Source organism: Camellia sinensis, chromosome 3, assembly GCF_055761805.1.
Source record: "Camellia sinensis isolate YWXY chromosome 3, ASM5576180v1, whole genome shotgun sequence".
NCBI lineage: Eukaryota > Viridiplantae > Streptophyta > Magnoliopsida > Ericales > Theaceae > Camellia > Camellia sinensis.
The window spans coordinates 173584913-173656016 of NC_138963.1; the positions used below are offsets into that span (position 1 = coordinate 173584913).

The window sequence follows — 71104 nt, forward strand, 5'->3', positions numbered from 1 at the left end:
AATTTTTTTTTTAATGAATAATTTATAAATTGTGACTTATAAATAAATGACTCAAATTATTAAAATAAAACTAATGATAAGTCTCGCAAACCTAACCAATATGATCTAATCCACAAACAAGCTAACCCCTTTATTTTTTGTTGTAATTTAAAAAACATATATAAAAAATACGTAATATTGCTCGAAAATAATAGTGGTTCTATCTATTTAAAGGGCAGTATTGGGATTTCATCAGTGGCGCCGAAATCACTGCATTAAAATAAAACTGAGGTATGCAAAGGACTCATGCAATGTTTGAAGTGCTTAGACTTTCTCAGTAAACATCAGAGAGAGAAGGAGAGAGAACTTATATATATAACTCGAAGCTCCGCCACCACCGCCACCACAACCACCACCACCTCTCAAACCCTAATAAAACCACTGATGATGAACACAACCCACAATGTCCACCTTCAATGGAGTAACCTCTACACGAAGAGCTTGGTTCTAAGTTGCCCATCTTAACCACCACCACCACCAGTACCACCGCCGTGTCCGGCGGAGCCGGATGTACAAGCCTCATTTCCGGTAAGAGAGTTAACACTCACTCAACAACATATTAGTCTTCTTCCACAAAAGATACACAACATCAACACTGACTTTTTGTTCACATGCATCGGTTTTTTGAACAACACTACATAATAGTGTGAGTTTAAAGCTTCCCCACCACCACACAATCCTTTCTCACATGCATGTTGTCCCCTAGACTTCACTCTCACCACCACCACCAAAGCTCAAAAACTCCATCAAGCCTATCCACTTTCTAAGCCCATATGGAAACACCAACCCATCTTGCTTTCTCTTCTCTCTTCCCTTTCTTCTTCTTCTTCTTATGTTGGTTAAGCCTGACAAGAACACTAGTGGTGGTGACCTCTCTCTCTCCTGATGGAGAAGCCCTTCTCTCTCTCCTCTCTGCCTCTGACCCATATTCCAAATCATCCTCCTCTGTTCTCTCCTCTTGGAACCCATCAAGCCCAACACCATGTTCATGGCAAGGCATCACTTGTTCACCACAGGACAGGGTTATCTCACTCTCTCTCCCAAACACATTCCTCAACGTCTCTTCACTCTCTCCAAAACTCTCCTCTCTCTCCTACCTCCAACTCCTCAATCTCTCCTCCACTAACATCTCTGGCTCAATCCCACCTTCCTTTGGCTCTCTCTCCCATCTCCGCCTCCTAGACCTCTCTTCCAATTCTCTCTCCGGACCCATTCCTCCCGAGCTCGGCCGCCTCAGTTTTCTTCAATTCCTTTTCTTGAATTCGAATCGGTTGTCGGGTCGAATCCCAGAACAGCTTGCCAATCTCTCTTCACTTCAAGTCCTGTGCTTGCAAGATAATTTGCTCAATAGCTCAATTCCATGGCAATTAGGCTCGTTGGTGTCTCTCCAACAGTTCAGAGTTGGGGGTAATCCTTATCTGACTGGTGAAATTCCAACCCAGTTGGGACTTCTCACCAATCTCACCACATTTGGGGTTGCGGCGACCGGGTTATCCGGTGTTATACCACCCACATTTGGGAATTTAATCAATCTCCAAACACTGGCACTTTATGACACTGATGTGTTTGGTTCAATCCCACCAGAACTGGGGTTGTGCTCGGAGTTGAGAAATTTGTATCTCCACATGAACAAACTCACTGGTTCAATCCCTCCTCAACTGGGTAAGTTGCAAAAACTTACTAGCTTGCTTTTGTGGGGCAATTCACTCACCGGAACAATCCCAGCTGAGCTCTCTAATTGCTCGTCGCTCGTTGTCCTTGACACCTCTGCCAATGATTTGACCGGTGAAATACCGGGTGATTTGGAGAAGCTTGTAGTTCTTGAACAGCTTCATTTGTCCGATAATTCGCTCACAGGTCTAATTCCATGGCAATTGAGTAACTGTTCCAGTCTCACAGCTCTTCAGCTTGACAAAAACCAGTTTTCAGGCCCAATTCCATGGCAAATTGGGAATTTGAAGTTCTTGCAGAGTTTTTTCCTGTGGGGCAATTCGGTTTCTGGTACCATACCATCCTCATTCGGGAACTGCACTGAGCTCTACGCACTCGACCTTTCGCGAAACAAGCTTACCGGCCCAATACCAGAAGAGATCTTTGGCCTAAAGAAGCTGAGCAAATTGCTTCTTTTGGGGAATTCATTGTCAGGAGTGTTGCCAAGAAGTGTCTCTGAGTGCCAATCTTTAGTCAGATTGAGACTCGGTGAAAACCAACTTTCAGGTCAGATTCCAGAGGAGATTGGGCAATTGCAGAACCTTGTGTTTCTTGATTTGTACATGAACCATTTCTCTGGTGGCTTGCCTTCTCAGATAGCTAATATAACAGTTCTTGAGCTCTTGGATGTGCACAACAATTACTTAACCGGGGTGATACCAGGTCAGCTAGGCGAGCTTGTGAACTTAGAACAGCTTGATCTCAGCCGAAACAGCTTCACTGGCGAAATCCCATGGAGTTTTGGTAATTTTAGTTACTTGAACAAACTCATCCTCAACAATAATTTGCTTACAGGGTCAATCCCAAAATCAATTCGAAACTTGCAGAAACTAACTCTTCTTGACTTGAGCTTCAACAGTCTTTCTGGGTCAATCCCACCTGAGATTGGCTATGTCACAAGCTTAACCATTAGCTTAGACTTGAGTTCGAATAGTTTCACTGGCGAAATTCCAGAAACAATGTCTGGTTTGACACAGTTACAATCACTTGATCTTTCACATAACATGCTTTATGGAAAGATTACAATTCTGGGTTTTCTTACTAGTCTCACTTCCTTGAATATTTCCTGCAATAATTTCTCGGGTCCTATTCCTGTGACACCTTTTTTCAGGACTCTGTCTTCAAATTCATTTCTTGAGAACCCAAAGCTTTGTGAATCCATTGATGGTTCTACTTGTTCTTCCCGGCTACAGCGAAGAAATGGATTGAAATCAGCCAAAACTATTGCTTTGGTAGCAGTAATTCTAGCCTCTTTGACCATGGTAATTGTTGCATCCTGGATTGTTGTGACACGAAACCACAAGTTTATAACAGGAAAATCATCCGACGGTAATGCTGCTGCCACGTCAGCAGGGGCCGATGATTTTTCTAACCCATGGACTTTCATTCCCTTTCAGAAACTCAATTTCACAATCAACAACATATTGGATTGCCTAAAAGACGAGAATGTGATTGGAAAAGGATGTTCTGGGGTGGTTTACATGGCCGAAATGCCCAATGGTGAGCTGATTGCTGTGAAAAAGCTATGGAAAACAAAGCAAAACGAAGAGGCGGTGGACTCTTTTGCCTCTGAAATTCAGATTCTTGGACACATACGACACCGGAACATAGTGAAGTTCTTAGGATACTGCTCTAATAAGAGTGTGAAACTCCTCCTCTACAACTACATCTCCAATGGAAATCTGCAACAGCTCTTGCAAGGTAATCGGAACTTGGATTGGGAAACCCGGTATAAGATTGCAGTCGGCTCGGCTCAGGGTCTTGCTTATCTTCACCATGATTGTGTTCCTGCAATCCTCCACAGAGATGTGAAGTGCAATAACATACTACTGGATTCGAAGTTTGAGGCCTATTTGGCTGATTTTGGACTCGCAAAGCTGATGAACTCTCCAAATTACCACCATGCTATGTCGAGAATAGCCGGGTCTTACGGATATATTGCCCCAGGCAAGTGCTCTTGGAACTTTTTTAAGTGTTGAATATGCAAAAATTTTAGCTTAGTTGCCATGTATAATCTGCAAAAATTCACTTGTTCTTTCAAGTTATCCATGATTGATTTGGTGAGATAAGTCCTAAAGCACTTTCTTCTTTGTTGAATATTGAATGCTTTTCTCTATCATGCTGAAGTAAAATTGCCTTGTTTAACCCCTCTTAACGTTATTAGTTGTCTCACATTCTATAGCTAAAATTTTTATATTAATTGTTGCAGAATATGGATACACCATGAACATAACAGAGAAGAGTGACGTCTACAGTTATGGAGTGGTTCTGTTGGAGATCTTAAGTGGGCGCAGCGCGGTTGAGCCCCAAGTTGGTGGTGGACTTCACATCGTTGAGTGGGTGAAGAAGAAGATGGGAAGCTTTGAACCGGCCGTTACTATACTTGATTCGAAGCTCCAAGGCCTACCTGATCAGATGGTGCAAGAAATGCTTCAAACACTTGGAATCGCGATGTTTTGTGTCAATTCGTCACCGGCTGAACGGCCCACCATGAAGGAAGTGGTGGCACTGTTGATGGAAGTTAAAAGCCCACCTGAAGAATGGGGAAAAACTTCACAGCCTCTAATAAAGCAGTCCTCAAATCAAAGCTGATTTTTTTTTCCCCCTCTTCTAATGTGTTACTGATTGCATTTCTTTTATTTCCCGAGGTTAAAAAAAAGTAGTGTTGTTGTGGGAAATGAGAGGAGGAGAGCTTAGGGTGGTGCTATTCTTGGGTTTTGGATAATGTTCTTGGGGTTTCTTGTACAGTCTTTAGATACATGAATGTGTTTGATTTACTTCATGTTTAATCATTGTTCTTTGTTATTGATTCACTCTTCTTCTTTTTTTGTTTTTTATTAAGAGTGATCTGCCTTGATAGTAAGGCTTGTCGGTAGTGTTCTGGTGGCACAAATTGGAGTCACAAAAATAGCCTATCTAAAAATGACATATCTTGTCCTTTTTCAGACTCTGTTTTATCGAAAGCCTTGAATTGAATCGCTTTATTTATTTATTTATTTATTTTCTGTGGAGGAGAGGAAGCTATACTTTGTTTCTTTGCCAACTGAACTTCGAATTCAATTTTGTTGCCTTACTAAATCCAAACTTGGATTGGATTTGTCCATTATGTACTGAATTCTGTTCGAGAAAAATTGAGACAGAGACCTTTACGATCACATGTGCACCTCCACATATTCTTCAATGGATGTGAATTGACCAAAGCTTTGTATAACAAAGAAGAGAAACAGAGTATTAATGCAGTTGGGGAGTCTAAGCCTAGAGAGAAAGAGAGAGAGAGGGGTTGATGAGAATGAAATCCAAACTAAGATTACAAAGATATGTAGGCCCAATGTTGCAAGGCAAAAGGAGACATACAGGAACAGCCCATGCCTCCTCTCACTCCCCACATGCCTGAAAGGGACATTAGATTTGTCACCTCCTATCTCATATGCTCTTCTCTTGGTCCATTCCCCTTTTGGATTTGGTTTGAAGAAGAGCTAGTCAAAAAGAAAATCAATGAGGATGATCATGAGCATCTCACGAATTTTATTTTATTTTATTCTTTTCCTTGCATTTTTTTAAAAGTAATGAGAATCGAAGTAATGCTAACACCACAATGGTCTGAAAAAACAGCCTCTCATGAAATTAAACATTTGTTGGTCAAACAGCATGGGGAATTGACTGTGGAAGAATGATGACATGGTGCTTCCAAACCAATAAAAGCAATGATCATGAGATAGGTGGAGCCAGCTTGACCTACTTTGGTCGATTGGGCGAGAGACAAGCTCAGCCCCATCTATTCGTTTTTGTGCAGTCTTGCTAGTCCGGAGCACCACATGCACATGCTACTGCAGTGCTCTGAAACTAGACATTGTTGGTCTAGCAAACTGGAAGTAGGAGGACTGAATCAGTAGTACCAGGGTGAGTGAAATTGACTTCACCCATTTTGGTTGACTGGGTGAGAGATAAGATCGGCCCTATTTATCACGTTTTGTGCAACCCTATCCATCCCCTTTTGCACAACCTCATAAGTCGGGAGGACCACGTGCACGTCACAGTAGTACTCTGCTCTGGGACTGCTGCAATATCTTTTCTCCTGTTGAGCTGCAGCTAGTGCTAGTTTATCTGCTTGAACTATTTAGCATTCTGAACTGGCACACATTGACACACTAAATCTTTGAATGAATTTCAGTTAAAGCTAGATTTGCTTCACCATACCCTTTTCCCAAGATCCTCACCCTTTTTAAGTTAATATTTGCATGGTATTAGGAAGGGGGGAAAAAATCAACTTCAATGGGGAAACAAAATCATCTTTCATCATGGGCACCACCGGTGCACCAGTTGAAGTGTGTTTAAAGCCCCTATGTTCAAAGAAATCAGGTATTCATTAGGTGTTTATGATATTCTTTTAAGGCAAGACAATCATATTAAGACACTGATGCCAACTCAACCATCAAGGAAACTTCATTTGGGCTATGTTTGGATTATTTGGATTTGTGTAGAGAATGGAAACCAAAAGGGAAAATATGAGAAGAAAATGAGGTGAAAGAAGCTAAACTTATTTCTTATTCCCCATTCATTTTATTTTCCCTTGATAAATCAGAACAGTCCAAACAGAGCATTACAATCCTACCAATTCAGGAATGCTTTCTGTCAAGTTGAATTCACCCAATTTAGATGGTAGTGTAACTACCACAGTGCTGGAACAAGCAGGGCAGTGGAACCTATCACTAATTCCAGTCTGCTTTGTCATTTGTGGTAAGAAAGATAAAACCATACCAATTGCTTAAAAGCATAACTGCATTGAAATCAAACACCATGTCCCTGACACAGAAAGGCATAAAATAAAAATAAATAAAGCCTTGAGGTTCAACATATGTCAGATGATACTATATCCTCCCAGACCTCAACCTCGCCATTTGACCAAGGCCATCCAATGCCTCAACCTAAGCAAGGATTGTCCAACGGTAATAGAGGAGAAGCATTATGGAATAGAGGCAGATGCAATACCGTCAACAAATATGCCATATCATCGAAGAAAAATATTTACCCAATGCAGGGAAACTAACAAATTATAATTACTAATCACAACTATTTTGGCTTTCAAGAAAGAGTAACTTTTCTACTCCATGAAATTAAGTCCTTTGTTGTTGTCTAACCACCATTTTTGTATACATATCGTTTATACAACATGACTGACTTCCATGCAAATTCTCTAATGTGTCATTCAAGTTTCTCCCAAGCATAGTTGGTAAATACTGCGCGCGCGCGCGCGCACACACATATATATGTTGTATGTAAAATATCATGTTCCATATAAATCTAAAACCTAATGAAACATGGTCGGGTTTTATATATATATAAGGAGTATTTCAAAAAAGTGGATAGTGAATTTTTTTTTTCAACTAATGAAGGTACAAAACTTATTTGCATAATTGAATGCATAAATCACTTGTACCTTCATCATTTTGTAATTATTTTTTCACGCTCCACTTTTTTTATATTCTCCCTAAAAGGAAAAAAAAAAGAAAAGCAAAGCCATATAGTACACATTAAATTTTTTCCGTATTATATTTCCTCATTACTGTCCTATATTGATTATTCAAAAAGGGAGATTGAATGAGTTGCTCACAGAATTAGAAAGCGACAAATGAGAAGTACTCCTCGAACATTCATCTAATGTAGTCTACTTATAGGTTCGAAAAAATAACTTAGGATAGGATACAACGATAAAACAAAAAACAATGTAGACTTGTATAAATTGGTGCTATGTTGTGTGTCCCTCAAGTGTTATGTCCTGCATATTTTTAAAAAATTGTCTTTGTCAACGTGTCAGTGTCGTATTGCGTGTCAGTGTGCTTGCTTCTTAGTGTAGGATCAAGTATAGTCAATATCAAGAAACTATAAGTACAGATAAGGCAACACAGCTGGAAGAAAAAGTTCTAAAAATAAAAACCAATGAAAGGTGAGAAGGCAGAGATCAAACGACTCAAACCAACAGGGGGCAAGAAGGAAAAGTTGTCTCAAATTGTGTACTAATTTGAAACTTTGGCCAATGAATGCTACAATGGTGAGCTATATAATCACAAGTAGAAAATGCCATAAGGATGAGTAAGGTTGAAAAGCGAAATGGACTTTGAGGCAGTTGGAAAGGGCATGACAGCTTATGATTTAACTACCTAATAAGTTGGCATCTTACATTTTGTTGAGTTGAATCCAAATAAGTTCTAGCACAAAGTCATCTGTTTAACAGATAAAACTGGACTGATAAAATCTTGCAAGCAATAGACATAATTGCCCAAGGGACCATATTGTTCTAAACAAATTCATTGGTCATATAATTTCCCTCCACTAAAGGCATGAGATTAATGCTGCAATATTGAACCACCTTGGTCAACTTCAAGACGCAAATTCATTTAGTCTTATTAGTAACACACAGCAAAATGATGCCAAAATCACACACGGATGCAACACCAAATAGGTTAATGCCACATTTTAAGGCTTGGAAAGAAACTTGAACTCCATTAAATTACACACAGCAAATAAACAAGTCACCATTGATCAAGAGAGGTTCGTATTGCAGTAACAAACCCCAAGCACACAGTATCCCCAGGTATTTAGCAATGTGCTTTATAAGCTTATGTATTCATTGGAAGTAATGATAGCCTCACCAAGTCTGCCCATCCCATTCAACACATTTGAAATTAGAAAGTAGACAAATTTCCAATAAAAACAACACCAAAATCTTCAAATAGCATTGTTAAATACCATCTCTAATGCAGAATCATAAATTACCATTATTGTAAACAACAAATAAATTCGATCCTCAACCACGAAACTTACAACATCAAACATAAAAATCAATGAACTCGAATCAAGATATGACAAAACTCAGATGAATCAACAAACCTCACTACGAATCATTCAATTGTTCAAGCTCAGCCTTCAATTGCTCAATCTTGAGCCCCATAGACCTCTGTATTGCACCCTTTTCCTTCTCTGGCAACTTTGCTAGCAACCCCTCATACATGTCCAGAACTTCTTTAACCGCGTCCCGAGCACACAAAGCTTCCTCATCGAAATACACAGTTTCTTTGGAATCCAAGGCCGTCTCTATCTCCTCCCTTGCCTCTGCGAACTTAAGGTTGATCTCGTCGACCACTTTGCTCGTATCAACACAGTATTGCCTCGTAATCTGGAAAATCCCCAACTGGGTTGCAGAGTTTGAGCTTGTTGGGCGAAGAAAATGACGAATTTTCATGGAATTTTGAGACGAAAATGAGTCTGAAACGCATTGGTTTGAGAAAGCTGTGAGTGATTTGAAGGTAAAAGAAGAAGTGGGTATTGAAGATCGATGAAAAGGGTGTCTGGAAAGCGATCTACAGAGAAACATCGCTGAACGTTGGAGCATTTTGAGAGCAAACAGGAAGAGAGCAGTGCGCAATTCTCCTTAGTACTAAAACCTCTGTAAGCTCGGGGTAGTGAGTAGGGTACTAATCAAACCGAAAGGGCAATCCAATGAAGTGCTGATTGAGTGGGCTTTAATCTCAGGGGTGCTTGGGATGTGCCCAATGGGTTTGGGGACCAAGTTGGATCCAAATAGGGCCAATTAATTATCAAATTGGGCTTCAAAATGGCCACTTGTCTAGTTTCCCCCTGCTAAAAAAGGTTATGACGAAAAGTTTTTGATTAGCGTTAAGGTATTGTTACGTGGTGTTTCAGTAGTACTATAATTGGTGGAGGGAGTGAAACTCAAGAATTTATATTGAGTGATTTGAGAATATGAGGAAGTATGATAAATTGTGATTGGTGAGAGGTATGACCACGTAGTGCCTTTGGACCAACCAATAATTTTTCAATTATGAGACCCTACCCTCTTTGACGGGTAATTCTATTTTCATACATCAAAATATCTCACTCCACATCCTTAACTAATTTTGAATTTTGTAATCTTACTCAATGCACAACCTTTTTTGCCAAAAATATTCCTCTCTTTAATATTGAAACCCTAAACCAACACCCATTCTCTAGTTAATAAAGAGCAGTTCTTCAAGCATTTCGGCAATGGCTTGGTGAAATTGTTGCCATTGACTATCAATTCCTCGAGAGCAAGGCCATTGCACAATCCCGGTGGTAGTTCTCCGGAGAAGCCGTTGTTAGAAAAGCTAACATTCAACAATAAGAGACTGTTCTTTCCAAAGTCTCCAAAGATGCTACCAAAGAAATTATTGGTGTAGAGAGAGAGTGTTTGTTGATTAATAATGCTAGATAGTGTATTAGGAAAATTCCCACTCAATTGGTTACTGTTGAGATCAAGAGATTGTAATGAACTCATATTTCCAAAACTGTAATAGCAGCGGCAATAGTGGTGGACGGTAGCTAGGGTTAAGGTTAAGAAATTAGGGTTTTGCTGGAGAAGATAAGGACACTTTAGTAATTTTATTTTAGGACAAAACTGTAATAAAAAATAAATCATTAAGTGTGTACATAGAGGTAAGTAGGTGTGTGGAAATAAAATTTTTTCTCTTTGACATATGGTTTGGAGAGGGCATTGAAATTGATAAGAGTAATATTACAAACTCATCCTTATTTAGTTTGAATTTATTCAGAATTATCATCTTGTGATTCAGATTCATTCTACACACAGACCTCACACTACACAAATTTAATCACAATCATATAATTTCATTCGGGGTAAATTTGAGATAGATAATGATGAATACCTAGAATTATTCAATTGATAATATCATGGGTGAAATATGTATCATAAAAAAAATAAAATAAAAAATTCAACTACCACTTCTAATTGACAAAAATAGTAAGACGGCCAATACAATAGTATTACTAATCTCATGGCCATTAAATTGCTCATATCACTCCATCCAATAATTACAAACATTTATCACTCTCTTATCTTATGATATATATCATCGTAATACCATTATACCCACAACATATATATAATATCATCTCCTATACTACATAGTAACTAATTACTAGTCCTAACCCTAACTCATGATATTAGCAATCAATTACAAATAGTTTTCAAAAAAAAAAATTTGAGTAAACATGACCTATATGATGCAACAATGAGCCCATTCACCAGCATGGAGCTATGGAACTAGAAATTTTTTTTTTTATTTTTTGTGGTAGGAGGGGAATAGTGAAAAAAAAAAAAAAAAATTGCACTCACAGCCATAAGCCTCGAACCCAAGCATCTCGTCCACCACACCAACCCCTCACGGTCTTGAGCTATTGTAGATGTTTTGTACCAAGAGTCAATCTCAACCCAAACCTTGACAAATCCTCCATACCCAACAACCCCAATTAGGCAATTTACCTTGTTCATAAGAAGACTAAATAAAAACTCACTCCAATGCAGTTGAACTTGATTCCTAAGGATTTCATGATGTCTCACCCATATCTCTTTAATGCACCGGCAGCTATCAAGTATGTATGCCTCAAGCAGGCTATGTTGCAGTAGTGACCCCTCTCTTGTATGCCTTTGCACTGTTTAATTCATGTGCTCTTCTCTCTCCTCCCGGCTAACAACTCAACAATCAAGAGATCATTCATAGAATTCAGCACAGCATTGGTGAAGGAAATGTGTAGCAGTGAAGTATACTCACAGAGTTCCAAAACAACACTTAGCTTGTTTTTTGTTTTTCAAAAACATTTTAAAAAAAAAATTTACTTCCTTATTTTCTGTGTTATTTTTATTTTTACTGATTTTTTTAATATTTTAGACAATTTTTTTAATTTTTAGATACACCTAACATAAATAAACATAAAAAGTATAATTTTTGTGAAAAAAATCTTTTAAAAATTTACTAAATACCAAAAATATCAAAAAAATATACGAGAATTCAATATATTTTTCATATTTTTACGTATTTATTAATTTTTTAAAACATTTTTTCACAAATTTTTTACTTTTAGATACATCTAAGTAAGATACATCTAAAAAGTTCAAAAAATGCTTAAAATTTTAAAAATACACTAAAAATAAAAAAAAATACGAAAAATAAAAAACTCAATTTCAGAAAATTTAATCCAAAAAACTAAAACCAAACACACAGTAACTTGGAAAACAATACACTCAAGTGCAAATCGTAATGAGCTTTTAATTCACACGATCCAAAATTGTGGCTACAATTAGTTGACTCTCAAGGGCTGTTTCTTGTCAGACAAAGAACTCCTCCCCCTGAACCCTACAACATTTAGTTTTGAAGTTGTGGATTTCACACCACCAGACTTTCTGCTGTCCATTATTTTCTTCCCACCAGAAAAAGAGCGTTTTGAAGTACTTGCACTCGAAGATTTAAATGACTTGGACACTTTAATTGCTGTCTTTGGATACTTGGATGGTGCTGACCCTTTTCCAGGTTTTGTTCCCGAGCTCTTTTTGGTAAATAAAACCTTGCCACGGTCACTTGATGATTTCATTGATGTAGCTTTGCTCTTGTTTTTCTGGTTTGGAACACTCGATGACTTCACTGGTGCAGCTTTAGACTTGTTCTGGTTTGAAATTTTTGCTGATTTGAAATTCTTTTGCTCAGTTATTCGGGACCTGGCAATGTCTCTCTTGACGTTATCTACAGTGAGGGATTCCAAGCTCTCGTTTTTCATTATAGCATCCTCAATCCGAGCGGCCAGAGTCTGGTCCTTCTTGGCAACTAAACTTGTCACCTTACCTGTTAAACAAAGGTATCTTGATTTAGCAACTCAATGGTGGTAATAAATATATTGTTAAAACAAAAATTTTAACGCAAACTCTAAAATCAAAGCAAAGTGTGACTTGGTCTGCTCAAATGGAGATTAAAAGCCAAACATAACCAGATTTTTAGGACAAAATACTTCCCTTTAGAGTGACAGTATGAGTAATAATTTAAATTTTATCCTGAAGTGGGCAAGCATACAAGGTAAGAAGTTTAGACATATATATTAAGGTTTCCACAAGATTCAGATGCGATATTTCATCCAATTGGACCACGGATTAAACATATTCCTCCTTTTTTCTTTTCCTAGATTCTTTTATTGATGAAACCAATCAGATGATGCAGGAAAATACCTTTAGCACCCATGCGAGCAGTTCTTCCAGTCCGATGGAGGTAGTCAATCTAAAAGTCAAAAGAAAGGAAGGATAACTTTCAAATGTTGGAAAAAGAAAATCAACAAGCAAGATAAAAGTGAATAATGACAAAGCAGTAATAGATGATGCTTACAGAGGTCAAGGGAAAATCAAACATAATGACGTGATCCACATCCAAGTCCAGTCCCCTAGCAGCCAAATCCGTGCACACCAACGTGGGGCAATCTCCATCATTACTCTTAAACTTTTGGAGGTTTTCAACCCTAGGTCAGGAAAACACGGCACTTCAAAGGCAGAAGAAAACTGTGCTACCAAAGACTAATACATACGCAGTTGAGCTCTGATAAAGAGCTTTCCCAGGCCTTCAGCTGTTTGCATCACTCAAAAGGGACAGGAAAACAAAGAGAAAAAGGAGAACTACCCACCTGTTGCCCTTTCTTTTTGTTCTTTTTTCATTTTATTTGCAAGGTGCCAAAAACTCTATTTTGGGTTTGGCATCTCAACAGCTGAGATTCACTTTCTTATTCTCGTTCTTATAGTCAAGATTTACCCCAAAAATTTGGGAAGCATGCTTTTTCCCATCCCCTCTTAAAGGATATTTTTAGGTTTTCATTTTTTTTCTTCTCCCTTCTGTGGGTTTGGGAATGGGGGGTTTTGTATATATTCTCGTGTGCTGTGCGGGTCAAAACTAAAAACATCTGGGGGTTTATAGATGCCATCCAGACGTCGCGGCAATCCACTCAAAGCACCAAACGGGTGCAAACACACTGGCAAATATATATACATGAAGCTATAACAGAAAATAATACCTCGTCCACCTCACCTTTGTTCTGCTGGCACCTCTCCGTGGTAATTAACAGTAGAGATTTGATTTTCACTGAGAAAGTGGTCCACAGCACGACTAGAATTCAACGTGTTGCAAAACACCATCACTCTATTTCCCTTTGCTAAACTTGGCTCGAGGACCTGTATTGACATTATCAAATGTGAATTTAGTTATTAATCAGAATAATTGTAAAGTTACACCAGCTCAAATTCTATAACATGATTCAATGTTCAGCTATGCAGATAAAGTTTAATATTGCAACTGCCAAGGTTAATACTAACGTCGTTCTGTCAAATATTCCCCAAACATGATAGGTAAAATAAGAATTGTCAACTTCACGTAATGTTTGGGTCATGAGAGTTTGAAACTGTTAAGGGCCTCAACGCCAACAGATTACATAGAATCATAGAATGTAATACCATGAATCCATAGTAAAACTTGCGGCCCATTCAAAAGGAGCATATGCTTTTTCAATAATCAAACTTTCACTTCAACAATTGTATAAAATATTATACTTCAAAATATATATTCCCCTTGCCCTTGCAACACGAGGTTTTGGGATACTACTTCCAACTCCCAACATGAGATTTAGATCCCTTACAAAGACTTCTGATTTTTTTTGTTTCCTTCCACAGGTTAATCAAGTTTAGCTATCCACAATAGAAAAAATTATCAGACAGTACTCCTTTAGACAGTTTGTAAATATACAAATAATTTGCGTCAAAGCATAAGAATTCCATTGTTAATATGATAGCTATGTAAATAAATAAGAATTCCACACCCTCAACATGACATCTGTGTTGCTATGTATAAAACATTTCTTTTTTCTTTGGGTCAGGGTAAAAAGATAGGTCATTGCCACTATACTACCAATGCTAAATTGCCACTGCTATATTACTGGTGATCAGTATAGGATAATTACAAAGATCAACAGAAATAGACCTGTAGCAATGCCTCCAGCTTGTTTTCAGAACCTGAAAGTTTGATAAAATCATGGCGAGCAGATGCAATCTTCTTATGCAATGTTGAAGTGCGCAGATGTATAATTCCTTGAAACTCTTCATCAACCAGCTTTTGTACTGCCTGCAATACATCACATAAGTAATTGTCCAACATCCATGAAGACCAAAAAACCTGTATAGAAGCAAATCACTAGATGATAACCATTAAAAGATGTTGACCACAAAAATACATTTTATTTTATGTAGAAAATATATTTAAAGAGGCACCAAGTAGATGCAACCTGTATGCAAAAGAAAATTTAAGATAACTATACATCAAAAACTTATTCAAAAGTCCTTACAAAATCTAAAAATTAGTTGAAAGATGGATTAAACGCCCCTGAAACCAACGGGTACAAAATGGACAAAAATTTACTCTTCATTCTCAAAATTGGCTCTTCTGAACCATCAAAAGTTCTTCTATTCCATTCTCCCCAAACTAAACACTTGATCGCTAAAAGGGATAAACATCAAGCCTTCCTCTCCTCACCCACACGAGCATCTCTCCAACAGCAATCAGATCACCATAATATGTTTCCAGAACAGGGTTGCATCCACAGAAGAGGCTGCAATTATCTAATATCCTAATATGAGAAGGGTTTCCATGGGGAATATGCATCCCAGAGTTTCTCACATCTCCATCAGCAGACCTGGATGGTTTAAAGGCTTGCTTATGTAAAGCTAAGATATGATATACCTTTTATCCAACAGCACATCTTGTGCACTCAAACTACTTGTTAACCATTAAGCCTTTCACAAATGTCTATATGTCATTAGATTAGAAGTTAGCAATTTTCTACATTACACAGACTCTTTGGATTTTCGGAGGTACCCGTGTTGACACGACACGACACGACACGACACAGGGTGCGGGTGCAGGATACAGCCAGGATACGGCTCTTCACAAACGGCTACGGCAAAAGAAATGAAAGAGGAGAGAGCAAGAGAGAACATGGTTGCCATTCGCCGTTCGATCTGGTCGCCGACTTCGATTCCTCTAGTCATTGGCTTCGACGGCTTCGACTTCAACATTGATCTTCTTCACTCGATGCTCGATCTCCTTCTCTGTCTTTTCTCTCCCAATCTGTCTTCTCTCTCGTCTCTTGATCTCCCTCTTCTTCTACTCTCTCTCGCTCTCTCTCGACTGTCTTCTTTTCTCTCTGTCCGCTTTCTCTTCTCTGTTCTCTATCCTCTTTCTCTTTTTATATATTATATAATATAAATTACATTAATATAATAATATATAATATTATAAAATATCATTGTATAATATTATTCATATTATAAAATATTATTGTATAATATAATATATCATAAATAATATAATTTTTATACCTAAAATAAAAATAATTTATTTTATCATATATAATATTATTAATTTATACTTAAAATAATTTTTATAATTTTTATTTGTTATTTTTTTTAACAAAATCTATTATTTCTTAAATTTTTTTTAACTTATCTTTATATAATAAATATATTTAAAAATAACTATTTAACGTATCCCTGTACCCGTATCCAAATTTAGATCTGTATCCTCAATTTTTAATTTTGAAGTGTCTGACCCTTAGAAACGCACCTGCACCCGATACCCGCCTGACCCTTAGAAACGCACCCGCACCCAATACCCGCACCAGAGTCCGTGTAACGTAGACAATTTTTACTACGAAAATTCTGCACAAGATTTCTAGCTTGGCCAAGTTTCCTTGACTTGTGTTCATATTAATATCTAAAGTTACTATATCATTAAAGCAAAAGCTCGAGCCTCTATAAGGAGGTTCGGTTCCTTAGGTCTTTGTACAAGCCAATAGATGGAGCGCAGGTGGTCACGCTTCACGTAAGAAGTGAATAATAGAAGCTCGAAGATGGGGTTAAGTGGAGCACCTCGACCCAACCAGCACTCTAAGGTGGGGCTGGCCACTTGAGGAAAGCACAAATCCCCTTTTCGTTTAGCCGATATCTCTTGAAAGAAAGTGGCAATGGTTGAGGGGCCAAGTATGCCTCATCTCATTTAGAAAGACCAAATGCATCTAAAATACATATAATTTGAAGTCCCTAATGATTTTTTTTTTTTGATAGATAAAAGTCCCTAATGAAATTTTCTATAGAAGTTTTTGGCATAATCGTTTTCCCTCCATCAGTCGGTAAAACATCTATACTATTATATATGTGAAGGCTTCTCATGGTGTTGACACAAAATGTCCTATTTTGGATTTTTCCAAAATACCCTTATATTTGGTGTTTTTGTAAAATTATATAAAGAGGAGGATGGGGCTCGAATCCAAGACCATGGATTTGATAAATAACACTCTTACCACTTGAGCAACACATTCTACATATAGATTTTTCTTTGTCATTATTTCTATAATATTAGTTTTTTTTCAAGTTGCACACGCAGACCGCTAGTAAAATATAATGTGAAGCCCTCAGGATATTCTTTACAGTAGAGGACTCCCTGAAAGAAGCTATAAGCAGATAAGGCTTTAACACTTTTAAGAATCACCTCTAACTCGACTTGGTCACTCGCGTCACAACATTTCGCGTCACAACATTTTGGCTAAAAGCAATACTTGATGATGACTTAACCATGGGGAAACCGCAACATTTTGGTAGGAGATAGTTGACGGTTTGTGCTTCTTAATAAGCAAGTGGACCTACAGAGCTAAGTGGAAAATGGGAAAAGTCAAAGATTTCTGGGAACCATGAAAAATATAAGCGATTTAGCCCTCCCCAGAAAACTCTCAAATTAACACTTGGTAACAAAATCAGAGATAGAGAAATATGTAACTTATATATGATTGCACAACCTAATTTCACTATGAACAAGAAAATCATGTTAACTATTAAAGTTGCTAAAGGACCACTTACCTAGCAATTTCACATAATATTGATATACGAAACAATTGAATCATAACTTCAACAGCATCTCAACAAACAAAAAAATTCTGTAGAATCCAATTAGTTTCAAACCAGATAGTACTATTTAATATTGAGAACAAAAAAGAAAATAAAAGATGTAAACATTTTTAAAATCCCTAAACAGACTCGCTAACTACTGAACTCATTTAGATGCCATTAAAATAATGGTGCATCTCAAATTCTATGCAAAACAAAGCACACTGAGAAGAAATGCTATGGGTTTCACATCACTACGGAACAGCATCTCATAAATGTATTTAGATGATCTAGCAATTGAGTGTACCTTTGTCATTGTTGCAGAGACCAAAACAGTTTGAAATCCATTATCATCAGATTTTGATGCGCGATTTTTCAAGGGTCCAAGAAACTTGCGAATTTCAGGACCAAACCCACGATCAAACATGGTATCTGCCTCATCCAACACCTATAAAAGACTGACATCATGATTAAGTGCTCCATAGTTACTATCATGTGAACATGCTACTGCAGTTGCACATTTTTCTTATAGATTGTCAAAAGAAGAGGAAAAAGTGCCGACAAAAAAGGAAGAAGACAGAAGGATGCCCACCAAGTATTTGATGTCACCATAAACCATGTTCCCCTCCTCAATATGTTGCAGAACCCGACCAGGGGTCCCCACTACCATGTCAATCGGGGTGTTCAATGAATCCTCTTGAGGTCTTAAACGGGTACCACCACTTACCATGGTAGACCTGAATCGTGCATGATGGCTGATAGACTTTGCCACACGGAACACCTGCATATACAATTTGGTTTTAATTTGGCAAAAGAAGTCCTTTATGTAATTCATGTGAAGCAAAAATCCATACAAAGTATATGATAAACCTGCTCGGATAGCTCTCTTGTAGGGCACAACACAACAGCCCGAGGACGTCTGGGCTTCATTAGCATACCATACAATGCCTCATCTTGTCTCAACAACTATAAAAATCAACAAATTAGAAGCTTTTTTAATTAATCACAAGCAAAAGTCTTTCAGAGTCAACACAGCCGGTAATGTTTTTGTACTCTTCTAAACATACATAAAATTATAATAGCCAAAATCCAACAACACCACCAAAAAAAAAAAAAAAGGCCAAACAATTCAATTCAATTTTCCTAATGGGTTATGGATAGATTTCAGACAAACCAATGAAGGTGTGAAATTTACCTGAGCAAGAGGCAACATGTAGGCAAGAGTCTTGCCAGAGCCGGTATGAGAACCCAACACCACACTCTTCCCTTCAAGCACAGCAGGTATCCCAATACTCTGAATCTCAGTAGGGACCGAAATACCCAATTCCACCAAAGCCCCCATGACCTCCTCAGTCAACCCCAGCTCCTCAAAACTCGACGCCAAGACTCCACTTTTCTTCTTTTTCTTCGTCTTCGACCCATCACCATCCACCGAAGAGGCCGACGGCGGTGGCGGAGGTCTGGTTGCTGGGGTTTTTGAGGAGGAGTCCTTGAGGTGTCTGACTCTGAGCCTCTCGAGGAGGATTGAGTGCTTTATGGGCTCTAATGCTTCCTCTGTTGTGACGGTGGCAGTGGAGGTGGGAATGGAGCACAGAGGCCTAAACCCTAGGATAAACCTTGGGGGAGATGGGGAAGAGAGTTTGAAGAGAGAGAAACGTTTGGCTGGGGAGAGGAGAGAGAAAGAGAAGCGGGTTGAGACTGAAGATGACGATGAGGAGGAGGAGAGAGAAAGGCTAAGAAGAAGTGTCCTTCCTGCTGCTGTTCCACCGCCATATCCCATTTTTCGCAGCACCGGTAGGTCGAACCAAGTGTAGTCTAGTGTAGCGACACGATGACCTCTCAGGTGGGCAATCCGAACCGCTCAAACTGCCAATCCGTCTAACCCGCATATAAATGGGCGGTTTCGCAAACATAATGCGGGCGGATGCGGTTTGAAATATGACAAATTTGCGGGTTGCAGGCGGGTCGCGGTTTAAACCCGCAACCCGCAAAAACCGCCCGCACTTTAATTATTATTATTATTATTATTTTTTATATACCAACTTTGTAACTTTTACAGGAGCACCATTATATTCTCTATGACACTAGGATCCTTATTTTTAAGTATTTCTCAACTTTCTTAATGCCGTAAAATTATCAAGTCCTAAACTTGGTTTCTTATATGATTTTCATTGGTGATTCATCCACTTTTTCCTAATAAAATTTTCCTTCTAATGGTCGATAGAACTTATAGTTTGATTATTGATTACTGAGCTGGCAATTCTAATTGAGTACAACCTTTAATGCATTGATATACATTTTTTTCATGGCAAAAATGCTAGTGTAGGGTTTCTTTGTTTTGGGTATTTTCATTTAATGCATTGATATTCAATTTTTATTTGTAAACTCATCAAAAAATTGTTATCACAAATATATAAAATGAATTTGATGCCTAAATTCGCTGGGAAAAAAAACTCAAAAATTAATTTTTAAAGAAAAAAGTGTAAACCGCAAACCGCCCGCAACCGCCTGCACATTTGCAAACCCTATCCGCACAAACCGCAAACCGCACTGCGGGCGGTTGCGGGTTGACTTTTTCCCAAACCGCATAGATACGGGCGGGTCAAAACCGAACCGCAAACCGCACAAAATCGATCCGCGAACACCCCTACCTCTCAGAGCCTCCATTTCGTAAGTGGGCTAGCTTTTTAGCTTTTTGATTTTTTTAGTTATTTTATTCTGAATTAAAAAATTTGATTTGGGAAGAATTTTTTAACTTTTTAACTTTTTGATTTTTTTTATTTTTTTTGTGAGAGAATTATGTAATGATTATGGGTTAGATGTAATATTTTAATTTTTGTGAACCTATTTTATCTTTTGTGGCTAAAATAGTCAAAAAAATCCCGTTTAACTCTTGTCAAACGGAGCTAGAATATCTTTACGCTGGGTTTGGTCTGGCTGGGTATGGAAAGGGATTTAAAAATGAAAATGAGCTTGCCTCTCGTTCTTAATCGGAATACGTCGTACGGTTTGACTTGTAGAAATTTATTATAAATTTTGTTTTGATAATTTAAATTATTTAATGTATATGACTTATCAAGTATTATATGTTTATAAAAAATTATGTTGATCGGATATCGATAATTATGTAATCAAATTAATTTTATATAAAAAAAATGGACGGTGAACAAATATATTGTGTGTGTGAGAGAGAGAGTGGTGTATGCACGAGTGCTGTTTTTGCCCCCCTGAATTGGATAAATATGTTGGCTTTTTTTAAATGGAAAGAATCACAACCTCCATCCGACCTCACTTTTCTCAAAAGAAAAATATTAAATTTTACTCGGGAAGCGGATGAATTATTTTGTCATTGTTAGGAACGATACAAGAGCTATGTAGATGCTTGTCCACAACATGACTACAAAATGACTCAACTCATTACTATCTTTTACATTGGGTTGAACTCTCAAACAAGTCAATTTGTAGACACAATGTGGTTAATTGAAAATTTTGAGATGTTACCAATTGAGGTGTGGATTTCTTTTGACCAACTCGTTCAAGACTTTCATAAGAGTGCATGCTATGAGATTTTTGAAAAAGAGTTGCAAATTGAACTTAATGAAGCCACAACACATCTCTCTAGTGATCCAACAACTGATATGGAGTTAGAATATTTGTCACTTGAACCTACCGTTGCACACAGAAATATGACAGAAACTCTCCCCATAGTTTTGGCCTCTTGTGTGGATGAAATTGATAGGGATTTATGTGAAAACCCATATTTAAATTATTCTTGAAAGAAAATAAATAAATTAATTAAATTATTAGTTTTTTTAAATTAACCCAATTTTATCGCTAACAAAGACCCTATTAAAAATAAAAATGTTGTAGATGTTCAATAATTATTGTTAAAAAAATAATAATAAATAAATAAATAAATAAAATATATATATATATATATATATATAAACAGACAAACCGTGGGCAAACAACCCACAGTTCCTACCAAACCCACCATCTCTTAGAAATTAGGAAACTATAAAATTTAGGGAAAGCTTATTCTTAGAACTTGGAGAAAGGTAATGGCAGAGAGAGAGAGAGAAAGGGAGAGAGAGAGAGAGAGAGAGAGAGAGCTAGCCTCGGAGGTCTATATAATGCACATAATAGTCATGCATAGAAGGGTAGGTTTCAGTGTTTGCATGCATGTATTCCTTTTGACGACGGGTGAGGAAGAAATAAGGAAGAAGAATTCAACAGAAGGAGAAGTAGAGAAAAGGTTTAGGAAGCAAATTCTTCTATCATTTCATCACCCATTTCAATCCTACTACTATGTAAGAAGACCCTCTCAATCCTCTCATTTTTTTTTACATAATTGAAATTTTCAGATTGTATACATATGATACATTGTCTAAACTGTATTGAGGATAATCTGTTTTGAATCTACCAGCATGTTACCCGAATTTTTAGATAATTTTATACTCAAAATTTTGAGATGATTTCTTCTACAAAGTTGTTGATAATGATGTCTAGTTTATCCAAAAAAATTTGGTAACAATTTTTGAGCTTTCTACGAATTTATACAAAATTTTAACTAAATCTGAACTAAATCTGAAACTGTGATGAAAATAGTCTATTTTGAATCTGCCAGAATGTCACTCAAATTTTTAGACAATTTTATACTCAAAATTTCGAGATGATTTCTTCTACAAAGTTGTTTATAATGATGTCTAGTTCGTCCAGGAATTTTGGTAACAATTGTTGAGTTTTCTATGAATTTATACAAATTTCTAACTAAATCTGAAACTGTGAGACAAATTTTACCATATATTTGAAAATTTATTTAAAATTCTATACTAAGCCAAATCTGGTAATTTTTAACTAAAATATGAAATTTGAGAAGTCTAGTTTCATGATAAATTTTTAGATTATGGGTTTGATCTATAAATTTAAGCATGGAATTAATGTAAGGAAATGTGACAAATCGGTGTCATAAACACCCTTGGAATTTGTTTAGAATTATTTATAAGTTATTTTTGGAAAATACTTTCTAAAAAATAACCATAACATGTTTATTGAGTATCCTGTAGATTGATATGAATTTTAGAGTTGTATAAGTAATGTATTTATAATTTTATTTGCAAGATATATACTCTGAAAATTTTTCTAGACAGGATAAAATCACCACTTTAATATTATGCTAGTCTAATTTTGTAAATCAAAAATTTGTGCATGTGTGTATTTATGGTTTAATTCTTGTATCTAAGTTATTATTTCATACCATGGTTTAAATAAATTATTTATTTAAATTCTGTACTTTTATTTAGTATTGTGTGACACATGCAATATTTTATGATTGGAAATTTTAATGAGTTGGTATAACATTACTTGTGATTAAAAATTTGGAATTATTTGTGATTAATATCAAAATTAACTGAAATGATTAACGGCATATACAAAGTTAACAATTGACGGTTAATACCAGTTGTTCGGGGTGAGTCTTGGTTTAAAGACTATACGGAATTAAGGATTGACAGTTAACACCGGTTGTTCAGGGTGAGCCCTGGTTTTGAGAATTCTCACGTAAATTGTGTTGCGAAACTCTAAGATGGCACGGGACTTATTTGAACCCTTTTCGGTATTCGGTTTTGGAATAAGGGTGGATGTGCAGGTGGCACACAGGGAGGTTACTTACCCCTGGCAGACCGTTTCCTTGGAGCAAACCACAGATGCCACTACTTGGGTATATAACTCCGGACGTGGGCATCCCTGGTAGTTACGGTTGGTAACACTTAAATATTTGACCAAGGGAGGGTTTCAAATTAACCGTTGCCATGCTTAGTGGTTGGTAAGTTAAATCTCTTTGGTGAGATTTCGAGTGTCACCTAATTTATAAAAATTACTGAAATTATTCTAATGGTTGTAAATTCTGTGTATAATTATATTGTTATCTCATGTTTAGAATATTATTATTTTTCTCTTAAAAAGAATGGTAGGTTGGTTACGTTTTCTTACTATGTTGCAAAACTCATGGCATATATTTTGTTGCCCTGGCGTTTCATGCCAAATTATGTCGAAGAAGGGACTGAAGCTGAAATTGGAGCTGCTGCCAATATCGAACCTTGGCTGACTTAGAGTCAAGATTTTATCAAAATAAAATCCCGTTATCCCTTGTATTAGGATTTAACTATGTTGTGACGTTGTGTGTGAACTTGTAGTTTTATTTTGTCGTTGGATTTTGACTATGTAAGAACTTAAAAGTTCCTAATTAGTAGTTAAAACTTTATCTAGCAAGTTATCGTTATTTAAATCTTATGACGTTTCAAAAAAAATTTGGGGCATCACAGCTTAGTATCAGAGCCTAGGTTTGAACCTTTGGGCCATGGATAGAAGTTTGTTTTTAAGAAAACCTTACGTTAATTTGTATTTTGCGGTGACTTGACTAAGTTAGAACCTTTTTATTTGTAGGATGCCAGGGTCATCAAACATTAACTCTAACGAGGAAAATTTTGTGGAAAACTATGGCATAGAATCTGACCCAAGTGAAGAAGTGAAGATGCCTATAGAAGACTATGAATCCATAGAATCTGACCCAAGTGAAGAAGTGGAGATGCCTATAGAAGACTATGAATTTGAGCTTGAGCTTGACCCTGAACCTGATCCTGGACTTGAGTCTGAGTCTGAGTCTGATGAAGTTGAAGAAGTTGTACCAATATACAACGCCCCGGAGGTTATTGTGATTGATTCAAACACTGAAGATGAGTCTATGGAAGGCAATACCGAGGAGAACACTGGAGATATAAAAGCCACGTTTGAGGGTTGGGATGTGCGAAATAGGTTGCAGATTGGCTCTTTTGTATATGTCAGACTTTATCCCCTAGGAGGTTGTGCTTGGAAAGCTGAGAGTTGGGTGGGTACCTATATCGGACCTGTCCAGATTCTAGGACAAAAGACTCTCTGGGTATATCAATTAGGCCCTTTCCCGGATGGTTTCACTGATAGGGTAGGCGACCTTTTTGACTTTTGGAGCCTTCAGTGTATCATGCCCGACCCAAGCAGAATTGTGAGGAGAGATGGGTCAGTGAACTTCAGGGACTGGAGGACTTATCGGGAGGAGCCAGTGCTGCTGCTAGGGCATCGTGTGTGCGAAACTGCTATCTTCGTAAGGGTGCTGTGGCGATTCATGGGACTTTTCCAAGCCACATGGGAGCTGGAAGCCCTGGTGTGGAGAGACTTTCCTTGGCTATTTTAAGGGGTCTTAAGGGAACTATAAACTAGGCTAACTGATTGTTTTGTATGCTCACATGTAAAAAAAAATAAAAAATTGCCTAGTTTAGAATTGTGAGTGTAGGAGTTAACTCAGATTGTAGGGGCTATCTCTTGCCCGTAGTATGTTATTTAATCTTTTCCTTTGTTTTATTTGTATTTTGCTAATTGTAGCTTATCTAATCTAATTAATGAAGTCTTTTTTTTAACTATCCTTGCACATAAATATAATAATAATAATAATGATAATAAATAAATGAATAAATCACAAGAAAATCCCATCATGAGAATGGCAGGACGAACAAGAAATAATAACAACGGTAATGGTGATGGAGTGCCTGATGGCGATATTGTTCGAATTATACGCGCGATTGCTGATAGGGTAGGCAATATACCACCCCGAAACCAAGATCAAAACAAATCGGAGATGATAGCAAAATTTGAAAAGCTACGTCCCTACAAATTCCTTGGTGGATCAAACCCCCATGAAGCTGAAGCTTGGTTAAGACAAATTAAGAAGTTGCTAGATACTTCCGACGTCCGAAATGAACAAGATAGAGTGACCATGGCGGCATTTCAAATGGAAGGGGAAGCAGATCATTGGTGGGAAATGATCAAAAGTACTCGACAAGTAGAGACATTAACTTGGAGACAGTTCGAAGACCTGTTCATGGAAAAGTATTTTCCTAACTCGCTAAAACAAGAAATGATTCAAGAGTTCCTCCAACTAAAACAAGGAAAAATGTTAGTCGCTCAATATGCGAACCGTTTTGAAGCTCTTTCACGGTACGCTTCAGCCATAGTAGCAAATAAAGAGGATAAGGTTAGGCGATTTGAATGGGGCTTGGACACAGACATTAGAGGAAGATTGATCGCAGTGCAACTCTCCACCTATGCCCAGATGGTGGATCGAGCTTTAATTGTGGAACGAGAGTTAGCAGATTCCGAACGCATTTGAAATCAGCGATCAAGGAACAACAACCAACCACGCGGAGGAGGCCCAGTCCGCAACACCAGAAACCATCCTGCGCCAGCACCCTGTGCCGGAGGAATGCAACAGCAACAAAGGCAGAATCGAGGAAACCAGCAATGAGGAAACTTTGTAAATGAGTGGAAAGGAAGATGTTTCAGATGTGGTCAACAGGGGCATCGTCGAAGTGAGTGTCCTCAAGGTGGGGAGTATTTTATGGATCAGCGAGGGGCACAACAATACAACAGATGCCAACCTGGGCAAGGTTCTAAGCCTACTCAAACTACTCAGACCAACAAGGGGCAGCCACAAGCCTCTAAGAATGCAGGCCGACCAAGAACACAACCACAAGGAGCTGAAAATGGAAAGAAACCAGGAGAGACTAACCAACAGGCAGTATGGAGAATGTATGCTCTCCAAGAAGAAGAAGATGTTGATAACCCATCAGTAATTCAAGGTATGTTAATCCTTATGAATTCTTGGGTTAAAGTATTGTTTGATTCTGGAGCTTCGTATTCTTTTATATCCACTGCATGTGCGACAAGTTTGGGTTTAGAACTAGAAGCGTTAGAGATAGCTATGAGTGTCACTTCACCCTTAGGAGGTCAAACCCGAGTAAATCTAGTATGTAAATCTTGTGAGTTAGAAATCTCCGGTTCACATTTGATCTGTGATCTAAGAGTTATGGGTGTGTCTGATTTTGACGTTATCCTAGGAATGGACTGGTTGCCAGTTCATCGAGCCATTATTGATTGTTATTGTAAGACAGTGACAGCATCCTCCCTTAACGGCACGAAAGTTCAATTTAAAGGGGATAGACAAGATTCTCTAACTCCAACGTATCGCAAGTCGCGATGGCATGATCAACTAACCGGATGGTTGGCGAGCCTAATTTTGGAAGACGAAAATCGAGAGGATCCAGGATTACCCCATGTGGTGTGCGAGTACGTTGACGTTTTCCCTGATGAATTGCCGAGATTACCCCCAAAACGAGACGTAGATTTCACGATTGAGCTTCAACCTGGGGCTTCGTCGATTTTAATAGCACCACATCGTATGGCGCCAGCTGAACTTCGAGAATTGAAGGAGCAGTTGCAAGAACTGTTGAATAAAAAGCTCATCAGACCAAGTACGTCTCCTTAGGGAGCGCCAGCATTATTCGCGAAGAAGAATGATGGAACCTTAAGATTGTGCATCGATTATCGACAACTAAATCTAGCCAACATTAAAAAATCGATATCCTTTACTTAGAATTGATGACCTGTTCGATCAATTAAGAGGTTCAAAATGTTTTTCCAAAATTGACCTTAGGTCGGGATATCACCAACTTCGTGTCAGAGGAGAAGATATACCCAAAACTGCGTTTCGAACCCGTTATGGCCACTATGAGTTTGTGGTAATGCCATTTGGTTTGACAAATGCTCCTGGGGTATTCATGAGTTTAATGAACAAAATTTTTACCCCCTCTTTAGACCAATTTGTGGTAGTATTCATTGATGATATTTTGATATACTCACGATCGAAAGAAGACCACGAGCAACATCTGAGAACCGTTTTGCAAATTCTAAGAGAAAACCAATTGTATGCTAAAGCTAGCAAATGTGAATTTTGGTTGAAGGAAGTAAAGTTCTTAGGTCATGTTGTGTCTGAATCAGGGATATCAGTGGATCCTGCTAAAGTAGAAGCAGTAATGGGGTGGAAACAACCTAAGAATACGTTTGAGATTCGTAGTTTCTTGGGATTAGCAGGTTATTATAGGAGATTCATTCAGGATTTCTCCAAATTAGCCAAGCCAATGACACGCCTAACGCAAAAAAGAGTAAAGTTTGAATGGAACGAAGCGTGTGAGCAGTCATTTCAAGAACTCAAGAAGAGACTGACAAGCGCTCCAATATTAATCATACCCGAACACGACGTTGGGTACACTGTTTACTGTGATGCCTCTAAAGAAGGGTTAGGTAGTGTGTTAATGCAAAACGGGAAGGTAGTGGTTTACGGATCAAGACAATTGAAGAATCATGAGAAAAATTATCCTACTCACGATCTGGAGTTGGCAGCTATGGTCTATGCACTTAAGACTTGGCGACATTACCTTTATGGCGAAAAATTTGAGATATTTACCGATCACAAAAGCTTAAAGTACTTGTTCACACAAATAAATTTGAACATGAGGCAGAGACGCTGGATGGAGTACCTTGAAGATTACCAATTTACCTTGTCTTATCATCCCGGAAAGGCTAATGTTGTAGCAGATGCACTAAGTCGAAAGACAAGGGAGATTGTAGCCAACATATCAATTAAAGAATGGGAAATGGTAAGCACTGTGAATGGGTTTAAGTTACAACCAGAGACTCAGAATGGAAAGGGTAGGTTGTTTACAATAGTTACAACACCCCAACTTCTTACCAAAGTGTTGGAAGCCCAAAGATTTGATCAGGAGACCGACTTCATCAAGGCCCGATTAGTGACCGAGGAATCTTCACCGGATTTGGACACTCCATCAAGATGGTAGTTTAAGGTATTTAGGTAGAATTTGTATGCCAAACATCAACAATTAAGAGAGGAAGTACTTAAAGAATTTCACCATTCGATTTTTGCGGTTCATCCGGGAGGAAATAAGATGTACTAGGATCTTAAGCGACAGTATTGGTGGAGTGGAATGAAGAAGGATGTTGCTCAATTCGCATCTAAGTGTTTGACGTGTCAGCAAGTGAAGGCAGAACATCAAAGACCGACAGGGAAACTCCAACCTTTACCAATACCTAAGTGGAAATGGGAACACATAACAATGGATTTTGTAACGGGATTACCCCGGTCGCCGCAAGGCCATGATGCCATTTGGGTGGTGGTTGATCAATTAACTAAGACGGCACATTTCCTGACCAGCAGGCACACTCGAATCTTTAAGCCGATTATTTATTCGAGAAATCATTAGATTGCATGGAGCACCAGTCTCAATAGTGTCAGATCGTGATTCTCGTTTTATGTCACAGTTCTGGCAAAGTCTGCAAAAGGCCTTGGGTACAGAGTTGTGTTTTAGTACAGTTTTTCACCCTCAAACTGACGGTCAATCAGAAAGAACAATTCAGACTTTAGAAGACATGCTTCGAGCTTGTGTGATGGACTTTAAAGGTAGTTGGGAGAAATATTTACCACTAGTCGAATTCTCTTACAATAACAGTTTTCAAACAAGTATTGGTATGGCACCGTATGAAGCTTTGTACGGACGGCCTTGCCGATCACCAATATGTTGGACAGAAGTCGGAGAAGCACCTCTTTTAGGGCCAGAGTTAGTTCAAGAAACTACCAAGAAGGTGAAACTAATTAGGCAAAGGCTTGAGACCGCTCAGAGTAGGCAGAAAAAGCTATGCAGATCAAAGGAGAAGACCTTTAGCATTTAAAGTTGGAGATCATGTGTTTCTGAAAATATAGCCTCGCCGAGGAGTTGTTCATTTCGGAAAGAAGGGAAAGTTGTCACCTCACTTCATAGGGCCTTTCGAAATTTTGGACAAAATAGGAGAAGTGGCGTACCGTTTGGCTCTACCGCCTCAACTAGCTGGAGTATATAATGTTTTCCACGTCTCTATGCTACGAAAATACGAGCCACACCCTTCTCACATCATCAATTGGGAGGAAATTAATCTTGATGAAGACGTGACATTTGAAGAAAAGCCTGTCAAGATTTTAGATCGTCGCGAGAAGAAATTATGAGGCAAAACTATACCATTGGTTCGAGTTCTCTGGAGACATCGTGGGACGGAAGAGTCAACGTGGGAGCGAGAAGATATGATACGTGTCAATTACCCTCGACTTTTCGAGTCTAAAGGTACGAATTAATTTCGAAGACGAAATTCTTTTTAGGAGGGTAGATTGTGAAAACCCATATTTAAATTATTCTTGAAAGAAAATAAATAAATTAATTAAATTATTAGTTTTTTTAAATTAACCCAATTCTATCGCTAACAAAGACCCTATTAAGAATAAAAATGTTGTAGATGTTTAATAATTATTGTTAGAAAAAATAAATAAATAAATAAATAAATAAAATAAAAAATATATATATATATATACAAACAGACAAACCGTGGGCAAACAACCCACAGTTCCTACCAAACCCACCATCTCTTAGAAATTAGGAAACCATAAAATTTAGGGAAAGCTTGTTCTTAGAACTTGGAGAAAGGTAATGGCAGAGAGAGAGAGAGAAAGGGAGAGAGAGAGAGAGAGAGAGCTAGCCTCAGAGGTCTATATAATGCACGTAATAGTCATGCATAGAAGGGTAGGTTTCAGTGTTTGCATGCATGTATTCCTTTTGACGGGTGAGGAAGAAATAGGGAAGAAGAATTCAGCAGAAGGAGAAGAAGAGAAAAAGGTTTAGGAAGCAAATTCTTCTATCATTTCATCACCCATTTCAATCCTACTACTAGGTAAGAAGACCCTCTCAATCCTCTCATTTTTTTTACATAATTGAAATTTTCAGATTGTATACATATGATACATTGTCTAAACTGTGTTGAGGATAATCTGTTTTGAATCTGCCAGCATGTTACCCGAATTTTTAGATAATTTTATACTCAAAATTTTGAGATGATTTCTTCTACAAAGTTGTTGATAATGATATCTAGTTTATCCAAAAAAATTTGGTAACAATTTTTGAGCTTTCTACGAATTTATACAAAATTTTAACTAAATCTGAAACTGTGATGAAAATAGTCTATTTTGAATCTGCCAGAATGTCACTCGAATTTTTAGACAATTTTATACTCAAAATTTAGAGATGGTTTCTTCTACAAAGTTGTTAATAATAATGTCTAGTTCGTCAAGGAATTTCAGTAACAATTGTTGAGCTTTCTACGAATTTATACAAATTTCTAACTAAATCTGAAACTGTGAGACATATTTTACCATGTATTTGAAAATTTATTTAAAATTCTATACTAAGCCAAATCTGGTAATTTCTAACTAAAATATGAAATTTGAGAAGTCTAGTTTCATGATAAATTTTTAGATTATGGGTTTGATCTATAAATTTAAGCATGGAATTAATGTAAGGAAATGTGACAAATCGGTGTCATAAACACCCTTGGAATTTGTTTAGAATTATTTATAAGTTATTTTTGGAAAATACTTTCTAAAAAATAACCATAACATGTTTATTGAGTATCCTGTAGATTGATATGAATTTTAGAGTTGTATAAGTAATGTATTTATAATTTTATTTGCAAGATATATACTCTGAAAATTTTTTTAGATAGGATAAAATCACCACTTTAATATTATGCTACTCTAATTTTGTAAATCAAAAATTTGTGCATGTGTGTATTTATGGTTTAATTCTTGTATCTAAGTTATTATTTCATACCATGGTTTAAATAAATTGTTTATTTAAATTCTGTACTTTTATTTAGTATTGTGTGACACATGCAATATTTTATGATTGGAAATTTTAATGAGTTGGTATAACATTACTTGTGATTAAAAATTTGGAATTATTTGTGATTAATATCAAAATTAACTGAAATGATTAACGGCATATACAAAGTTAACAATTGACGGTTAATACCAGTTGTTCGAGGTGAGTCTTGGTTTAAAGACTATACGGAATTAAGGATTGACAGTTAACACCGGTTGTTCAGGGTGAGCCATGGTTTTGAGAATTCTCACGTAAATTGTGTTGCGAAACTCTAAAATGGCACGGGACTTATTTGAACCCTTTTTGGTATTCGGTTTTGGAATAAGGGTGGATGTGCAGGTGGCACACAGGGAGGTTACTTACCCCTGCCAGACCGTTTCGTTGGGGCAGACCACGGATGCCACTACTTGGGTATATAACTCCGGACGTGGGCATCCCTGGTAGTTACGGTTGGTAACACTTAAATATTTGACCAAGGGAGGGTTTCAAATTAACCGTTACCATGTTTAGTGGTTGTTAAGTTAAATCTCTTTGGTGAGATTTCGAGTGTCACCTAATTTATAAAAATTACTGAAATTATTCTAATGGTTGTAAATTCTGTGTATAATTATATTGTTATCTCATGTTTAGAATATTATTATTTTTCTCTTAAAAAGAATGGTAGGTTAGTTACGTTTTTTTACTGTATTGCAAAACTCATGGCATATATTTTGTTGCCCTGGCGTTTCATGCCAGATTATGTCGAAGAAGGGACTGAAGCTGAAATTGGAGCTGCTGCCAATATCGAACCTTGGTTGACTTAGAGTCAATATTTTATCAAAATAAAATCCTGTTATCCCTTGTATTAGGATTTAACTATGTTGTGACATGTGTGAACTTGTAGTTTTATTTTGTCGTTGGACTTTGACTATGTAAGAACTTAAAAGTTCCTAATTAGTAGTTAAAACTTTATCTAGCAAGTTATCGTTATTTAAATCTTATGACGTTTCAAAAAAAATTTGGGGCGTCATAATTTAATTGTAGAAAACTATAGTGATAAAGTAAATCAATATGAATGGAATTTTATTTTTGGTTTTGATCTTATTGTTTCCACCCATGAGATTTCTTTACACACTATACTTTTCACACACATATTTCTTCACTCGGTTAATCATTCTTCCACAAGTCATTTACAACCTAGTCCAGCACTATTGGACAAGTTGATTGATTTTCGTTACATGGACCCATATCTCATAAATTGGAAGAAAAGGCACCCAAAAAAAAAAGTTTGTGTTGATATTTGACTGAAGACAATATGTTTAGCTCTTCTCGGGAGGAAACATGAGCATTTTAGTTTTTGTTCTTTATTTATTATTTTGTATGTTTTCAGTGTGGTGGGTCAGGGCCAAATAGATAAGCACACCTTTAAATGGAACTGCTGAGTACAACCTAACAAATTTGGTTTGAGGTAGATTACTTAAAGGAAGATCAACATGAAGCCTTGGATCCAAAAATAAAAATATAAATAATAATAATAATAATTTTGTTGTGTTTATTTTCAAACCCTTTTGCAGGTATAGTTTCCTTCTAGTGGGGGGCATTTTTCTCTGCATTTCAGGGATGTATATTGTGTTTTAATTCCCTTTCCTTTTACTGTTCTTGTCGGTCCTTTTTGATATATGCCATTGAGGCTATTGTCATTTAAGTTAGGGGGAAAGGCTTTTGTTTTTGGTTTAACAAATATTTAGATATATTGAGTGCTATTGTTTTTGTCTTAAAAAAAATAATAAAAATAAAAATAAAAATAAAAGACAAAAATAGTATTTTGTGTGGTGTGTGTGATTACATTTCGTGTCTAGGAGACTTTAAATCCTTTAAAGGTGTAATTCTTTTGGTGTTAGTCGTGCCTAAACAACATCTGACGGTCTGGTATAGCCACCTAACTGTGTTTGTAGTGAGTTCCTAGGAGACCAACTGAGACGGTGGAAACTAAAGTTCGAATGGCAAAGCCTAGAATGCAAAGGTTTGGAATTTCCGATACTAAAGTCTGGTTTAAATACCCAACGGTGTGGAGATTGCTTCAAAAATCACCCTAGGTTAAACTCTGTTTGGCAGCCTCATAGGTTGAGTTAGCTTTATGTGCTTTAATTTTGGATACTGAATCAACCTAGTCTGTTACCCTGTTGGTGAATAGGGAAAGTTACAAACATTGTTAGAGAGAAAAGTAGTACTCGTGATTTTCACGTAAAGATTATATATTTATTGAGCTTTTAAATGTTTTCAAAGTGCTATTCTTATTTTGATTGTCAAATAAAGGTACAAGTTGAACTGGGGGAGTAAATGGCTGTAGCAAGATTACAAAAAAAAAAAAAAAAAAAAATCAAAATAAAATAAAATAGGCCGCACGTGCTGCCCAATAGGATGCACGAGCAAAACTCCAAGCATTGGGCGCTTGAGTGAAAGGCCAGGGCGCACGAGCGGCCCAAGCCCAAAAGCATATTGCTTGAGCGCCACACAAGCGGCCCAATATTTACTGCCCATGCGGCCCAAATGGGCCCATGAGTTGTCCATCCGTCAAAAAAAAAAAAAAAAACGCACGAACAGAGGCCCAGGCTGCACAAGTGGCCTAGGCCCAAAAGCATTCTGTTTCACAACCGCTAGAGCGACCCAATTTCGTCGCTGGAGCAGCTTATAATTCACCGCACATGCAGCCCATATGGGCGCACGAGCAACCTGTTCCAAAAAAATAAAATAAAATAAAATAAAATTTGTGCAGAGTTATATTTATTTACTTATTTATTTATATTTACTTATTTTATTTTTCTAAAAAAAAAATTCTACAAGACAAACCCTAGACCCATCTTCACTATCACTTTCCATATACTTTCTCTCTCTACCTCTCATCATCTTCTTTGCTTTCTCTCTCTCTACCTTATCATCTTCTTCCTTATTCAACCTCACTCAAACCCCACCATCACTAATCCTTCTACCTTCACCCCACCTTTTCTCACCACCACATTCCCACCGGAGCATCACCATCTTGTCCAACCAACGACCTTCCGACGACCATTTTTTTCAGCGTATCTTACATCTTCTCTTCTTTATACTTTTTCAAGGTAATCACTATCTTTTTGTTTAGATTTCTTAGTTTTCACTTGTAATATTAGTCCATTGTTAGTTTAATGGTAGTTTTTGAGCATTGTTCATCATCATTGTTTATCATCATCATCCTCACATATGAAAAAAAAAAGTGGTTAAAACCTAGAAATCAACCACCGCGCGCGCAACCAACTCCAGTGCACGTGCGACCCACCCATCAAAAAAAAACCAGGCATCAAACAAATAGACCGCCGCATGTGCGGCCATCTCCGGCACACTTGCGGCCCAAAAAAAAAATAATATAAAAAAAACTAATAATAATAATAATAATTTAGCTTGTGGTTGCCTATTTTTGTTTAATGTAGTTGTTTTGTTTTAATTGTTTAGTTAGTGGTTCTTATTTGTTTAACTTCAATTTAATTGTTAGTTTAATTAGTTAGTGGATTATTTTTATTTTATATATTTTTTTAATTTTCTTTTATTTCATTTTCTTCTCTTTTTTAACTAATTTATTTATTTATTCCTTGTATTTCATATTTTTGTTTGTTAATTTTTTTTTATGCTACCTTAGTCTAAGTTAATTTAGGGTGGCATTCAAAAAAAAAATAATAATAAAAATAATAAAAAAATTCTGGTGATGTGATGACAATAAAGTTTTGTGTGATTTGTGCATACATGTGCTATTTGATGAGTTCTGATAATAGTTCCACGTTTTTTGTTGTGTTGGTTGTATTATTTTGTGCAGGTATGGCTTTCTCGCTCCGCCAAGTACCCAAACGGCCTTGCAATGCCAACATAGCAGCTAGGGATGTGCCAACCGCCGTCTAGGCCAACAAACAAATTGCCTTTGACACACCCTTCGATGTGGCCTTCTTTCAGAGCCACCAACCCACTACGTGGAGTGTGTAACAACTTGAAAACTAGAGTCTACTAGGCATCTGCAACGTCGTTGAACCCACATACCCTTGCATTGTGCGAGTCTTTTATCAGAACATGTATATTAGTGATGAGGCCCCAGGACCCTTCTTTCTGTTGTTGACAGTAGGGGTGTGCGCGGTGCGGTTCGGGCGGTTTGAGAACAAAATTACAAATCGAATGGTGGGTTAGCGAATTAGCAGATTGACAAATTGCGGTTTGGGCGATTTTTGGTGAATTGGCAGATTGAAATATATTCTAACTAATTATCACACATTTGCATAATATATAACACTAATTTGTATAATATTTTAAAGATATGTAACACAAAGAAAGTTTACATAATATGTTTCATATATATAACCACTAAATTGTAATAAATTTTATATCTTAAATCTCTCTTACACTCATTTTTACATTGATATTTCATTAGAAGTTAAAAAAAAAAAAAATATATATATATATATATGAACTATAACGGAGCGGTGGCGGATTATAAATTTTAAAGTTTAAACTGCGGTTAGCGGTTAGGGTAGTGCGGATAGATGCAGATCAGTGCGATTTTAGCAAATTAGGTGGTATTTTGCATAGCCCTCGTTGACAGGGTAGAGTTATCAGTCACACCAGGTTCCATTGCTGAGGTTCTTAACTGCTCCATGGACACTATCAATGCAGAGCAGTTCTCGGAGTTCACTCGGGAACTCACAATCCTGACATTAGTGTAATAACCCTCACCACTGATCACTGATAACGCTACTGATTACTGCTAAACTGAGATTGAACATGATTAGTAATTGAACTGACTGAAATACTGAACTGATTGATTGAATGTACTAGGTTAAATGCATGTCTATCTGTTTGACTGTTTAATTATCTGTTTATGTTTTATGTTTAAACTGCAAATTGAAGGCCTTATCGGCGGCCGAATTTGAAATTGATTGATGATTTATGATAATTAGAATTAATGTGATTTTATGGTGTATTTATCTGAAATGTGATTTGGTATGATTTAATTAGATTAAACTAACCTTAATCCCACAAGTTGCCTTATTTATAACTTTGCCATTATAGTGGGCCATTACCTACACATTTTTTGGAGCCTTATCACACTTAGACAAAACATTTTCTTCAGCCATTTCCTTGTTCTAGCCGACTAGAGTGAGGGAGTGAGAGGAATTGAGTTGAACTTGGAGAATTGGCTAGAGAACTTGAAGAAATTGTAGAGGGTTTGTGCAAATTGAGTTTCTACACTTGAATACAAGACTTAAGGTAGAACATCCACCTTCTTGAACTTGTTTTTGAATTGATTCATGCATGGTTCTTGTGTCCTTAGTGATCTAAGCCTAGATTGAGCCTTATAATGTTGAATTGAAGCTCATTCCATGCATGCATGCCTATATTGATGAGTTTGAAGTTGTTTTCATGGAAAATTGTTACTTGCATGTCCAAGTTCTAGCTAAGGTTCATGAATTCATCTTGTTTTTGGAACAATTGGCTCATTAGAGCAATTATTTGAAGCTTGAAAGTTGTTTAAAGTCTTGCATGTTCAATTGAAGTTATGTTCTTGAAATTTGGTTTGAAATTGAGTTGAATTGATCTTCCTTTGGGGCTTTGGTTTTACAATTGACCTTTGAAACATGTTGTTCTATGAGTTTACAAATGTTTTCCAGCAAATTAGCCCAAGAGGATCAAAATTCACGTTTTAAAACTTGATTTTGAGCTTGAGGTTCAAATCTGGAAATTCCAGATTTTGAACTCATGCTCGAGCGGGGTGACTGGCGCTCGAGCGTGAAAGTCGTGCTCCCAGTACTTTGCACTGTTTGAAGTTCGCTCGAGCGGGGTAATTTACGCTCGAGCGGGACATTGTGTCTTACGCTCAAGCGGATGTCGAGCGTCTAATCGAGCGTAATTTTCACACATCCAGCACTTTTGACTGTTTTGCAGTACGCTCGAGCAGGTAAGTCTACGCTCGAGTGGAAAACCTTTGTCTGCATGTCAGCTCGAGCGGAGTAACATACGCTCGAGTGGGACCCCTGTTTTTTGAAAATCCTAAAAATGCTTTTAAAGTGCATCTTTGCATCCTTATTTCATCCTAGACATTCTTAGGCCTAGTTTAAGGCATCTTAATGAGGATATAGATGTAGAACCACACTGAGTCTAAGTAGGGACTAAGTCTTTGTTTCCCGAATGTGAATTTAGTGTGTGTTCATCCTGTAAACTGTGTAGGGTTGGCATCTGAGGGCACGCTTTAGCTTAACTGTAGCCCAGAACTCTGTGAGTAACAACTGTGTAAAGATATGTTCAAATATGATTATCTTCTGAACAATTGAACTGTACTGTTTTCTGAAATGATACTGTTACTGAATGAATGATGTCCTAATTGTGAACTGTATCGTGGCATCCTTAGCAACCTACTGTTACTGTATTGTACTACTACTGTCACAGAGATCTCTGTCAGTTCCCATGTTGGAACCACTACTGTTTACTGATATGATGGCCATCAACTGACTGTTCGGTCTGATAAGACCTACTGTACTGTTTTGCTACTGGATGTACCACATATGACTGTAATGACTGAATAACTAATATACTGATCGAAGTGACTGTTTTCAATACTGTAAGGACATTCATTCTTAACCTCTTTACGCATTATGTTCTTCACTGGGCTTTAGCTCACTGCTCATATATATATGTAGGTGTACAGGCACCGGACCGTTGCTAGAAGCGTCGGGGTAAACTCCAGTTTTGTCAAGCCAACCTATGTGCCTCACTGCGAGGTTCCGAGTCCGTTCAAGCTAAGGCTATGGGGGTGTTTTAGTTTCCCCCTTTCTGTTCTATTTTTGTATAGACTGTATACACTGTTGCTGTATTGTTTTAATAGGGATTAAGTCCCTGTCCTAAACGATTGTAAATGTTGTACATACTGTTTTGCTTTGCACTGATTGTATATATGTATGAAAAGCCTTTTTGCATACAAACTCTCACAACTCATTGGACATTGTTTATTTACTGTTTTGGCTTTCGCCATGCCCCTGCACTCTATATTACTGTATTACTATTAAGCAGGCCTTCGGTAATCTCGGATTACTAGCCAGTTATGGTGCTAAACCCATAGGGACGGGTTTGGGTTATGACAATTAGTGACCGAATTCTATGAGGGGTGATAGGATGATGATAACCGCACTAGAATCTGTCGGGCTAACTTACCACGCTGCCTCCTCTTCCTTGATGTGGTTCTCAAAAAGAATGTCATACCTTTATGCCACAAGGAAGAGTGGCAAGGGGACTTTCTCTGCGCTTTACATCGATTTGATTTTGGGTTTTGGGTCGACATCCCTTCATTGATCTTCAACCAAATGGCTCGTATCCTGAACCAATTCAAATTGCGCAACACCTGAGGTGGTTCTACATGCTCTCCTTTGCCAACTTCATTACAACACTCATCAAAGGCCAAAGGATTTATCCACTTGACCCGATGAGGTTTAGCTTTTGCCGCCAATGCTTTATGCTAAAACCCAATGGCACCAAACCACTGCTCGTCTGTTGCCTCCACTAGTCCTCGCCGATGCCCCAGCCAATCCTAATGATGTTCTGGCCAAGCCCGCCGCCGCGCCACCGCTACCGCCACTGCCGCCACCACACACGCACAATATCAAGCTATTTTGGATAATCAAGCCACTATTTAACAATCTATGGTTGATCTCCTGACAGACTATTAGGCATATTGTGATTACTCGCAGACGACATTTGACCAAGTTAATGCCTGTCAGCTTGAGTATCAACAGTCAATTGCATCTCTGCAAACTGACTTCTACGTATACTAGGAATCGAGCCAGCAGCAATTTGATCAGCTTGGCGCTAGGGTTCATGATGAGGTATTTGAGACTCGAACGCTGATGCATGCCTTATTTGAGCAGCATTTTCCACCACTGCCACATCCAAATCAATGATATATGGTTTATTTTCTTTGTTTTATTTATTTATTTATTTTTGTTTTGTTTTATTTTATTTTTCTTTTCCTTTTATATTGTATAGTCAAAAAAATAAAAATAAAAATGTGTGTGTGTATGTGTATGTGTGTGTGTTTGGTTCGTCCTTGCCTTGCTGGATTTGCGCCTACGTCGTATGGTAGATCCTCTCTCTCTCTCTCTCTCTTTCATTTTACTATCTATTTTACAGTTGCTTACATTAAGGACAATATTGTATTCTAGTTGGGGGGTGAGGGTATTTATAATAACAATTCATGTTTGTACTTGCTGCACTTGATTACATCACTTCATTTCTTTTTGCCAGTATGGTGGTGATATAAGCATATGTTAATTAAGAACACATAGTGGACTTGTATGAAAAGGGTTTATTAGGTAAATACTCGCATGTGATGTTTGCACTAGGAGAGTTGTTTGTGTTTGTGGTATTAGTACATTTGTCATAAGTGTGTCTTGATATACATGAACACACTTTCATAGCGGTGACCACTTTATTCTAATCCCCGGTGTACATCATTGATAATTGTTAGTGTTGCAGAAAAAAATAAATGAGTAGCCTTGACTCTCACAAAAAAATAAAAAAAAAAAACTTGATTTGTTTGGGTTCGTAGCCTCTTTAACTCAAGTTATTAAGCCTGTAGGAGTGTCTTTATACCCAGTGCCCTAAAATCGTCTGGTTTGGGAGTTATTGGCCCAATACTTGCTATATGGGTTAATTAGAAAGCTTAAAAAACCTAGACATTGCACAGTTAAGAAAAAAAATAAAGACTTGTTCAGGTTCGTAACATTTTCAGCTTGAGTTATTAAGCCCGTAGGGGTGTCTTCACACCTAGTGCCCTAAAACCATTTGGTTTGGGAGTCATTGGCCCAATGCTTGTTACATGGGTTGATTAGAAAGCTTAATGGATCAGGACATTGCACAGTCTTTCAAAAAAAAAAAAAAAATGAGAATCTTGGTTGCAAAAATTTAGTTTTTCTATATATGTTGGGTGTTATTGTGAGTTACACTCGGCTATCATAGTGGACAGTTAACTAGTTATGGGGATTGCACTTTACACCAAGGGTATTGATAATGTGTCTACTAGCATTCACAAGTACATGGAACTTGATTTTTGTAATACTGAATTAAGATCTTTGCTCAATAGATTCCTTCATGCTTGTCTACTATGCTTTCAATGACTCATCATGTCTTAATATTGCGCTGTACTAGCACATAAGTTAATTCTTGAGTGGTGTCATGTGATTAATCGTTGTTGGGCAGATGTGAATATGTTAATGTTTGTGGATATCATTTCTAAAAATCCTCACGAGACTATACTTGTCCACTTATGGTAACTTTGTGGTTTAAAGGCTTGTTGCATATGCTAAATATAATTGTAATCCCTACGAAAGTGGTTTAGAATATTTTATTTTTCTTTTTTCTATTGTTTTGCCCGAGGACTAGCAAAATGTAAGTTAGGGGATGTGATATAAGCCGAAAGGTAACACATTGAGACCACTTAAGTTACATTTATAGTCTTTGAATTTTGTTTTATTTGGTAGAAATAATGTGTTTTGTATAGTTGTACAGATTTGGCAAGCTACACGCAAATTCAAGCAAAAAATGATGCAAAAGCAAATTCTCCGTGCGAGTAGTGAAAAATCTCAACCTGTCACCCAACTGCACGTGCAGCCCACCACCGCTCAAGCGGCCCACATGGGCACTCGAGCAGCCCATCTAGGACTGCGTGCACGAAAATTGAAGCTTGTTCTGTTGGAAATAAAAAGAAGAAATGTCATGACCCAAACCCGGTACCCAAAGGCTTGGCGTCGCAACACGATAAAAATAAAATAATTCTAAAATTACTATAGTAGTAGCGCAACGGATAAATTAAATAAATTAAAATAAAATAATTGGGTACTAAAAGTTTATTAAAAAGAAACAAAAATAGTCATTTGGGCTTTTATTTTATTATAAGAGTCCGATCAAAAATACAGATAGTACAAAAAAAAAAAAATTGCGGTTTATCCGCCATCTTGATCTTGCTAAATCTCGTCACCTGAAAGGGGTAACAACTATAAACACATAGCAGAGTGAGAAATATTATACTGTGAGTATAGGGGCACAAAATAGCCATGGATAATTATTGAAGCTAAAACACTAACATAATTTAAATTGAATAAACAAATTAATTAAGCGGCAAAAACTGAAATCCAGAAATTACGTAAATAACTATAACCACGGTACAGGACAAAACAAAACAGAGGTCACTGGATTGACAATCAGAACAAGGGTCAATGGGTTCATGACAAACAGAGGACTACAAGGTGGCCAAACAAGGGCCAATGGTTTATTTAAGTCCCTCAAGGCGTGGGACTCATGTGGTGGTACTTATAGAAAATAATTGTTTATAAAATTATCGCCAAATAATTATTAAAAGTTAAACAGACATATCCATTGGTTTCAATCTAAGCAAATAGAGTTCAGAAAATCCACGTAATTGAAACATTAACGTAACCATAAAACATAAATTATACAAAATAAATTGTGGTAACTCAAAACATTCGTAAAATATATTATGGTAACTTAAGACATATTTAAAACATGTTATGGTAACTCAAGGCATAATATAACTCACCTTACGATTGACCCTTAACTTTTAGTTTCCTACTATTAACTCGCTGCTACTTGTATGCTGCCTCTTAGTTATTGATTTATATACATTTCTTTTGGTTTTGTTGAAGCTCGGTCAAGCACTACCTATTTATAGGTAGTGAGCGTGCATCTACTCTCGGCCACATGTCTTAACAAGCGCCACTTTGCCCTTCCCCCACGTGTCCCTCTAATTGGTGATTGATTAAAGCTATGAGGCCTGAGTTGGTGATTTACCAAAGCTATGGTGATTCACCAAAGCTATATCTGTTTCATTTTTTTTTTGATAATATATAATCCCTAATTAAATTGCACTTTATCATATAACATTCACTATTTTATTTTATTCTAATTATACATGATATTTAATTAAACAATTAGGGTGCCATAAGAAAAGAGGCTGTAATTAGGGTTGGGAAATATTTTAGAAAAAATAGAGAGGTTAGGGTTTGGAAGGAAAAAGAACTTGAAGTTTGAAGAATGTCTCTCACGGTGGCTTCTTCTCCCTCTACTTATTCCCACTCCTCCATGAGTGGCTAGACTCTTCTTTCTAGAGTTTTGATGAAACCCTAGTCAAGTAAATAAATTTTCTTTTTGGTTTTCTTTTATTTAATGGTTTGAACAGTTGTATGGTTCTCAAGAAGTTTACTAATATATTTTTCCATTATTTATTCGAGTATTATTCTTTCTGTGATTGTTGAAGGCTTTCCATACAATGGTTTTCTATTCTTTCATGTTCGAGGTATGAGATGAATCATATTACGAGGGACTAGTCGTGTTACTACCCTAATTTAGAGCAAACGACTCGCACTACTTGAGATTATTTGTACCCGTACATTGAACGTGATAATTTTTTTAATCAATATTTTGAGCTTGTAATTGCGAAGTATTATTTCATTCGAAACGTAACATAATTGATTTTCAAATTGAAATCGTATTTATGTAAGTAGTGGTGAATTCATTACCTTAGTTTTTTTCCAAAATCAGTAATTTCAATTTCATTTTTAGGAATTAATTTAGGAATTTAATAATTAAATTAGTTTAATTTCATATTTGTCCATGTGGATCGATACCATTATTCTAAGGAATTTGGAACAGTTCATAATTTATTTTTGGTGTGTGAAACGACCTATCATGTTGTTAAAAATTATAATTAATAACATTTTTTGTGACGATTTTTTAAATGTGTCACTAAAAATTAACAATTAATGATACTTTTCTGTGATGAATTTTTCAACTATCGCTAAAAACTAATAATTAGTAATATTTTTTTTTAATAAAAATGCCGCCAAAAAAATTAAAAATAAGATATATTATAGTAACAATTAAAAGTGAAAATGATTTTTTTGTTACACCAAAAAGTCCAGAGAACTTATTAGTGCACCCATTTTCCTATCTTAATAGGGTTTTTTAGTCAATTCCCTATTTATTAAATAGACATATCAAATTACTTTCACACCCTTATGTGTATAAGTTTACTCATAAAGCACAATGTTTACAATGTAGTGGGAAAAAAAAAAATCTAATTACTTAAAAACTTATCAAAATTTTACAATAAAAATAAAGTGTAAGATGTAGATTTAAAATTAAAAGTGTTGTAAATTATATTCATAATAGATTTTTACACATATGATGCATTAGTAAAATTTCACAAAACTTTTCACGGGAATACAAATTATTTTCCTCAGTTGCCAATTAACAACCAAACAAATTTCGAGGGTTGGATGAGTTAGTAAGGTAACGGTTTGCGTAATCGAATGTCTTTATTTTGAAACTCATACCAACCTTCTTATAGTCCTTGATTGAAATTGAAGGTGCAAGGGATGGGTTCCTCGACATCTTTTCGGGATAGTTTATAAGGTTGGATCATAAGTGGATCGGACGATCAACAAAAAAAAAAAAAAAAAAAAAAACCAACCAAACAGACCCTCTAGTTACTCTACGCACTCGCACGCAAACAAACAGTGCCAAATTTGATAACATTTTGGCGCCAAAAAATCTGAAAAAAAAAAAACAACAACAAAGAAGAGAGCAATCACCGACTCACCGCCAACACGCATTTCAGACAACAATGTCCACCATCTTCATCGCCCTTCAATGTTTCCAATGTTCTACCATGCAGGCTAATCTCTCTCTCTCTCTCTCTCTCTCTCTCTCTCTCTCTCTCGGTATTAGGTATTTTTGGTTGTTGATCTTATTAGGGTTTTCGATCGACAGGTGAAGCAAAAGAAGAAGAGCAGTAACAAGTGGACCTGCGTAGTCTGCAACCAGAAGCAATCAGTGCGGAAGGTGTTCGCTCAAGCTTTCATGGCCAGAGACGTCCGCAAATTCGTCCAGACCTTCAACATGTCCCGCCAATTCGCCCAACAACAATGCCCCGACGAAACCCTAGCTCCATCACCAGAACATTCCAGCAATCAGCCTCTGAACAATCACAACAACACGAGGACTGACTGGACCGAGTACATTGATCCGGAGGACAATGACGATGACCAAGTCAAAGACCAACGAGGTCAACATTCATGTCGATTCAAAATCAAAATCAAAATCGTGTTTGAGTATGTTTTTGATCTTGTATGATTATTTGATAAATTTGATGTGCAGAGGATGTGTTTGAACCGAAGATTGTGACAGAGTTGCCGAAGGCATTGTTCAAAAAACCTAAATTGAATACTAATTCCAGTGGATTGGGGACTGAAAATGGTGAAAAGGGTTTCAGGGCTGTTTTTTCCAAGAGAAATTCCAATAAGCTTGTGGTCTCTCAAGGTAATGGTGCTCTATTCATTTTGTTATTTTATCTCCTGGTGAGTATGGTTAGGATGAAAGAAATTGCAAGTGTGGGTAAAAACTAAAAAGAAAAAAAAAATGGAGCTTTTTCTATGTTGGTTTAGAATGAAAGTAACTCTTATTAGTATGATAAATTGATGTTTAGTTTCTTGCAAAGAGAACAAGAATTTTTATTTTTTCGTGAAAGTAGGCATGTCGTGATCTCACTTTCCTATTATTTTTATGACTTTCTCATAAAAATTTAATCCTAACCAAATGCATAGAAGAAAATGATTTTTAATTTCATTCCTTTTCATTTTCCATCTTATTTTTCCTTCTAATCAAACAGATACAAAGGGATTGTATATTTATGTCCTTTTGTTACTGTTAAAATCTGAGTTAGATATACTAAAACCCTTATTATGTTGAACCAGAAACCAGGGGTAAGACTGAACAAAAAGAATTTGGCCTTTTGTGCACTATACAACAATCCACACTTGCTCACAGTTTGACTTACTGCAGATAAGGAGCCGAGAAAGGATCTGCCGACAACAGTTAATAGGGCTTCCAAGTGGAGAGAGTACACAGCACAAGATGAAGAAGACATTTCTGCGGACAAGGAACCAAGAAAAGATCTGCCAATGATGAGCAAAGAGGCTGCAAAATGGGGAACTTACGCAGCACAAGACAATGAGGATGATTGTCACTCAACAACAGCCAAAGGGAAATCTAAATGGAGCGACTGCATGATCCAAGAAAAGAATGAAGACCTTGCAGCAGCTAAAGTGCCATGGAACTGTCGGCCAAGAACGATGAAAGGAGCTTCAAAATGGGACAGTTACATTACAGAGGACGATGATGAAGATGACTTGCAGCTCAAAACTGGAAGAGAAATTGCAGATCACAAGGGTCGCTGGGATGATAGTGTATTTGAAGCCACATTGTATGATGAAGGGGTAGAAGAGGACATCCATCCAGATTTCCAATAAGCTCTCTCATGTTTGTATTGTTTGCCTTTTACACTTACTCATGTCCTTCATGACCATGTAGTGAGGAACACTAATTCTGACACTCGGGTCAATTTCACTAAGGCGAAATGTGATTCACAGCCTTGGAGAAATGCTTTATTTCCTAGTGCATTTTAACTATGCTTGTTGGTTTGCTTATATTGTTTTTTTCTTCCTTGAATACAAAGAAAATATAGTAAACCCCAACCATTGCAACCATAAATTCCGATGGGGATAGACTATTTTAGTCAAAAAAAGCATTACAAATTGTCATATCATTCTTTCTATATTTCTATACTTCTTTTTTTTTTTTGTAAAAAATTAAAAAAAAAATCAACTAAAATAGTCAATTTTCAAACCACCTCGTTATGCAGAAGGCATAACCGTTGATAGAAGGCAGGATTTGACTGAAGGGCAGGACTAGAGTTCAATTTTTGTTTCACCATGAATCCCAACCCAGTTTACAGTCGCAATGTCCCCGGTCAATTACATCATCTCTCTCTCTCTCTCTCATTTGGCACAAGAGCTCCCTTTGATGGTCAATGTGGAAAAACCAAATACAAGACAAAAACTGCCCCCAAGGCCATGCCTCTTGAGAAGCTCTGATCTTTGTAAATTCTTTCTTTCTTTTGAATTAAATCCCTTTTGAATATATGCACAAGACATATCACCTTATTACTGTGTCAAAAAAGAAAAGAGAAGTGTCAAAAATATTCCTCTTTTTTGTTTGGACTGGGAAAGAGAAGTGTTAATTTATTTTCCCTCACCAATTCCAAACATTGGTATAACTTTCCACCTGGTAACCACTTGCATCATTGTAACCACCCATTCAGATTTCCCAACAGCCAGGCCCTCTAGTTCTCTGCAAATCAATAATTTTAGGGCCGTTTGTTTGCTGTTATAGCAATCCGGGCCAGACTAACAATGAATGAATATCATGTTTGTTTTGTTCAAGAAGGTTAGGATTCGTAATTCCTTCAAATTATAAAAGGGTTTGGATTCGTAATCCCTTCAAATTATGAAAGGCCTAAGACAAGTAGATTACGAGTGAGGAGATGGTATTAGAAAATAATATGTTTAGCTTAACAGCAATGCTACAAACCCCCAGTGGGGTTGACTCCCAGTGCCACGTGTCGGCCTGGAGATGGCTGAAAACTCAAAAAAAAAAAAATTTGTTTTTTTGGACCAATGGGAAGGGACCCTAGTACCCCCACTGAGGGTCCAAAGCTTTATTCTCAGCTTAAAATGTTACCGGTTACCGGTTGTTTAGCTGGTCAACCGGCCAAGTACAATTTATTTATTTATTTTTTTAAACATGTTGAGCAATACATTTTGAAACAATATTCTTTAATAAATTGTTTTTTTTTTTAAAAAAGAAGTTAAAACCATGATTTTTATTTGTTTTATTATTTTATATAAAAATAATTTAACAATCTCCACACTACCAACCACCATAAAAACAAACACAATTTTACTTAATCATCTCACTATCAATCTCCTCCATCCTGCCTTTAAAAACAAATGGACCGTTAGGAGCAAACCCAAGCTGCTTTTCATTTTTGATCTACTCAAGATCAAGGATCACTCTTTCAAGTAAACTTAGGTTGTAAACACAACCAATATTATATTATTAAGAAACAAAAAACACAACTAATACACTACAAATAATTAAGATCAAGATCAAAATAATAGCTGAATAAATAGAAGTCAAAACAAAAACAACCAACTACTCATCAGAAAAATGTCAATGACGGATAACCTAAACAAACTGACAAAAATAATAATCCTAGTAATCCCAGGTATTCAACATCCCACCATACCAAGTCAGAAGCCTAAAACAAAATCAGCACTGAACACCATTGTCACCCTCAAAAGTTGAACAGATCCTAAATATTAGTAACAACGCCCAAAAAGTAAACATTAATGTGTGTATCTGAGGGAAAAGATTAGGCACACACCTAACATTTGGCATAGTGCACAAAGTGATTGCCCTGAGACTTGAACTCATAACCTCAAGGTTATTAGGTCAAAGTTTTACCATTGAATCAATGGTCACCCTTAGATCCTAAAAATTAGTATAGGCAAAAAAACCCCGACAATCAATCATAGCTTCGTCAAAGCCCTAATAAAAACTGGGCACACAAATGAAGAAATGTATATGCTCTAAGCAAAATTGGGTATATGCTTCATTCATTCAACGACAATGAGCCTAGCTGATCACCGACATCAGATCCTGGTGCTGATAAATGGAGGACATCCAAGGCCTCAGCAACTTTCCTCTTCAAAGCATCTGGAGACTCAATCAAATGGAGCACCTCCGTCTGGTCCATCTCTAGCAACATGCCCGTTACTTTTCCAGCATTTTCATGCTCAATCCGCTCCACAAGCGGAAACAGCTGTTCCCCTAGCATCTGTCATTTTGACACAAGAAAGAATCATGAGTCAACAATTCAAAATAAGTCTCTTTTTATTATTCATTAAAAGTTTCATTTCTCATTTCCTCTGCCATATGTGTACCTATGGGGGAAAATTCATTTTCTAAAGTACTAATAATATTTTCCCAAACTGTAAATTCAATATACATATATTGCTATAGTAAAGGAGAGGGAGAATAAACTCACCAGGCGCTGATTTTCAGGAGAAGCAGAAGCCAAAGCAGAAGCAAGTGCTGACATCGGCACTGGCCCAGGACGTTGAACATCAAAAGGCAATGGCATCATTGGAGTCAAGAGACCTTGAGGAACCATAGACGGGTCCATCCCATTTCGTGCATTGGCCATGTATCTTAAGCCTTGGTTGGAGTTACGATGCACCAACTATATTTAAATTTAAAATTACGAAAAATTATCAAACCATTAGAGAAACCAAGAATGAAACAAAAGCAGAACAAAATAGAGTGATTGTCTGACATGGAACAAAAACATTCATAAATCAATCCTTGGGAAATTCTCACTAGATGGAAAAACCAAGTATAATTTAAAAATAAAAATAAAAATCCTGGGAGTAAGATAAGAACAATAGTACACCTGTTGCTGCATCTGTTGAGGGTTCCCACCTCTTCTGGCGCCTACTCGATGTCCAGGTTGTCCTTGCCTTTGAAGTTGGAATGGCATAATGAAATTTGGGGCAACACCTGGGCGCATACCAGGCAAGAGTTGCTGCTGGAAGCCATAGGCAGCAGGGTGAGGAGGGTGAGGAGGTAGCAGACCAGGCGTACCTTGACCAAAATACAACTGCTGAGGAGCAAGTCTAGGTGTACCAGGGTGAAATCCAGGCATCCCCGTAGGTAAAGAAGCTATTCCACTTGGTGCTCGTATTTGAGCAAACTGTGCCTGAAAACCCACTCCAAAAAAATACATTATGGTGAGTCATGATTGATATGAGAATGGAATCATACAAGCAGCAAAACTAATATCAATTTATCATGAACAGGGCACAATAATGTGTGCCTTTAAGGTGCACACACATTAAAAAGCTTAAAAGAAATGTACATTTTGCATGAAAGTGGGTGCAATAAAGAATGTACAATCTTTTTAAGCATTTTTAACATGTGTCCTATGGGCACACATTAACAAGACCCTTACTAATATTAGACAGAATTAATGATAAGGTAAGCACAAGCTAATATAACTATGAAAAATTATAAGGATTCCAAAACAAGGTGGAAAACGAGTATGTGTAGGGCAAAAAGGCGATCAACCATGTATGATTTCATACATATAAAGTAACCTGCTTTTAAAAGCATCCATACAAATAGACCCCTGCTTTTTGGCACCCTTCTAATACATTTTACTTTTCTAATAATAAAAAAGTATATCGATAAAAGATATTTGAACCGGAATTTAAATTTATTCCAGTTTCAAACCATATGTAAACTTATAATGGTTGGAAAATACTTATTAGTTATTTTAGTGTTATTTCAAAGCTATCATTTTTGCCACACTAGAAGCATGTACAAATAAAAAGACTCTATAAAGATTGAAGCTATTATAAGAAATACTAATTTTGAACCACTCCAAAAAATCATTTTTTATGTCCACCCACAAGTGGGCTGCAAAACCTTTCATATTCAGAGTTTTAGAAAAAATAATCGGGAATCATGAAACTCAATCAAAAACACCATTATTGATTTCAGTTTCATAGGATACTCTTATAATGTGGAATGACCCACAACTAGAATCTCAGAAACCATAAAAATGATGAACTTATTACCGTTTTTATCATCATATCTATCAATGACATAAGCACAGACAACATACATGACCCTCTCCCACACACGAGAGAGAGAGAGAGAGAGAGAGACTATATTACATTACATTACTAAGAAATGATGCAATGAAGAAAATCACCTGCAATTGTGCCCTCCTTTCATCTTTGCGCTGGGCCACGGCAACATATAAAGGTTTCTGTCCAATCATCTTGCCATTCATCGCATTCAACTGAAGAACATGGATAACAATCAACACAATGAATTAGACAAACTCTGTGGTTGAATGATAGGAAAGAGAGATCTGAAGTTCAAAAAGAGAAGGCAGTCTTACAGCTCTTGTAGCTTCCACGGAGGTAGAGAAGGCCACAAAACCAGAACCCTTACTCACCCCTTGTGGATCAAGCATGATCTGATTCACAAATCACAAATTAAATAAATAATAAATAAAATAGGGGAAAAAAATAAAATAAAAATAAAGAGAATAATACATCAAACAGACCAACATTAATTTCACTTGAACCAAATATACCTTGCACGATGTTATGGTTCCAAACTCGGAGAATAACTCCTTCAGTTTTTCATCAGTTACGCTGTCATCAAGATTTTTGAGATATAAATTAGCACCTTGTAATTTTTCAAATCTACTGTTTCTTTCCTGTTCAAATTTGGCTTTCAATTCTGCCTCTCTTTCTGCTTTCCTTTGAGCCTTCCCCACAAACAAAACTTTGTCATCATTTAACGAGGACCCGTTCAAGTTCTCTACTGCAGCAGCAGCATCATCTGGGTTCTGAAAATTTACAAAACCAAAACATCTGGACTTTCCATTTGCATCCCTCGTAACAACTGCACTGGTGATCAAACCATACTTGCCAAAAATTTTCATAAGGTCCTCATCAGTAGTAGTCTCAGAAAAATTTTTCACATAAATATTAGTGAACTTTGGTGATCCATTCACCCTATTTCTTTCCTGGCGACGGACAAAAAGGCCAACATAAACTTGTTTATCATTCATCAACATGCCATTTAACCGTTTGATTGCATTTTGTGCAGCTTCTTCCTGGTCAAACTGCACAAACCCATAGCCTTTTGATTGACCATTGGCATCAATGGCTACCTTGCAAGACAGCACACTACCAAAAGCGGCAAAAGTTTCATGCAATGCCTTGTTGTCTATGGATGCATCCAAATTCTTGATGAAAACATTCGCTAATCCACTTTTGCGAATGGTAGGATCTCGGTGAGAAAACATTATTCTAATTGGCTTTCCATTGATTTGTGTGAAATTTAAAATCTCAAGTGCATTAGCAGCTGCAATTATCAGATTACAAACAACGTCAACTTCAAACTAAGCCCCAAAACTTACTATAAAAATAACATATTAAAACATTCAACACCCTAAATTCTATCAATGATTCAACAAAATCACTAATATTATATATTCAAACAACTGGAAATTTTCAAAACTTGATAACAAACATTCAAAAAATTGCAAAATTTCAATTATTTCATGTTGAATGTCATATGCATGCTTGTTAGTGCTATTAATCAAATACATCAACCAGCAACAAATTGTTCCAAATGCACCATTTTACACAAATTCTTGAAGAAACAACTCCCTCAACAGACCAAATCGTGATGGATCTTCAACATTTGTGATGTCAAAAAAACCCCAAAGCATCTAGCCATTAGTTTCACAAATAATTTACAAAAAAGCATATTTAGGCTTGTTTTAAACACAATAAAGCACTAACAACTGAATGCGTTTAGTTGTGTGTTCAATAATGCATTACCTACGTTACATGGACTTGAAGAAAGGAGTTAGATGTGAGTATGTGTCTCAAGCGTTCGACTTATCTAATTCTCGTGTCTAAATATTTATATTCCTTACCCACCCTCAACCGCCAACCCACCACCCCTCTCCCACCAGCCCATCCAAACACATTTGCAAATCACAAAGAGAGAGAGAGAGAGAGAGAGAGAGAGAGAGATGTAAACACAATGAGAGATTCCAGTGAGGACAAACAAATTGGCTCCACAGGATGAGGTAGTACATGGATTAAAAGCAAATTGACTCAATGAGCTTTCCCACCCCCAGTTGCCGGCATCAATAAGAGAGAGGGAGAGTTGGTGGTGGTTGGTTTGTGGATATAAAAATTTACATAGAGGACTATGTGTTCTATTGAGGGTTAAATTGAAATTTAAAAAAATAAAAAATAAAATTAACAATTGTCATTAGCAAAATTCGTTAATAGTTCACTAACTGTTGTTATTTGTTATGTAATTTGAAATCTTAAGAAGTAGAATTTATTTTCCAAAATTTGAGAGAGTCAAAAATAGGGAATGTATTTGTAATTTACCCTACAACACACATTTATAACACATTTGGATTACCATGTATACTCGTGTATTTTACAAACGCAGAGTAGAAAAAAGATAGTATGAGTAGCATTACCCAAAAAATAATGTAACTATCTCTCTACTATTACAATCTTCTGTCAAAAATCAATTCGGGCACACAACAATAAAAATTAGTTACTAAAAATCCAAAAGACTAAATGAGAAAAATACTTAAATCATGGATTTGAGTGGAGGGAGAGGAAAATAAAAAATTATATTTTATTCATATTGTCTTTCCAAATTTATCTTTCCCTTTCCAAAACTCTACGCAAATACATACATGATCCAAACACAGCATAAAAGAAACAAATTTAACCCTCTACTTTCCAACATGAACCAATCTAATCACATAACTAAGAACTCACTGACTAAAAAAATTACATCACACAACTCATCACAGCAAAATCCACATGCACAAAAACTTCAACTAAAAATTTCACGTTGATCAAAACACTACCATGAAAAACATCAAACAAATAATCTGATCAAATTATAAAACATTACGGCAAACAGATATACATTCATGCAAACATAGAGTGTGACTGAAAACCCTAAGACCACAAAACATTGAACAAATCAAGCACCCAAAAATTCAAATCAAACTGAAAAAATTGAAGGCAATGTCTAACCATCTTGAGCGTTGCCGAAATTAACGTAAGCGTAGCCGAGCGAGACTCGCTTGGTTTGATCTCTACAAACCCTCACAGACACGACTTGGGCCACCTGGCTGAACAGATCGTACAGTTGGCTTTCGTTCACGGTCGGGTCGAGGTCCCCCACGTACAGAGACACATTGCCGAACCCTCCTCCTCCCGACGACGGCGATGGGGCCGCCGCCGCCTCAACTTGTTGCCCTGAAACTGCCGGAATAGAGGTTGCCATTACAGTCTTCGGCGATTGATCACTACTCTGATGCAACGCAAAATCGATCAATGTATCACAAAAAAAAAAAAAAAAAAAAAAGAATGAAAAGAACTAAAAAGTTTCTAGGGTTAGGGTTAAATATGTTTTTTTTTTTTTTTGGGTTAATATATATAGATATATTTTTAAAGGATTGTGAATATTAGCAGAGGCTTGGAAGAGAAAGTGAGGAGAGAGAAGTGCACATATGAGTGTATATGTATGTATGTGACTGTAGAGATAATGGTACTCTGTTGGGGAAAAATTATTGAGTACGTTGGGGTTTAACAATCCCCATTTGTTTTGGGAGATCCAAGAACAATTGAGATTAGGATTAATGTAAGTTTTGAGAGATTGAAAAAGAATTCGTAATCCCATAAGGTTTGGGATTTGGTATTAGAAAATAGTCTATTAAATTATTATTTTTATATATATATTTTTTATTTTTTACATATTGGGCATTTATTTTTGAACATTAATGATTAATTTTTTATATTTTTTGTTAAGTAAAAATTATTATTTTATTTGTTTGATTTTTATTTTATTTTATTTTTTAATTTTTACATGTTGGGCTTTTTTTTAACATTAATTTTAATGTTTTTGTATTTTTTATTTATTTTATTATTTTATACAAAAATAATTTAACAATCCCTACACCAACAATTATCATAAAAAACAAACACAATTTTACTTAATTTTCTCATTAATAATCTCCTCACTAGTAATTCTCTGATTATGAATCCTCTTAATTCTACTTCTGAAAACAAACGGGTCCTACGAGGTTGTTTGGGAATTATTAAAATGTAAATTTTTTTTTAATCTTTTTTATGTCATGTTATCTCTATTTTTTATATATCTTTTTATAAAAAATCAAAAAATATATTTAAGTATTATTTGACATCTCTTATATTAACACATTTTTTTATCTTTTATATTTTTTAGTCACATTACTTTTTTTTTATTTTATATATTTTATCATAAAAAGGTAAAAAATATATTTATTTAGATTATCTAAAATATCCTATTATTCAACACTTTTCAAATAATATCTAATTATCATACACTATGTCTTTTTATATTTTTCAATTACTTAATATAAAATTATAAATTTTATCTCTTTCATCAATCACAAATGGACTTGTTTGGTTTGTATTTTAAGATATAATTTTTGAAAAAATTTTTTAAAATTTTATTTGGTTCAAGTTTTTTGAAATTTTTTTTCAAAATTATAAATCAATCAATTACTTTTTATCTCTCCTCTCTCCTCTCTCCTCTCTCTTTCTTAACCACTTTTTTTTCTTACACACATCTACTCAGCTATAACAAAATATTAAATTATACCAAACTCCCAAATTTTAAAATTATTTTCAAAATATATAACAAAATAAATAAAAAAATATTCTAAACTCTCCCTAGAAAAATTTTAAAAATTTATTTGAAAATACAAACTAAACGCACCCAATATCTCTACAGCCCACGTGATGGTGCTCTAGGAGTACTTAATAATTACTCCAGGCTGGGAACCGGTTCCTTAGTACTGAGGTAGCGGGTTCCTTGGTACTGAGGTGGCGTTTGACAACGCGCACGTGTGGCATTTGGGTGACGTGGAAATTTCGACAATATTATAAAGCCACGTCGGACGTTGGGCTCTTTTTCGGATTTTGGAGGGTATATCTACCGCTCGTTACCATACCGTTTTGTCATCTATTCAGACACGCGTCCACTTCTTATAGGACAACATGCTGCAAATAAATAATAAAAGAATAATTCTACAGATCTCAAAAATTTTATCAAAATTTTTAATAAATGTCTTACATAAGGGTAAGACCCACACGATGTAGGTCCCATAAGTCTCATACCCATGTGAGACATTTGATAAAATTTTTAGTAAATTTTTTTGAGTCTTTAATATTTTTGATAATAAAAATTGGCTTAGATAGTATTTTAATTCAGTAATCCTATTTACCCTAAATGTGTCTAAATTTTTATATGATTATATGAGAAGGTAATTTTTGTGAAAATTGGGCCGAGCTAGGAGATGTCATTATGGCCCATAGTACGAAGGGTTAGGTAAAAAGGCCGTAAAGTTACTCCGACCCAAGGGATGTATAAAATTACTCCGGCCCGAGAGAAATGTAAAGTTACTCCGGTCCGGAAGTGACTTGGAGTTAGGCCGGTCCCAGAGTTAACCCGATCATGGCGTATTGTGGTTAGAATGGTTAGAACCTTGCTACTCGGTAGCTCGGTCTAAACACACCATGGTTTGTACAATGGGGGAACCGAGATAAAGGTGTAGCGAAAGGAAGAACCGAACTAAGGATAGTTTGGTCTACTCTGCGGCTCAGCATAGCCATGATTACTTCGGCCATGTTGGAGTTCGACCATGGTAAAAACCATCTCACTTGGTTTAAGCAGTGATGGGGGTGTTGAATGATAAGCATTATCTATCAGGAGTATGAATCCTAGGAGGATTCTGCATGGAGGAGTAGAAGTCCTACTAGGATTGTGCCACACGAAACCTATAAAAGCTCACAAACATCACCTTTGGAGAGGTAACACACAACTTTGCTTTTTGAATACACGGAGCTTTTGTCTATTTGTCAAGCTTACTGACTTAGGCATCGAAGAGGTTTCCGGCATACACCCGCCGACTAGCTCACGTTTGTGTTTTCAGGTGATAAAGCGACGACGTACAGAGGAGCGCAGACTTGATCAACAGGATTATACGAGAAGGCTTATTTCTTTCCCGTATAATATGGTTGAAATTGAATTCATATATTATGCAGTTTGCATATAGAATAAATTTAAATCTATATTGAAAATTTTTTAATAAGATTTTAGCTATGTAGTATTACATTTTAATTTCGTCACATTATCTTGCATAATTTTTTATATGTTTTATTAATGTGTGTCCTTACAACATATATTAGAAAATTTTAAAAGATTATATATACCACATAAAAGTGCATATTTACATTCGAAAATCAAAAAATAATAAAAATCAAAAGCAACATTATGGTTTCAAGAAAATTAATTATTTTTTTTACTAAGTTTTTCAAAAAAATTAGAACAAATTTTCAGTTTTGATTTTAGCACATTTGAGAATAGAAACTATTTTAAAATATTTTTCTACCAATGATAGTATAAACTCAGACCTAACTATCTAGAATTATCATTTTGTAATTCGAATTTACTTTACACATGAATTCTATACTACACAGATTTAATCTCAGCCATACATTTTCATTTGGGGTAAATTCAAAGTAGTTAAGGTGGGATTCATCGACTCATTCTTTTATAGCCTTCAATTCTAAGGAAAATATCATTTAAGTGGTTACTAAGAAAAAAAATATTAGTTTGGTGAAAATTTTTATGAACTTTGTTGCAAAATTTTATAGTAATGCGATATTATTTTTCCTATTTTTAACTAAAATGACATTTCAATTTCCTGACTCATTGAAAAGAGAAGTAATGTTTGCAAAGATCTTTCTTTATTGTTTTGCAAAATTATTTACTTATGTTCCGTTTATTTAGGTGAATGGAAAATATTTTGTACGGAATTTGTTTTTTTTTTTTTAATAAAACATTTTTCTATGGAAAAATTTACTCAGAAATCTCATTTGAGAGAATGTTGATCCAATTAGTTTCAAGTGTTTACTTTTGAATCAATTAGTCTTTTTTGTTTTTAGAATGGAGGCTTTGTTTGATTTGGTGCCATTTAAGTTTACTTGATTGCCCTTCTGTGAATAATTTTTCCAAATCTTTTACTCGTTTGTGAGATGAGAATGAAAATGTTATGTGTGTTGGTATATTTTTTGGAGGATTGGAGGGTGTCGTTTCAGTAACGTCTGCTGCATGGATATTCAGGTTTGATGTTAGATGTTGAAACTCATTTTCTGGTGGTGTGGTGTTCCAACAAAGGAAGTGCAAAGTTTGTTTGTTCTAGTCTGGGGTGGAATTATCGCAAGATACTGCATCGGTTTGTTGATGTTTTATGTTTAATGCGTTTTGTTGCGCTGGTTTTTGCGATTGGTTTGGCGTGTTGCCGAGTTTATTATTGCGGCCTTTTTTTGTCGTTATGATGATTCGTTGTTGTGCTTTTTTGTGTTGTTTATTGTGTTTTGTTGGACTGGTCGGATGAATAGTTCAATGTGGTTGTTTTGTTTTGGATATGTTGATTTTTTTAAGGAAACATTTTGGGTCACCATTGACATATCATATGACGTTGGTACGTCCATTATGTACATATGTAGCGTGTCACATGTTTGTGGTGTGTTAAGTTTTTATTTTCTGTATGCGATGATGTTACGAGGTGTCGTGTTCACAAGAGAGAGGGGTAGTTGTAACATTGTACCAACGTACTAGCTATCATTGTTTTGGCTCATCAACTATCTGTGTCACATAAATATTATGGTAATGTCGGTGTAATTGTAATAGGTGTGGTTAATTTCAATTCTTATTTCACATTTGGAGTTTTAGTGTGTTACATTAATTGGAATGTTATGTTTTAAAATAATACACTAAGGAGTTTTTTTTTTTTTTTTTTGTGTGTGTGTGTGTGTGTTTTTGGGTGTGTTACATTTGAGTGTTATGCTTAGAAAAAGTCCATTAAGAAGTTTTTAAATATTTTTGTGTGTGTTACATTGGAGTATTACGTTTGAAATTACAATGATTATTGAAGTGTTACGTTTGGAAAAAAACAAACTAAGGAGTTTTTTTTTTTTTTTTTTTTTTGTGTGTGTGTGTGTTAGATTTAAGTATTACATTTAGGAAAAATCTACTAAGGAGTTTTTTAATATTTTTTATGCGTGTTACATTAGAGTTTGTTACATTCGAGTGTTACGTTTGAGATTACATTCATTGGAGTATTATGTTTGGGAAAAATACATAAGGAGTTTTTTTTGTGTGGTACATTGGAGTGTTACGTTTGGAAAAAGTATGTTAAGGAGTTTTTTCGGAGTGCTACGATGTTACGTTTGAGATAAGTACACTAAGAATTTTTTTAATGTGTTACATTGGAGAGTGTTACGTTCTTATTTGTAATGTGAGATTTATTCTAAAATGAGGGAATATCCAAAACATCTATAGTGTGGATTGCCTATAATTTCACATTTGGAGAAATCTACTTTTACCTATCAAAAATTAAACCCAAACATAAAAATGACTACCATTTTATATAATTTTCACTTTAATGGGATCTTTGGGTTCATAAAAAAATTTTGAAAACTAAATAGTATATAAGATCACATTTTGAGATTAATTGATACTTCACTATTTTCTATGTTTGGTGGTGGAACGAAGGTGAAGGCGGTGGACGGCGATGGTGGCAATGGTAACGGTGATAAGTAATGGTGGTGTGGTAGTAGAGGTGAGAGTGGTGGTGGTGGTGGTGGTGTGGTAATATTGATAAAATTTTAGTTCAAAAAATATTTTTCACCTTTTGAAAGTGGAAAATATTTTCTGCCAAAATGGATTTGTTTTTCATTGACCATAGCAAATATTTTCCGTTGACTTTCATTTTTTATTATTCCATTATTCCAAATATCAGAAAATAAAAAAAATATTTTCCAAAAAATATCTTCAGACTAAACAAACGGAGCGTAACTACTTTATTATTTTTCTTTCCTTCTTTATCTTTATTATTTAAGAAAATAATTTATCATTTTCTCTCGCATCAAATTTTTTTTTTTTGTTTTGTTTATGGGCCTAAAAAAGAAAAATGTGAAGATTCAAGGATTTTGGAGTAATTACACACACATGAAATTTAAGAAACATATAATTGACCGATCAAAATTAATGTAGATAGTAAGTGAACATTAAAATAAATATACATTATAATAAAAAATAGATGATGATATTATCTTTTTAATCATATGACTAACTAATTACTAATAAAAAAAGTATTCAAATGTTATGTGAATTAAACCTCAAGAGATTAGTGTAATTATGCTAAGAGTAATGTTAGAGACATCAAAAATTTTACCAAAATTTCTACCACCCATCTGAGACATTTGATAGAAATTTTGAGATTTCTATAATTTTTTTTTATGCTAAAAGTGTTTGACTAATTGTATTTTTTCTAAATCTAAAAAAATATGAGTATAATTTAGGGAAAATATCACACTAGTGATACTTTTAAAAAGTAATTACAAATTAAAGTTATATTTTATAAATATTAATAATTATAATTATAATTTTTTCATTAATATGTATATGGGGACATATTTTTAGGTAGTCCACGTGGCCAAGGCTGTTAGCCGAGGTGCCACATGGGCGGACTATGGTGCCGAGATATGGTGCGATAATACCGAAATTCGAGATATTTGGATAGAGGACTAGAGTCTTAGATGACATCAATCTACTTATTTGGATAGAGATGAGACTCTTGAGGGAGTTCATATTAATCTGAATAGTGTGAGTTGTGATAAATATTATCCTTGTAAAGGATAGAGTCCCATGAAGTAAGACTTCTAGGGAAAGTTGGACACTGATCATTATAAAAGTAAGGCACATTCGTGGGTTTAAGGTATGCTTTATTTGAGATGTTTTTATGCTTTCATTGTTGAAATTTAAGTACTTGTATTGATATCTGTGAGAGATAAGATTACTGACTTGATCGTCGGAGTGCCCCTGGGTGGATGAACCACCACGATATTCTCATATTCTTGTTGGCAGGTGTTCGGGTTTAATCTATTCTGCCGGTGCTCTCCAGTTGAGTTCCCCGTTTGGTTGTCTGGTCGAAAATTAACATCTACAATTTGGCACCGTCTGTGGGGACTTAGTTAGAAAAGATGGCCATCATCGTGCAAGATCAACATGCCGGCAACGACTAGTTTAACGAAGATAGAGAATGTGTTGACATTAACGGAATGAAGACCCTTCCAGAAGGGATGTAAAGACAGGGGGCATGAGCGCTCCTAAGGAGATAATTTTCGAGTATAGAATGATTAGCCTAAGTGAGCAGATCTTGGATTCTAGATCTCGAATCCCAGATCCTAGAAGACAAGATCTCGGCCTAGATGATTAGGTCCAAGAAGACAAGAGCTTAGCCTAAGTGAGCAGATCCCGGATTCCAGATCCCGAATCCCAGATCCCAGATCCTAGAAGACAAGATCTCGACCTAGATGATTAGGTCCAAGAAGACAAGAGCTCATCCTAAGGAAACAGATCCCAGATCCCAGAAGACAAGATTTCGGCCTAGATGAGTTGGTCCGAGAAGACAATATCTCAACCTAAGTGAGCAGATCCCAGATTCTAGATCCCGGATCCAGATCTTAGAAGACAAGATCTCGGCCTAGATGATTAGGTCCGAGAAGACAAGAGTTCAACCTAAGTAAGTAGATCCCGGATTCCAGATCTTGAATCTTGGATCCCAGATCCTAGAAGACAACATCTCAACCTAGATGATTAGGTCTGAGAAGACAAGAGCTCAACTTAAGCAAGCAAATCCCAAATTCCAGATCCCGGATCCCAGATCCTAGAAGACAAGATCTCGGCCTAGATGATTAGGTCCAAGAAGACAAGAACTTAGCCTAAGTGAGTAGATCCCCGATCCCAGATCCTAGAAGACAATATCTCGGCCTAAATGAGTAGGTCCGAGAAGACAAGAGCTCAGCCTAAGTGAGCAGATCTCGGATTCTAGATCTCGGATCCCAGATCCTCGAAGACAAGAAGTTGGCCTAGATGATTTGGTCTGAGAAGACAAGAGCTTTGCCTAAGTGAGCAAATCCCGAATTCTAGATACTGGATCCCAGATCCTAGAAGACAAGATCTCAGCCTAGATGATTAGGTCCGAGAAAACAAGAGCTTAGCCTAAGTGAGCAGATCCCGGATTCCAGATCCTGAATCCCGGATCCCAGATCCTAGAAGACAAGATCTCAACCTAGATGATTAGGTCCGAGAAGACAAGAGCTCAGCCTAAGTGAGCAGATCTCGAATTCCAGATCCTGGATCCCAGATCCCAAAAGACAACATCTCGACCTAGATGAGTAGGTCCGAGAAGACAAGAGCTTAGCCTAAGTGAGCAGATCCTGGATTCTAGATCCCGGATCCCAGATTTTAGAAGACAAGATCTCAGCCTAGATGATTAGGTCTAAGAAGACAAGAGCTCAACCTAAGTGAGTAGATCCCGAATTCCAGATCCCGAATCCCGGATCCTAGAAGACAAGATCTCAGCCTAGATGATTGGGTCCGAGAATACAAGAGCTCAGCCTAAGCAAGCGGATCCCGAATTCCAAATCCCGGATCCCAGATCTTAGAAGATAATATCTATTCCTAGATGATTAGGTCCGAGAAGACAAGAGCTCAGCCTAAGTGAGCAGATCCCGAATTTCAGATCTCGGATCCCAGATCCCAGAAGACAAGATCTCGGCCTAGATGAGTAGGTTCGAGAAGACAAGAGCTCAGCCTAAGTGAGCAGATCTCAGATTCCAGATCCCGAATCCCAGATCCCAGAAGACAAGATCTCGGCTTAGATGAATACGTTTGAGAAGACAAGAGCTCAGCCAAAGTGAGTAGATCCCGGATCCCAGATCCTAGAAGACAAGATCTCGGCCTAGATGATTAGGTCTGAGAAGACAAGAGCTCAGCCTAAGTGAGTAGATCCCAGATTCTAGATCTCGGACCCCAGATCCCAGAAGACAAGGTCTCTGCCTAGATGAATAAGTCTGAGAAGACAAGAGCTCAGCTTAAATGAGCAGATCCCAGATCCCAAAAAACAAAAAAAAAAGCACACAAGATCAAACTGAAGCCGGCGAGGTTCTGCTTGTCGGCAGAAGTCCATCTATACAAAAGGACTTTTACTAGACTTCTACTGCGATGTGTACATCCTTCCTAGACTGAAGACTTTTTACACGAGATCCAATTAGGGGGCAGATCTCTTGCCCACAGAGCTATATCATAGGGATTCTGGTGACCCTACATGTAAAAGGATGCCGAAGCCTATGTAAAAAAGCGTGAAAATGTTGTTAGAATCCATGATTGTACGATAAGACCGAAATGTCTTATGGTGATGTTTCCATGGTGAACATAACGAGTAACTTAGACTTATCATATTGTAGAGTTGAATTATACTTGCATATGATAGAGTTGAACTAAGTTGGCGATGTTTCTGAATGAAACATAACGAATAACTTAGACTTATTATATAACAGAGTTGAATTATACTTGCATATAATAGAGTTGAACTAAGTTGGCAATGTTTGTGGATGAAACATAATGAATAACTTAGACCTATTATATGGCAGAGTCGAATTATACTTGCATATGATAGAGTTGAACTAAGTTGGCAATGTTTCTGAATGAAACATGACGAATAACTTAGACTTATTATATGGTAGAGTTGAATTATACTTGCATAGAATAACTTAGACTTATTAAATGGCAGGGTTGAATTATACTTGTATAGAATAACTTAGACTTATTATATGGCAGAGTTGAATTATACTTGCATATAATAAAGTTGAACTAAGTTGGCGATGTTTCTGAATGAAACATGACGAATAACTTAGACTTATTATATGATAGAGTTGAATTATACTTGCATATAATAAAGTTGAACTAAGTTGGTGATATTTCTGAATAAAACATGACGAATAACTTAGACTTATTATATGGAAGAGTCGAATTATACTTGCATATAATAGAGTTGAACTAAGTTGGCGATGTTTCTGAATGAAACATGACGAATAACTTAGACTTATTATATGGCAGATTCGAATTATACTTGCATATAATAGAGTTGAACTAAGTTGGTGATGTTTCTGAATGAAACATGACGAATAACTTAGACTCATTATATGACAGAGTTAAATTATACTTGCATATAATGAAGTTGAACTAAGTTGAATTAACCTGGACTTGCCATATCGGCAAAGTCAAACTCAGAATGGAACTAAGTTCATTAACAGAGAAACCAAGGTTAAAACACCTCGAGAAGCCTTTGTTTGAATCTGACTTCGGCAAAAGACCATAGTCACATGCTTAATGTGAACTTAAGTGGAACTTAGGTTCACAGTAGGGAACAGAGAGCTGGAGTAATGAACAAACTTAAGAGTTTGACACTTGTTGAAATTTTCAAAAATGGGCTTAACACTTGTTGAAATTTCGGAGAAATTTACAAGTTGGAGTTAGCCGATGCAATGATAAATAAAGTATCCGAGGTACATGTTACCCGAGGTGACCAACTAGGTTATTAAAACTTGAAAAGGGTGAAGTCTTAATAGAAGATAGTGTATGGAGGTAAAAAAGCAATAACACTTGTAAAAATACTTTTATTTTTAAAGTGTTAGCCGAGGTATGAAAATGGTTAGACGAGGCAAACAGTTAAGGTTTATCCGAGGTATTGTATCCCGGAGTTATTATACAGTTAAGGTACACTTTGAAGAAACGCAAAAATATTCTAAGTTTGGAAGCATGAAAAGCATGAAAGAAAGCAGCAAACATGCATAGAAGAAAAGAAGGCATATATTCAACACTTGGAAGAAAAGAGAAAACTTGCATTGAAAAGATACAAGATTGTTCAAGTACATGAACAGGCACATCGGCCCGACAAAACAGATACTGTTCAAAACAGAGTAGAAGAAAATACAACTACAAAGAAAAAAAGTATAATGGAAAGAAAAATTCCTAACTACTAGGATCTTACGCATTGATCTCAGACTATTCAATCTCGGTTGTTGAAATTGTTTCAACTTCGGCAGACTTCTCGACCGCGATTTCAGCTTCGATTTCCAGAAGAGTCTGGTCCAGGCTCTTTGCAGTGGCAGTGATCTCGATTCTAAAAGTGTCGGCCTTCTTTGGCGAGGCGCTCTTGAAGACCTCATCCCCATCCTCCTCAGTCAAGTCCAGGACTTGAACATTTAGAGTAAGGGACTTGGCCTCAGTAGTAACTTCAGATTCTTTCTCAGCAACCTCAGTCTTGGCCTCTTCCTTGTCTCCTGCCTCATCGTCGTTGGCCTCTTCTACTTCATCGGCCTCATCCTCCGATTAATTGGGAGAGGAAAGAAAAGGGACATTAAGCTGACCTATATCACAGAAAGGTGAGTCCTTGGGGACAGACATCTTTTTAGAGATGCCATCCAGCCGAGATAGTAGCCTTTGTTGCTGGCCATGTTGACTTGTTTTTTCGGCCTTAGTAATGGCCTCGCCTTTGGCAGCAGTAACTTGGTCCACTTGCTTCATGTGTTTTTCTTTCGAGATATTGAGTTGCTGGAGGTATGAGCATGTTGGATTGACTTTAAGGAGATGGAGTGGATTGCACAGTTATGACATCAGGGATGCCAACAAGAAAGTCTTCTACGACAAGAATTCGGCGAGACATGTCGTTATTGGCTACGGCGATGGTTACTCATAGATAAGGCGATTGAAAAATTATCAAGGTCTAAGGATGGAAGCTTAAGACCTTGGTGTTTTCTATTCCTAGTTTTAGTTGTAAGATTGTCGTTATTTTCACTGTTATTAAGATAGTTGGTTGATGTATGGAGCAGCTGATGAATTTCTTGGCTGCTAGTCTGGTTCAGCTAGTAGAGTTTGAACCTTGGGCACAAAGGGAGTCTTCATAGTAATGAATGCTTCAAGAACAACGATGATGGTTTGTAGAGGCCAAGAGAAAGAGAGTCTAGGGGCACAGATAGAGACGAAATGGGAAAATGAAATGGTTTTGCTGGAATTAGAAAAATATGGAAAAAAGTTATGATTTCAAGTCTTGACATGCCCGTGCTGATGTTAGATGGCGGGGGGCAGAACTGATGCGACATGATGGGGACGTGATTGGTACACTCCAATCTCATGATGATTTTGATTGAGAAATGCGATCTCAGTTGAGATATTGATCTCGGTTAAGATGACGATCTCGGCTGAGATGGCAATCTCGGTTGAGATGGTGATCTTGGTTGACATGATGACCTCAGTTGAGATATTGATCTCGGTAGAGATGACGATCTCAGTTGAGATGGTGATCTTGGTTTACATGATGATTTCAGTTGAGATGTTGATCTTGGTTGAGATGTTGAATTTGAATAGGGGCAGAACTTGTTTATTCTTGGTTTTTGATGAGTTGATACTAGGATCTTGATGTTCTTGAACTAGCAAGTCATGATCTTTGCTAGTAATGCGATCTCTGTCGAGATGTTGGACCTAGATGAAATGGAACATGATGGTTCATGGTTCTTAGTTCTTGATTCTTAACGAGTGGACATTTGAGTCCTTGTTTCTTGGTGCCAACGAGTCACGATCTCAGTTGGGGAAGTACATGTATAGGTTTCATCACCTCAGTTTGCCGAGGTAATAGAACCTAGGGGTAGTTGTGGGGACATATTTTTAGGTAGTTCACATGGCCAACGTTGTTAGCCGAGGTTCCACGTGGGCAGACCATGGTGCTGAGATATGATGCGATAATACTGAAATTCGAGATATTTGGATAGAGGACTAGAGTCCTAGATGACATCAAGCTGCCTATTTGGATAAAGATGAGACTCTTGAGAGAGTTCATCTTAATCTGAATAGTATGAGTTGTGATAAATGTTACCCTTGTAAAGGATAGAGTCCCATGAAGTAAGACTTCTAGGGGAAGTTGGACACTGATCATTATAAAAGTAAGGCACCCTCGTGGGTCTAAGGTATGCTTTATTTGAGATGCTTTTATGCTTTCATTGTTGAAGTTTAAGTACTTGTATTGATATCTGTGAGAGATAAGATTACTGCCTTGATCGTCGGAGTACCCTCGGGTGGACGAACCACCGCGGTATTCTCATATTCTTGTTGGCAAGTGTTCGGGCTTAATCTATTATGCCTATGCTCTCCAGCTAAGTTCCCCGTTTGGTTGTGTGGTCGAAAATCAACACCCACATTGTAAATATTTTTTTAATTTTCCACTAAGGTGTAATTACCCCTAAAATTTACCCTAACTTTTGTAATTTATGAGAAATATAATTTATTTATTTATTTATTCATCCATATAAAACTAATTATTCACACAGAAGATTTTTATTTTAAAATTTAAAAAATAAACCGTTTAAATTATGATTATAGGCTCAAAGTGAGGTCCAAAAATTAAAATATGAAAAATAGAAGTATAGAGTTAAATCACGTGACCGAAGTATTGGTCTCATGGTCGAATTCGGTCAAAGCCAGACTCGAAATATTCAGTTTAGTTATTGTCTCGATTTGTGCACTGAGAATCGATAAAAATATAGAGACAATTACTTGTTAGTGGGGATCGTGGAAGTATACTACAAGTCAGTGGGAATCCTTTTATAATTACAATACAAATGAATGGAGTAATTGAATTACAAAGATGTGAAAAATTCTCCATCCGCCAACTCACCTTTTTTTTTTCTTTTTTTTTGAACAGACGCCAACTCGTCTTTCTTCTGACTTTTTTTCTCTTTCTTCCTTCGTTTTGTCCTCTCTTTTTTTTTTTCTTTTTTTTTGTTTTCATTTATTTTTAAAAAAACATGTATGACTTTTAATATATAAATTTAGGAAAATGCTATTGATCCTGATTACAGCCTAGATGTCACATATTCTACCCGTTAATATATACTTTATTTTTTTAGTTTAGTTCTAAATATATACTTTATTAGTTTATTTAATTATATTATTTTATAATTTTATATGATTTGATATGTTTGTACATATTTTAAGTGTTTTGTATATAAATTAGAATAAATAATAGTTTTGAAATATTTTATCTATTAATATATTATAACGTGTACAGTAACTTACTGTTCTAAATTTGCATCAAAAGTGGTAAGAAAGAAGAAGAAGAAAAAAGAGAAAGGAAAGGAAAAAAAAGAAAAGAAAAGAGAAGAAGACGGAGGGTGACGGGAAACCCCCGACTTTTCCTCAATAATTATATATATTATTATATTACTTTATTTATATTATTATTATTATTATTATTATTATTATTATTATTTTCTTTTGAGGTTGAAGGCTATAAAGGAAGAAAAAGAAGAGAAAAAAGAAGGAGACAGGGGAGCTGGAGCAGAGGGCTTTGGCCCATGGGATGAAGAGAGAAAGAGATCAAAACATCTGACTAAGGAATAACAACACAGAGAAGCAAGATTGTTATTTCATTTTTTTTTTCTTTTCATTTCAAACCCATTTTTCTCTGTTTGCGTCTGTAAAGATGATGATGTTAGTAAAAAGTGAAGAGAGCGATGAGTAAGGGCGATCCTGGTAAGGGTTTACTTGGTGGACCGGCGGAGACGGGTTATTCCACAGCAACCAACACGTCCGAAGCACAACCAGATGGGCACGATGAAGAACGATCTACAGAAGAGCAAGACCTTCTGGAAAGAAACCTTTCTCTACTCAAGGTACATTAACTAAACCTCCCATATCCTTCAAGGAGGCACTTACTGCCCTGTTCCTGTTGGAGGTCCGTGGATACTTCTCCTCCGGCGAAACTGGTAGAAGAAGATGGAGTCCCTGCCATCCCTATCTCTCTTGAGAATAAGTTACGGATTCAGTCCCCATGGGTCAACTCTTTTATCGTTTGTCTCACAGGTAAAAATATGGGTTATAAGTTGCTCATGGAGAGAATCAGAAACCTTTGGAAACCCTCTGGGATAATTCATGGGATAGATCTTGGTAACCATTTCTATCTCATCAAGTTCTAACTAGAAGTGGACATCGGCAAAATTCTTAACGGCGGACCGTGGTTCATTGACCCCCATTATCTAGCCGTACGACGGTGGGAACCTGAGTTTCAAGCCACTACAACATCAAATACCACCTCTGTGGTCTGGGCACACCTCATTGGCCTTCCTATTGAATTCTTTGACCGATTCATCCTCCAAAAGATTGGTGCAAGACTTGGCAAATTGCTCAAAATTGATATATTCACTAGAATGCTAACAAAGGCCAATTTGCTAGACTCTGCATCCAAATAGATCTCTCCAAACCTCTAGTCTCTAAAGTGAAAGTGGGCAACATCATGCAATGTGTAGCCTATGAAGGGTTACCAGCCATCTGCTTCAACTGTGGCATAGTTGGTTATCGTCTGGATGACTGCAAGTTTTCCAGTAAGCGCACCATCACCTCTGAGAAACCCACATCTTCACTTCCTCCTTCTTATCTTAAGTTTGGGCCTTGGATGCTAGTAGAACGGAAAAAAACCTCCAAGTCAGTTAACTCCGGTGCCGGTAAAGCTGCCGTGGCTGGCACGTCGCTGCACTTAAACCCTAAAACTTGGAAGAAGAAGGCGCTTGATTCAAATTCACTTTTGGCGCCTAAACCTCTGCCGCAGGCCCACGTCATCGCTGTACCTTCTGTTGCACCTTCTGCTACAATCCGGATTGTTTCAGATGACTCTAAGTCAAACCCCTCTTTTTCTAATCCTTTTCAACCTTTATCTGACCTTTCTACGTTCATTTCTTGTCCAAATCCTCAACCCTTGACCAGTTCCTTTTCTAATGCCCAGAAACCTTTTCAGAGCCTTGTCACATCACCCATCCCCCTGTCAACCTTAACCCTTTCATCGTCGAAATCAAAAACACCTTTTTCTATAAAACCTATACACCCTACCACCACTAACCTACCTCTTTTACACAGCCCCTCTGAACATCCAGTCTGCCCCGAGGAAAACCTTTCTTCCACCACACATTTTCAACACTTAATAGGCTGTATTATATCTGTCCCTCAGCCCTTAAACAGCCCCCATCTCTTTCCCAGAACCCTTCTCACAGCCTTGTCCCATCTCCTATCCCGTAGCCCATCCTTACCTTTTCACCGTCCAAGTTCAAATCCTTATCTCATCCCTCCCTACCACCTTTAAACACTACCCCCGCCAACTGTTTCAACAACCTTGCTGAACCTCCCACCTCTCTCTTACCTTTTCCCTCCCTCTTAGTCTATCATGACCAATCGGCACCCTAACCGCAGATCGACTCTCCTCAAGAGCCCCATCCACACCAGCACTCCATCCATTCTACCCAACCCACCTTACCTCAACCCTCTCATCCCTTTCAGACTGGAGAATCAAGAGGAACAACCCATTCCAGGCTGGTACATGAGGGTAAACAACCACTACTCTCGTGTGGACAACCGTCTAATCGAGGAGATTCGCCGAGATCTCTCTTTCATCCTGGGTTGGTTCGACTCGAACATTCTCAACATCTAGATGAGTCTCTCACAATCTCTCCCCATCCTACCACATCTCCGCAACCAACAAGCTGTCATTGTCATATATCTCTCAACTCATTACACTCACCTCTTTGACCAACCCCCCCACACCATCCAACTAAACCAGATTATCATTTCCTCGTTGAATCTCCTCCAAAATATCCAACCTTGTTACAACCACATCATCTCGGAAACTCTCCTACCCATTCCACATTCACCCTTGTTGAACTCCCACTGCCTTGTAAACCACCCCCGAGACTTCACTCTAAGGGGCCAACTCTACAGGCAGAAAAGCTGGTAACGGAACCAAACTTGAACAGACTACGCGTTATCGTGCGGTCTTGCACAATGCAAGAGTACTGGGGATTGGATCACCACGTTAGGGTGATTCCATTATTGAAGGAGATAATAAAAACCACGCTGGGTCCAGAATGGATCGAAGAAAAAAATGAGTCACTCACTCAGAAGGAAGTGGACCTTCCTCATCTCTCACTCTTTAAAACTCTCATGAAAGTTCTGTTATAGAATTGTCAAGGGGCTGCAAACCCACATTTTTTGAGGCATTTCAATAACCTCATGGAAGATCATCATCCTCAGCTAGTAGTGATCACTGAAACCAGAGTTGGCGGCATTAGAGGAGCTACCTTATGCAAAAACTTGGGTTTCCCCAAATATCACATCGTTGAAACACATGGTTTTGCTGGCGGAATCTGGTTGCTTTGGAATGACCTGGAAATCCACTGTGACATCATTGCTCAGACCCAACAGGAGGTCCACGCTTGGATTCAGGTCCTATCTAAACCCTCTCCTTGGCTTTTTTCATCTATCTATGCTAGTCCTATTCTCAGTTCTAGGAGAATATTATGGGAAAACCGTACCACTCTGGCAAATTCCCATAATGCTCCGTGGTTTATGATGGGTGATTTCAATGAAATACTAACTAGTGTAGACAAACTTAGAGGAAAGCCTATCAACCTCTCTAGAGCCCTCAAATTGAAGGATTGCATGGACCACTGTGGCATGTTAGACCTGGGCTTCTCTAGCCCAAAGTTCACTTGGACAAACCTAAGAAACACTAGAGCCCTCATCCGTGAAAGACTAGATAGAGCTTGGAGTAACCATGAATGGCAACTTCTCTATCCCGAAACCAAAATCCTTCACTTGTCTCGCACTCACTTTGACCACTGCCATATCCTTCTTGACGCCCACCCTCTAACTAGAAACAATGTCAACTGTCCTTTTCGTTCTGAAACCATCTGGTTCTCGGACCTTTCCATTTTCTCAGTCATTCGTGAGAGTTGGGACCAACACCCCACATCCTTCATTCGAAGTGTGGCCACTTTCACCTCTAAAGTCTCTATCTAGAATAAAACAAGTTTCGGTAACATCTTCCTCAAAAAAAGAAAATTGGAAAGACGTCTTCTTGGAGTCTAGAGAGCCCTCAATAATCAGTCCTACTCTTTCCTACTCAAGCTTGAGAAATCCCTCACTAGTGAACTGAACTTTACCCTCAAGCATGAAGAAGAGTTTTGGGCTCTTAAATCCAGAGTCAATACAATTCTTGAAGGCGATAGAAACTCTAAATTCTTTCACCTCACCACCATTAATCGCCGTTGAAAAAACTCCATTTTAGCTCTTAAGGATGCATCTGGCACCTGGACTTATGCATCTGGCACCTGGACTTATGAGGTTCCTGAGATTAAAAATATCCTAGTCCAATATTTCTCTAACCTTTTCACTACCTCTCGTCAATCCACCACTCTTCCTCTGTCTAACCCTGTGTTTTCTTTCCCCACTCTAGACTCCTCATCACATCCCTCACACACTGCCATCCCTTCGGCTGAAGAAATCAAAAAGGTGTTATGGTCTTTTGGCCCATGGAAAGCCCCAGGTTCGGATGGACTGCATCCTATTTTTT

At 36.9% G+C, this 71104-nt stretch overlaps 7 protein-coding genes across 7 annotated transcripts; 5 read left to right on the forward strand and 2 right to left on the reverse strand.

The window, feature by feature from the left end:
• Window positions 1–241: 241 nt before the first annotated feature.
• On the forward strand, window positions 242–4562 carry LOC114264496 (Leucine-rich receptor-like protein kinase family protein). Its single transcript, XM_028205118.2, has 2 exons — window positions 242–3696; window positions 3959–4562. The coding sequence occupies exons 1-2, from the start codon at window positions 813–815 to the stop codon at window positions 4339–4341; spliced, it is 3267 nt and encodes a 1088-aa protein (XP_028060919.1). The 5' UTR covers window positions 242–812; the 3' UTR covers window positions 4342–4562.
• Window positions 4563–11811: 7249 nt separating this feature from the next.
• On the reverse strand, window positions 11812–19529 carry RH39. Its single transcript, XM_028205117.2, has 9 exons — window positions 18738–19529; window positions 18413–18508; window positions 18135–18323; window positions 17850–17990; window positions 14589–14729; window positions 13644–13786; window positions 12954–13083; window positions 12800–12848; window positions 11812–12422 (listed from the first exon to the last, which is right to left on the reverse strand). The coding sequence occupies exons 1-9, from the start codon at window positions 19320–19322 to the stop codon at window positions 11884–11886; spliced, it is 2013 nt and encodes a 670-aa protein (XP_028060918.2). The 5' UTR covers window positions 19323–19529; the 3' UTR covers window positions 11812–11883.
• A 5544-nt stretch (window positions 19530–25073) lies between these two features.
• Window positions 25074–25742, forward strand: LOC145822032 (uncharacterized). Its single transcript, XM_082918605.1, has one exon. It carries the CDS (start codon window positions 25074–25076, stop codon window positions 25740–25742), a length of 669 nt encoding a protein of 222 aa, XP_082774731.1.
• Window positions 25743–25970: 228 nt separating this feature from the next.
• LOC114264598 (uncharacterized) lies at window positions 25971–28266 on the forward strand. Its single transcript, XM_082918606.1, has 4 exons — window positions 25971–26883; window positions 27227–27441; window positions 27526–27816; window positions 27931–28266. Exons 1-4 carry the CDS (start codon window positions 25971–25973, stop codon window positions 28264–28266), a joined length of 1755 nt encoding a protein of 584 aa, XP_082774732.1.
• Window positions 28267–43747: 15481 nt separating this feature from the next.
• Window positions 43748–45710, forward strand: LOC114264573 (uncharacterized). The gene is made up of 4 exons (XM_028205260.2): window positions 43748–43900; window positions 43996–44290; window positions 44383–44544; window positions 45067–45710. Exons 1-4 carry the CDS (start codon window positions 43850–43852, stop codon window positions 45531–45533), a joined length of 975 nt encoding a protein of 324 aa, XP_028061061.2. The 5' UTR covers window positions 43748–43849; the 3' UTR covers window positions 45534–45710.
• A 1509-nt stretch (window positions 45711–47219) lies between these two features.
• On the reverse strand, window positions 47220–53399 carry LOC114264494 (polyadenylate-binding protein 3). The gene is made up of 7 exons (XM_028205116.2): window positions 52788–53399; window positions 50291–51069; window positions 50093–50170; window positions 49901–49990; window positions 48578–48883; window positions 48173–48367; window positions 47220–47962 (listed from the first exon to the last, which is right to left on the reverse strand). The coding sequence occupies exons 1-7, from the start codon at window positions 53038–53040 to the stop codon at window positions 47738–47740; spliced, it is 1926 nt and encodes a 641-aa protein (XP_028060917.2). The 5' UTR covers window positions 53041–53399; the 3' UTR covers window positions 47220–47737.
• Window positions 53400–67220: 13821 nt separating this feature from the next.
• On the forward strand, window positions 67221–70551 carry LOC145822033 (uncharacterized). The gene is made up of 3 exons (XM_082918607.1): window positions 67221–67379; window positions 67913–68362; window positions 69712–70551. Exons 1-3 carry the CDS (start codon window positions 67221–67223, stop codon window positions 70549–70551), a joined length of 1449 nt encoding a protein of 482 aa, XP_082774733.1.
• Window positions 70552–71104: the final 553 nt, after the last annotated feature.

Excerpts from the sequence above, each read along its gene's own strand:
- LOC114264496 (XM_028205118.2), top strand. The coding sequence starts at position 813 with ATGGAAACACCAACCCATCTTGCTTTCTCTTCTCTCTTCCCTTTCTTC. Across the intron at positions 3,697-3,958 it reads TTACGGATATATTGCCCCAG|AATATGGATACACCATGAAC; the intron begins GCAAGTGCTCTT and ends TAATTGTTGCAG.
- RH39 (XM_028205117.2), bottom strand. The coding sequence starts at position 19,322 with ATGGGATATGGCGGTGGAACAGCAGCAGGAAGGACACTTCTTCTTAGC. Across the intron at positions 18,509-18,737 it reads ACATGTTGCCTCTTGCTCAG|TTGTTGAGACAAGATGAGGC; the intron begins GTAAATTTCACA and ends TGATTTTTATAG. Across the intron at positions 18,324-18,412 it reads CAAGAGAGCTATCCGAGCAG|GTGTTCCGTGTGGCAAAGTC; the intron begins GTTTATCATATA and ends TTGTATATGCAG.
- LOC145822032 (XM_082918605.1), top strand. The coding sequence starts at position 25,074 with ATGGCAGGACGAACAAGAAATAATAACAACGGTAATGGTGATGGAGTG.
- LOC114264598 (XM_082918606.1), top strand. The coding sequence starts at position 25,971 with ATGGATCAGCGAGGGGCACAACAATACAACAGATGCCAACCTGGGCAA. Across the intron at positions 27,442-27,525 it reads ATCCTGCTAAAGTAGAAGCA|GATTTCTCCAAATTAGCCAA; the intron begins GTAATGGGGTGG and ends AGATTCATTCAG. Across the intron at positions 27,817-27,930 it reads ATCTGGAGTTGGCAGCTATG|AGACGCTGGATGGAGTACCT; the intron begins GTCTATGCACTT and ends AACATGAGGCAG.
- LOC114264573 (XM_028205260.2), top strand. The coding sequence starts at position 43,850 with ATGTCCACCATCTTCATCGCCCTTCAATGTTTCCAATGTTCTACCATG. Across the intron at positions 43,901-43,995 it reads TCCAATGTTCTACCATGCAG|GTGAAGCAAAAGAAGAAGAG; the intron begins GCTAATCTCTCT and ends TTCGATCGACAG. Across the intron at positions 44,545-45,066 it reads TAAGCTTGTGGTCTCTCAAG|ATAAGGAGCCGAGAAAGGAT; the intron begins GTAATGGTGCTC and ends GACTTACTGCAG.
- LOC114264494 (XM_028205116.2), bottom strand. The coding sequence starts at position 53,040 with ATGGCAACCTCTATTCCGGCAGTTTCAGGGCAACAAGTTGAGGCGGCG. Across the intron at positions 51,070-52,787 it reads TTTCGGCAACGCTCAAGATG|CTGCTAATGCACTTGAGATT; the intron begins GTTAGACATTGC and ends TGATAATTGCAG. Across the intron at positions 47,963-48,172 it reads CTCCTGAAAATCAGCGCCTG|ATGCTAGGGGAACAGCTGTT; the intron begins GTGAGTTTATTC and ends TCAAAATGACAG.
- LOC145822033 (XM_082918607.1), top strand. The coding sequence starts at position 67,221 with ATGAGTAAGGGCGATCCTGGTAAGGGTTTACTTGGTGGACCGGCGGAG. Across the intron at positions 67,380-67,912 it reads GAAACCTTTCTCTACTCAAG|AATGCTAACAAAGGCCAATT; the intron begins GTACATTAACTA and ends TATATTCACTAG. Across the intron at positions 68,363-69,711 it reads CTTCTGCTACAATCCGGATT|AATTGTCAAGGGGCTGCAAA; the intron begins GTTTCAGATGAC and ends GTTCTGTTATAG.